The following is a 72089-nucleotide window of genomic DNA, read 5'->3' on the forward strand; positions in this document are numbered from 1 at the left end:
TATCTGATATTAAATCAAATATCTGATTAGGGTTGGGCCTTACTTTCTAGGTTTGGTACCTAGATAGGTGAAAAAAATTAGAGCAGATTTTGAAACACTTTTAGATGTTTTCAAACTCTATTTTTTTCACGTCGCCACTTTTTGGCACACCATGATCCTACACATACCCTTATATTTTATTTTATTTTTATTTACTTAGTGAGACTGATGCAGGAGCATCCAGAGGTATAAGGGCAATCCTGTGTCACCCAAAAAATGTACTTAGACTTAGTTTCTATTTCATGTGTTTTCATTTTTGGATACCCATTTGGGTCAAATAAAGGTTCCAACTCTCACAGTTCAACTATCAGTGTGCTAGAAAATCTTGAAAAAATAGGAGCATGCAATTTGGCCATCATTTTGGTGACCTAGAAGGTGTGAATTGGCTAGATGAATGTAATTGTGATTTAGAGCATTCCAAAAAAAGAATCAGGTCAAAAGGCCCCACGATTTGAAAGTTATTGTAGTTTTTTGGGTTTTGGAGACCTCCTAAGAATGCTTCAAAGTCAGGTTAGGGGCATTAAATGACCTCAAAAAGGGCTGAAAAATGGGAGATGATCTAAGCTTGTCCATAGGGCTATAGAGCACTTTGAGATCTTTCTGAAAATGTAAATGGTTCGTCAATCAAAGCTACGGTTCAAAAGTTATGCCTCTCGAAAGTTCGGCTACCATTTTTGGATTCTTCTAGATTTGCGCCGACTTCTAACATAGCTTCTGAAACCTTCTATTTGGTCGGTGGATGCCTACTAGCACTTTCTAGAATGTAATCCTAGTCCTTAACCCTCCAGGGTCTATTTAAGGAGATTTCTGGCATTGTAAAAGGCAGTTCGGAGTGGAGTTTGAGAGGAGGTACTGAAAGGAGAAATTATCTCCAGATTTATGCTACTGTAAGTCCTTAGGGCATGTTTTGAAGTTTATTTTCTTTGTACTATTTGTACTAGCTTATTTTCTTAGTTAATGTAATTTCCCCTTTTCTATTGTGTCCATTTTGTTCTTGGGTTGTGTCCCCATTAAAGACACTTAGGAGTTCACGTACTTTTATGAGTTGTCATGTTGACAACATAGAAGTAAGAAACTCTAATTCAACACAAGGTGTCTACAACACTGAAGTTTACATCATTAACTAAGTTGTCATGTAGACAACATAGTTATTTGCATTCCCATTTTAGCACATGGTGTCTACAACATGTAAATTTGTGTGGTACACCTTTGTAGGCTTATCCTCTCATCATCACACTTACTCTTGTCTTAATGGAGGATAACTCATATCTGGTGGACATGTGTCTGGTTGTATGACTTATTATGTTGCTAATTCCTATGCATTCTAGAAGCATTGTAGAGGCCTTTATATAAAGCTACTCCTAGTGTACTTTTACATTGAATCGAATACATATTATTATTTTGATCATACTCTTCCCGGTTTACTATTATGCTTATGTTTGAGTTCCTTGATCTTGGGTGAATTTTTATCTAAGGTAAATTCTTACACTAGCAAATGCCTCCCTATGAAAAAATACATTTATCTTCAACTGAGTCAATTCCAATACGTTGCAAGATTGCCCAAAACCTTTGAGTTGATCCCAGATTATCTTTTCAAGAGAGGAGTTCAAAAGGATTCCTTCCTTTAGGTAATGGTTCTCAGGTAACTTACCATTAAAGCCAATAGAAGTAACAATGGGGTATAGATTTCGTAAGTGAGATTGCCAATAGATCTAGAGGTGGTCATTCTTAGATATTGGTAGTAATGGATTACTTTAAAAAATAGGCAAAAGCTATTCCAACCAAAAGATCCACTAGGTAAGTAGTGAATGATTTCAAACTGAATATTATTATCATTAGATTTGGATGCCCTAAAAAAATTGTGACAGACAATGCTATGTGTTTTAGATCAAATGAGTATATTCAATATTTTGGTAAGTATGGAATACCAAGTCCACCTCTTCTCCATGCCATGCTCAAGGGAATGGGTAGGTATAATCTAACATTAAAAGAATATTAAAGATTACCAAAATGATTTTGGATGACAATAAGAAGGTTGCATTTGGTAGTATGGGCAATCTGGGTAATAGTGAAGAAAGGAATTGGTTCTACACCCGTTGATATACTATATGGAATTCATGCGAGGTTACCTCAAAATAACATGATTTGTATGTACAAATCCATTAAAAATGTCAATATGATATTATAGATAATATGTATGATAGACTCAATAATATCCTTGAGGTGGATGAAACTAGGAGAGAAACATCAACCATAAATGCTAAATTGCAATTACAAATGAAACACCTATATGATAAGCATGTTAGCATGAATGCTAATGATATTCCTATGGGGGAGTATCCTAGCATTTCTAGAGTATTGGAGAGTTTAACAAAATGACTATGTGTTGCACTCATGACTATGTTTATCATTGATATCAATATAATAAGATGAAGTCAAGCATTGTTGGGGACATGTTCTACAAAGTTTAATGATTTAGTAGTGAAGTGGGTATGTAAATAGTCAAAGATTGGTAGAGTTATTTGAGATTTATAGAAGACAATTTATAAATAGAGTTCTTGAGAAGTAGTTTATGTTGTTCAGATTATATCTCCCAGGGATAGAATATCGTTGAGTGTGATTATACAAAGATATAAGACATCTTAATGATGATGTTAGTCAGTGCACAAAGTCCAAAGTTACACATATGAGAAGTTGTAAAGACTGTGAGCTATCAGTGTTATGTAATTTTTTTTTGATAGGTAACATTTTTTTATTATATTAATAAAAAGAGAGTTAGAGTAAATTGGTATGGCTAAATGCCTTTATACCTTGACTAAACATATCCTAGCTATACCCATACCATTAAACAAAAATTCGATGTATGAAAACTCTAAAGAAGACAAGACCACCCATCACATATACTAAGATGAACAAAACATAACAAAAAATATAGGGCATATTCTTGTAAGCACCAACATCACCACCATCTAGTATTTGTTACTCCTTGAACCAATACAAAACTTCCTCATGGGTAAAGGTTGGTGTTGGATGGTCTTCCATCACCAAATTCCCCTGCCTCTCTCAATGAAACTTCCCACTGCCATCCCCCTCCTCAATGAGTAATGAGGCATCCACCAAGACTCCTTTTGATGTGGACACACCCTTCTTTAGGTGGCCCTTCTTCACTATTCTTGGCATAATTAATGCTTTGGAGCAATCATGCTCTTCCTTGGCATGGCCTTTATGAAGTATTGTGCATTCTTTACTAGTGCCCAAATTTTCTTAGTTAGGAACTCTGCTAAATGTTTCCACCCTTGTTGTACTTTGGGGATATGGGAACCTTACAAATTTGAGGAGAGCCACACAACCAATAGATGAATAAAAGAGTCCCCTCCACCAATTGGCCTCCAAGTCTCTAATCCATCTCAATGCTTACACCTAGAAAAAATCTCTCAATTATGTCCTCTAGCCCCACAAGAAACTTCCTATACACACGTGCATCAAAAACATAGTGGACCTCTTCCTTCAATTCCCCAACCATCAAAGAGAGCACAATAAACATAAACACCACATCTAGGTTTGATCTCCTCTTCTAGAATACTTCAGATATTTTGACCCAAACATCTATTCCACTCTCTCTAGAAAATATAGGTCATAAAAAATATATGTGTTTGAGATACCACATGGTAATTTAACCTTAGTAAGTATGCATTTGAGAATCTGAGCCTAGAGAAAACTTGCCTTCATTTCTGTCACAATAGGAAACACATGAACTTGGCTTGCCTTCTATTCGAATCTATCTACCTTGGAACACTTTGGAATGAAGTACCAAGGAAAGAAAACACTAAATATGACATGTGCAAGGGATTTAGCAAGGGATTGGAAATGTTTACGTACCATGGAATGATTTAATGCCATTGGAAGTAGGAATGCCTTCCCCTTAAAATCATCCAGTATGAAAAGTTTCATGTGTGAATTAATGTCTCTAAAGGCCAAACAATAATACTCTCTTTACTCTAATCCAAGGTATTGTAGGTCCACAAAGATTTTAGTTTGTGGCCCCAAGGCTACATTAGCATCCATGTGGGCTAACATGTCCACCACCCTATTTGCTTCCGAAAATGAATGAGAAACCTTAAAGTCATCAAATTTTGGAAGCAATTCTTTGATTTTCTTGATAAATTTATTAAGGTGCCATTTCTCGATCTTTCCTATCTTAATGCCATTTATGATGATCTTCAAATCTCCTTCCAAATGGATTCATTTACAACCAATTTTTTCTCCTAAGACTAGAGCCTCTCTAGCTACAGAACATTCTACAGTATTATTCATACCATCCTACAAATATTTGGCTACAAGAGTGAGAATGTTTCCCTTGTGGTCTCTTGCCACACACCCACACCCTAAGACACCTGAGTTTCCCCTAGCTGCCCTATAAAAGTTAATCTTAATCCAACCAACCTTTGGAGGTGTCCAAAATACCATTACCCTCTTCAAAGTTGGATTAACTCCAACAAGCCCATTAATGGGCTGATCAATGTTATGTAATTATAAAAAGATGTAATATATTGTGTTATCTTAATAAGGTCCTATTATAATTGTATTTGGATAAGCCTCGAGGGTGACTCAATGAATTATTTAGAGGACTTGGTAAAAAGGAAATTTATTGTCCTTGTGATGATGTGTGAAAAGTGTGTAAGCAAGTTGATCAAGTGTTGTGGATGTGAAGTATAATATGAGTAAGTGATCAAAGGGATTATTGTGAAGAAAAATTGGAGATCTGGTATTAAGATTTGAGAAGTGTTTGTTGTCATTTTTTGTCTCCTGCTGAAATTTCAAATTTGTATGCCCTGCCCACCCAACAGTCACTTCCCATTATTTTAGAATGTCTAGGAAATATCAAAAATCAATGATCAAAACATTAGGCTATCTCTTATTTCCTAGGGCCACTGGTATGAAAGTGTAAGAACTCTTGCCTCTCACTATTATTTTGTGGATATCTGCAATCTGCATGACTATATCTCCTTGGCCTATGAATGATAATATAAGTGAATATCACTTTCCTTGTTTCATTCCTCTTGGTTCTCTGATCTACATGTGATTATTAGATTAAAGCAAGTCTGAATGTGTATATCCTTAGTTTCATTCTAGTTCAATAGTGCATATATGGGCAGAGTTTGGTTTGAACACACTATTTTGGTGCATCACCTCTTTAGATTAGATTAGGTAGATTTGATTTCATGCTCTCCTTCTCCCTTTTCCCCTCCAAGAGTAGTTAGGTGCATCCTGATAGTAAGAGGAAGCTGGCCTTCTCTGGAGACTCAACCTCATAGTTCAAGTCCCACAGCTTGGAGGTTGTTTCCATGTTTCACTAGGTTGTCCTCATGCATAGGCTTTGGACAAGGGTGCAAATCTAAGTGACAATAGTTTTTGGCACACCTAGTGGGACAACATCTTCCAAAAAATTTTAAACCTATTGGTGTCAAAAGGGAAGATTTCAAGATCAATATCGAGGAGATAGTACTAGCTTCAGTGTTTGAGCCTTCAAGAGGCTCATTCTTCAAAGTACTTGGTGACTCTGAGCTTCAAATACATATCTCATTCTAGACCAAAGTTGTAGTGATTCATGCTCAGAGCTGAAACAAGGGCATCTTGTAGAGGTAAGTTTCATTATCAAGAGCTCTCACTTTCAAACCCTAGAAGAAAGAAGACTAGAATATCTTTATCACTAGTTAGGAGTGCAATAGTAACAAATACATCTACAAGGTCTATCTCTACTCCTACTGCTATTAGATCTCAGCCTAGACTGCCATCAATACATATCAATAGATCACTTATTTATATGGTGTTTCCTAGAGCTCATACCTTTGCCACCTTTAATGGTGGGAGCCCTCTCCTATTAGCCAAAAGACATGACATACCAGTAGCTACCCTCAAAAGTATACCAGAGTTTACTGGTGAAACTTCTATCTCTCCCTCAGAACATACTCAAGGGTTGCAAATGTTTGCAATATTCATGGTGTTATAGAGGATGATGTTGTAGTTAGGCTCCTAGCCTCATCATTGAAAGGAAAAGCACTATAATGGTATAGAGGTTTAGCTCATGGTTCTATAACAGATTGAGATAGATTAGGAGTAGGATTGTGCAAACATTTTGAGGATAAAAATGACTATTTGTCACTTTTAGAGTAGTTGACTACTATAAAAAGATCCCCCCATGAATGTATGACTGATTTTAATTATATATTTCAAAAGACATGGGATAGAATACCTACTTCAGTGAAGCCTACCCTTGGTAATGCCTTCTTGCATTACCTTAGAGCTTTTAACAGTGATATTGCGACTACCATCCAAACTATGGGAGGAGATACCTTGCCTAATGCTTATGATATAGCGATAAGGAAAAAAAAAATATTGATACAAGGAGGTAAACTAGCTCCAAGGCCTCCTATGCCTTTCTTTCCTGATGTTCAAAACCATCAACCAACAATGGCTCCCTTTCCCATGACTTCTACATCACAATCCCTCACTCTAGTCCCTCGAGCTTCCACATCCTCAAATGGGATAGATGAAATCAAGGAGATGATGCAATCTTTGATGCAGAACATGGATAAAAGAGAGAAGAACCTTGATAAAAGATTGCAAGATCAAGGGAAGAAGTTAGAAGATCAAGGAAGTAGGTTGGAGGATAACTCCTCTATGATGTCGAAAGTAAGCAACAAGGTGGTGACTTTAGAGAGAGAGAAAGCTCAAGGTAGTAAGCCTCATCAATTGCAATATCAAACTCCAAACAGTGGTAGGCTTGCAAATCCTAATCATTGGAACAATTCTTTTGATTAGAGTAGGTAGGGTGGCCATGCTTCAACCTCAAATGTAAACCAAAATAGGGCCTTAGTCCTTCAAAACAATATGGCTCAAGATCAATATTTTTGTCCCTCCTGCAACTACTCCTATGCCTATTATATGTGTCCAAAGGCTGAATCTTTTATGGCCTTGATAGTCCAAGAACCTGTAGCAAAACAATCATACAAGGGGGACTAATTTAAAGATGCCTCAGATATGCAAAGCTAGGGTGATTGCTCTTTTATGAATCATCAAATGGAGGAGCATTGTAATGTAAACTAGGATTCCATTGCTCACAACACTAGAAGCAAAACAAGAGCTATGGAAGATACTATCCCTCCCCCTAATCAGGCCTCAACTTTAAGTACGATATCTCATGAGCAAGAAACAAATAATCAATCAAGTACCTTCCAACAACAAATGCAAAATCATGGTAGAAAAGATACAAGTGATCCTCAAGTGATTCCATCTCAACCTCATACAATTGCAGCTCCCAAAGCTTCTACTAAAGCACCTACTATACCATTTAATGTGGTAGAGCAAATGAAGAAGACAAATTTTAAAATATCTATGTGGGATGCTATTGCTACTATACCCATGCAAAAGAGGTTGCTGCAGCAAGAATTGGAAAAGATTGAACCAAAGGATCAGACACTCAGCATGGAAAGTGCCACAAGCCTAGTACAACCATCAAGGGAGGTTGAAACAAGCCAAAAGGTTAGACCTCCTCCATTCTATGTTTCTCTAATTATAGGAGGCAAACTAGTCCATAATTGCATGATTAATTCAAGGGCTAGTAGTTTAGTGATGCCTAGGTGTGTTGCTGATGCTTTGGGAATGAAATATGATCCCATTGTTAGGAATGTATTATAGTTGGATGGTAGTACTGTCAAGACTATAGGGATCCTTAGGAATTTGGAGATGGCCTTACATGCATGCCCTGGTTGTGCTATAACCCAAGATATCTTTGTTGCTGAGGTCAAGCCATATTTTTCCATCTATCTGTCAAGAGACTTTACTGTCTAAATAGGTGGTTTCATATCCTCTGATTGGTCATATATGTCTTTTAAAATGAGATATGGAGCAAATGCTTCAATTAGAGAAGAGCCTCAAGCCCTCCATCATACTGAATCTTACACCCCCAACCCCATCAACATGAATTGCTCTATCCTAGAGATGGATGAGAGTGACATAGTGAATGAGCCCACTACTTCCCTAGTAGAGATAACTAATTTTTTCTTGGATGAGTGGGCTAATGCATATCAATTTGACCCTATGCTAGAAATCCTTGAGATAGGCCTTAGTACATATTGTATATTGGAAAAAGATTCTTTAGTTCCCAATCTTGTGGAGACTAAAGAAGATATGAGTGAGATATGGAGTATGTAATTTGATGGATCAAGGAATAAGAATGGATCAAGGTCTGGTGTGATGTTGATTTATCCTGCACAAGTAAGGTGCTACTTCTCCTTTAGGCTCTAATTCAGTTGCACTAATAATGTAGTTGAGTATGAATCCTTGATTCAAGGTCTCCTACTTGCTCAAAAAACAGGAATCCAAACCTTAAGAGTTTATGGAGATAGTGAATTGGTGGTTAATCAAGTGAGAAAATAGAATACCACCAAGAATGCTTTTCTCAACTCTTATAAAAATATAGTATGGGATTTTCTTGAAGGTTTCAATGCATTTAATATTCAAAGCATCCCTAGAAAAGAAAACAGACATGTTGATAGACTTGCAACAATAGGTGCATCTTATGATATGCTAGGGAATATTGAGGAAGAGAAGAAGCAACAAATCAGAGTGGTAGTAAGGCCTGATATCCCTGATAACAACACCCATTGGCAAGTGTTTGAATCTGATGAGCAAATTGTGAGCTTCTTGCAGAATGAGGCAGAATTTTTAGAGAGAAATCAGTCAAGACTGCAGGATCAGTTCGGTGACCAAATCATCCATCTCCATTCTAATAAGCTACCTAAAGGACTCATTACCTTACAAAGTGTTTTCAACCGTGATGACCAAACAAGAGGTAGAGGCATGACCCTAACTGCTAATGAAGATGATCATATTTCGGTCATGGTTGCTGATGGAAAATCCTTGAACATGGGAAAGGTATGTTCTGAAATTGAACAAGAAAATTTTATTCATCTATGTCAAGAATTTAATGATGTATTTTCTTAGACATATGATGATTTAAAGGGTTTTGACCCAAGGTCATTTCAGCATACTATAGATTTAGTTGAAGATGTAGAACCAGTAAGACAATAGCAGAGGCTGGTGAATCCTAAAATTGAACCCTTAATGGGAAAGGAGCTATCCAAATTGATTGAGGCCCACATAATTTTCCCTATTAAGAACTCATCATGGTTAGCAAACCTTGCCCCTGTTAGGAAGAAGAATAGAGAAATTAGATTGTGTGTGGACTTTAGGGACCTTAACCAAGATTCCCTTAAATATCACCACCCCCACTTCTATGTAGCAGATTTTGTCCAAGGTTAGTGGTTCGAAGAGATTTTCATTTCTTGATGGATTTTCTAGCTACAATCAAGTGCTGGTTAAAGAGTATGATAGGTACAAGACTACATTTACCACTAAATTGGGTACCTATGGTTATTGTAAGATGCCATTTGGACTAGCCAATGCAAGTGCTACATTTCAGAAAGAAATGGAGATGGCCTTCAAAAGACTGATTGACAAGTTTGTCTTAGTTTACCTTGATGATATCACTATGTATTCAAAGGATGTAGAAGATCATTTTGATCATCTAAGATAGGTATTCTTAAGATGCAAAGAGTTTGGAGTTTCCCTTAACCCAAGCAAGTGTGTCTTTACTACTAACCAAGGAAAATTATTAGGACATATTGTATCTAAGGATGGCTTGACCATTGATCTAGAGAGAACAAAAGCAATACTTGCCTTACCTCTTCCTAAACACAAGAAAGGGCTGCAAAGTTTCTTAGGTAGAATAAATTTTGTGAGAAGATTTATCCCTAATCTTGCTACCATGGTGAAACCTCTTACAGGTATGCTCAAAAAGGGTATGGTCTTTGCATGGACCAAGGAAGGGAAGGAAAGTTTTGAAGAATCAAGGTAGCCATAGTCTTAGCCCCTACTCTCATGAACCAAAAGTTTGAGAAGGATTTCATCCTTTATACTCTAGGTGGTGAGTCAAGCATTTTTGCTATCCTGACTCAAAGAAATGATAAAGGTGACGAACAACTCATAGCTTTCTTTAGTGAAGGGCTTAAAGAATATGAAGATAAATACAGCTATGTAGAGAATCAAGCCCTTGCAGTCATCAGAGCTTTAAAGAAATATAGACACCTCCTATATCATAATAAGATTCATTTTTTAGTACCCCATGCCAATGTGAAGGATTTCCTTTTGAGCAAAGATATTAGTGAGAAAAGAGCTAGCTGGATTACCAAAGTGATATTGGAATATGATATTGACATTCAGATTACACAGCTGGTAAGAGGAAGGAGGTTTTGTAAACAGATGCTATCATCTCAAGAACTTGATGAGGAAGCTGCTATGATACTGACAGAGCAGCAAGAAGTAAGAAATAGTGACCAAAGGAGTTGGATGGATGACATGATGAATTTCTTATTGGGCAATGGATACCCTCAAGGATTAGACAGAACTAAAAGGAGATAGTATAGATTACAGTCAATTCCTTATGTCATGATTGATAGTGCCCTCTTTAGAAAATATTTTAATGGAGCCCTATTAAGGTGCCTTGATACAGACCAGGCTAAAAGAATGATCAAATAACTTCATGATGGTCCTGATGGTGGTCACTTCTTAGCAAGAACAACTACAATGAAGATCATGAGGGCTGGTTACTATTGGTCATCCTTGTTCCATGACTATCATAGGCATGTAAGGAAGTGTGAAAAATGTGCCTTCTTCTCTGGAAAACAAAGACTTGCAGCTCTTCCCCTTCATCCTATCCAGGTGGATCAACCTTTTGCTCAGTGGGGATTGGATTTCATAGGCCCTATCAATCCTTCTTCCAGTTTAGGTCACAAGTCAATTTTAGCTGCTACAGATTACTTCACCAGATGGATAGACGCAGTTGCATTGAAGGATGCCACTGAATCTTCAGTTGTGGATTTTCTTGATGGAATTGTGACTAGGTTTGGTGCCCCTTCAACCATTATTTTGGATAATGCAAAGTCTTTTTTTGGAACTCAAATTTGTGCATGGGCAGTGGATCATAATATCTATTTGACCACATCCTCAAATTACTATCCTCAGGGTAATGGTTTGGCTGAGTCCTCCAACAAGAACCTGATCAAGATCATGAAAAGGACAATAGAGGATAACTAGAGGGGTTAGCATAAAAAATTGAAGACTACACTCTAGGCTAACAAAATAACACCTAAAAGGTCAATAGGGAATTCTCCATGCATGTTGGTATATGGTAGAGAGGCAAGGCTTCCAATTTCATTAGATTTCCCAGCCTTAGAGTTAGCTCATTAGCTGGAATTGATTGAAGATGATGCCATGACAATAAGAATGGCAGAACTAATGGAGCTGGAAGAGAAGAGAAATAAGGCCATACAAACTCTAGAGATACATCAACAATAGGTGAAGACAAGCTTTGACAAAAAGGCTAGGGTCAAAATCTTCAGAGAGGGAGATTTGGTTCTAAAATGGGATGCAGCTAGGGCAAAACCAAGAAGGCACTCAAAGTTTGATGCATTATGGAGTGATCCCTATCTGATTGTTAGCTGCAAGCAGGCCAATGCTTTCTAGTTAAGCAGGCCTAGTGGTGAAATTTTTCCCATCCCAGTCAATAGGATCTATCTCAAGAAATGTTCCTGAGGGTTGAGATTCCATGAAAATAGATAGCTTACTTTCATTTTAGTTTGTTCCCTGCTTTTCCAAGAAGTGCACGAGCATAGTTGTCTCACTGTGAGATAGCAGGGCTTCAAAATTTTGAAGGTTGCAGGAGGTTTTTTGTTCTCTGGTTCCAGTTGCAGAGATAGGGTTTTTTGATGTTTTGTTATCTCAGAAGTAGGGTTAGGGTTTCATAGTACACAAAATACACATCTTTTTTACTCTATAGCCCAATGGATGCTTCAGGCCATTGGTCTTACGCATAGCTGGCTTGCGTCCCCTGTGAGTTGCCATAAATGTTGCCATTTTTTGTCTCCTACCAAAATTTCAAATTTGTATGCCTTGCCCGCCCAACAATCACTTTTTGTTATTTTAGAATGTTTGGGAAATATCAAAAATCAATGACCAAAACCTTAGGCTATCTCTTATTTCCTAGGTGACTACGAGTTTTAACATTTTTGCGGACCCACAACTCTCCTACCGTCAAATCAAGATGGATCTATGGTCCTTGCTATGTCGCTATGAGGAAATGCTCAACCTTTAGCCATAGCAACATGGCACCCTTTAGTCACGTGTCCAATGGGTCCTCCTTTTTCCTCCTATTCTTGGTTGTTTCTCTGGCACTAGGTTTTGTCTGAATCAACGATGGGTGCTATGGCACTATCAAAAATTCCATGTCCCTCGCCGTTAGTGACATAGCGCCCAGATGAAATATGACACTATAGTGATGTCAAATGGAAGGTGGTCCCAGGTATGTCCCATCAAACTCAGTGTGCTATTGGTCAGACCCATCTCACGCCATCTGAACTCAGGAGATCTATAGTGGGCACTGTGATGCAATGAAGAGTTGCTCGATAGTTACCCACAATGACATAGCGCCTTGGTGACACCTGTGATAGATGATGTAATGGGCCTGCCCTGTTCCAAGTGGTATTACGACCCATCCTCGATGGCAGTTGTCAGATGTATCACAATATGATGGTGTCTTCTCATTGGTCCATTTAGCCAACTCAGTGTGTTGTTGTAACACTTTGTTGATCACTGTCAGATCTCAGGAAATCAATGACTAGTGCTATGTCACCATGAAAAGTTGCACGTAGGATATCCATAGAGACATAATGCTTTGTCACCATGTGTCTCTACAAAACTAGTTTCTCTATGGATTTCTAGTTGCATGCCATGTGTTGCCGAGTGTGTTACAGATTGCCGAGGTGATTGCCAAGTGTTTCATGGGCCCGAAGGTTCTAGGGAGATAGTGCAATATTATGACGAGTCTTTGCGGTCATCAGATCAGTCAAGATCTATGGTGGGCACTATCTCGCTATGAGAAAGTGCCCAAAAGATACACATAGTGACATAGAGCCTCACTGCCACATGTCCCAATGGGTCCAGTGGAAATAGTAAATAGTTAGCGACCGACAGTTAAGGTGACTGTTGCGGGCAAGGTTACAAGGTGGCACAATTAGTGATAAAGGAGATGGTCAAACTCAAAAAGACTCCACTGAGTGGAAAAATAAATGAAGTCATTGGCCCACATGGCTTGTCCTACTTGCATTTTAGTTTAACTCATTGACTTGTTGATTCACTGAGACAAAAATAGGGGAAATCAAGGTTTTTTGTATGAATCTGATCTTCATGATCATTCCCAACCACCAGAAGTAAATGTAAAATAAGAGGAACACTCCACCACCCCCAACTGATCTATCTACCTGGTCAGAGCACGATTATGGCACCGTTCCTATATTCTCAAAGCATTATTGACATAGAATATCAGATATGATTGCATCCAAATCAAATTTTCTTCATGATTATTCTCTATAGAACTTGATGGCAGGTTTTCGCGAAGTAATTGTAGGCAGAGGACATCCTAGTTATGCTTGAGCTATAAAGGCAATTTTTGTGAACTTTGTAAAAGTAGGACCACTCTCTATTATTCTCTGCTATTTTTTTTGCAATTTCAGTGTAAAACTCCCTTTGCCTCTGAACCAAATGATATTATACTTTATCTCCTTCAACCATTGGTATGAAAGTGTAAGAACTCTTGCCTCTCACTGATATTTTATGGATATCTGCAATCTGCATGACTATATCTCCTTGGCCTATGAATGATAATATAAGTGAATATCTCTTTCCTTGTTTCATTCCTCTTGGTTCTCTGATTTGCATGTGATTATTAGATTAAAGCAAGTTTAAATGTGTATATCCTTAGTTTCATTCTGGTTCAATAGTGCATATCTGGGAAGAGTTTGGTCTGAACACGCTATTTTGGTGCATCACCTCTTTAGATTAGATTAAGTAGATTTGCTTTCATGTTCTCCTTCTCCCTTTTCCCCTCCAAGAGCAGTTAGTTGCATCCTGATAGTAAGAGGAAGCTGGCCTTCTCTGGAGACTCAACCTCATAGTTCAAGTCCCACAGCTTGGAGGTTGTTTCCATGTTTCACTAGGTTGTCCTCATGCATAGGCTTTGGACAAGGGTGAAAACTTAAGTGACAATAGTGTTTGATGTGGAAAAGGAACAATTTTAATACCCCAAAATTGGCACCTTCTCATTCTCAACCAATTTCAATGCATTAGTCTCACAACATAAATTTCTTGATCAACAAAGTCTTATTTTACTAGGCATTTTTTATCACTTGTCTCTACTTGATTTAAGTATCAAATTGCAAGGAAACTCTTAATTTTTAATGATCATATATCTCTATTGAATTCCTAAATATCAACTTAAATTGTCTAAAAAAACATTCTAATTGAATTAATTTAATTATATGTCCCAACACTTTAAATAAATAAATTCACTCCCTTTAGCTAATACACATGACAAAAGAAATTAAATCTATTCTATTTAATTAAATACCTTAATCTCAATTATTAAAATAAAATATTCAATTAATTAGAATATTTAATTATGAGGTCATATTTAATTCTTTAAATCAAATATTATCTTCAAATATTATATCTAGTTCTAAATTGGAAATTGTGAGTCAACTAAAATAAAAAAGTAAATAAAATAGTTAACTGCATTGTTCACTCCAAAAGCAATTAGTTAACTCCTCTAATTATGAAAACTTTCCACTTGAAATCAACTCTCCTATAATCCAAACCGTTCATCTAATTCAATCTCAATGATCATTTGGTTCTAGGATTATATAAAGGAGACATTTTACCTCTCATTTCAGGAGGATACAATTGATAAGTATCAAAACTATATTAGTTTGAGCACTCAAGATATTCTTACATTCCAATATTTTATTGCCATTATTTTATTTTGTAGATTTAATACTCATTTCTTACATTACAATGCACACATCTTACTATAATATTTTCTTATTGTTCTTTGTTTAATTTGCATAATCATCTAGATTAATTAATCTATTTTGCATAAAAAATCCCTAAAAATCTAAATTAACTTAAATTTCATTCTAACTTAATCTTGCATGGCATGCATTCAAATCCTTTGTTCTAGCATTAGTTTATGCTTACTAAACTCTCAATTCTAAGAGCACATTCAAAACCCCATCTAGATAGAAGGCAATAGGCTAGTTTTTTCAACTAGTCAAGATGAAAAATATCATGTTCATTCTTGGGTGCAAATGACAAAAAAAGACTATGTTGAAGTGTGTGGTTGAATTAGAGGCCCATATTTAATACATACATTCCTAGCACCCACCATGTGGTAGGAAAATTGATTTTCTAGCCTCATTCTTCATTTTTTGATTTTTTGCATTTCATTTCAATATAGTTTCCTTTTGACTCATCTAGGAAGTTCTTTCCTTGTGTGGATGAGGTACTTACTCACGTGGACTATTGCACAAACTCATACAATAGGACATAGGCTCTCATGGGGGATCCATTCTCTTACACAACACTAAATTTTGTCTCACATGGTTGAAATATAGGATCACACAAGAAATTCACTTTCTTGTGTAGCTTTAACCTTTGGTTGTGTAGGAGATTCCTTTTTCTCACCAAGTAGCAGCAAAATCTTGCCCCAAAATTTGGAATAGTGTGCCCAATTTGTGCAATTTGCACACTTTTTGATAGGCTCTTTTTTTACTATGTTGATTTGTATTATATATGATCTTTCTTTCTGAAATAGTGTAATATTGGTTTGTAGGATGAATGTTGAAGACACCTTGAAAAACATAAAAACTTATTGATAGTTTGATTGTAGGACAATTGTTAAAGATGAAAATTCGAACAACAAAAATACTGTCTTCATTTTATGCTTTACTCACATAGTTTAATTAGGCCTTGTGAACTTCTCTAGGGCTCTAGACAAAGGGATAGGGAATTGTGATCTTTACTACTCGAAAGTGATGCCCAAGAGTAAATTAGAAACCTAGACCCCTTTGGATGACAATACCCTCTAAAGGCAAGGAAGGTAGTGGTTCTCAAAGAAAATATTTTAGTGAGGGGATTATGCTCTTTTTCCTTTGATAAAATTAGAAACTTAGAAGCTTCTGGACAAATTGGATTTGATAAGATAGCTCAATGATGAATATATTTTTAATGTTTGGATAAGGTGAAGAGGTAGAGGGGCATGCTCTTTTCCCTTTTGAGAAAATTAGAAACTTAGAGCCTTGAATCCAAAACCAAGTTTGAATCAAACTTTAGCAGGTCTTCCAGAGTGACCCAACCTCTAGGAATGACCTAAGTGAGCATACACCTTTCAATGATGATTCCAAATTACTATTAAAAAAAAATCTTTGTAGATAGAAATAATCCAAATCCATGTTAATTCCTTCCTCTTGATTCCAAATGTTACATATCTTGAGGAGTCTTTTTCTATTGTTCAGAGCGGCCTCTCTCCTAATCCTACTTTCCAAGTGTGTACACTTTTAGATGTTGGTATGGTTAAGAGGCCATAATCTCACTTGTGAGGCCACTACGGGCTAATGTGAATAAAATAATATTGAACACTTTGTAGTTAGTCACTACTCGGTTCACTTACAAAAGGGGGCATAATATTTGTACAAGGAGGGAGAAGAATCTCTCTTGTAGATCGTCACAATAGAAATATACCTAGACATTGGAATATGGTATATGAAACTAGCCCCTATCTCAAGGGTAACCTTTGAACATATATGTTATTAAGTCCTTAGAATACACAAAAACATGGGTGCACTCTAATGGGGCGACATAACTGTGTGAGGTGAACACATAAAGTTAAGACGTGAGACAAAAACATTTCTTCTTCTACCATTTTTTGTTATATGGATAAAGTGTATCTTTTTCAATTCAAAAACTATCCAAAATGTCTAAATGCTATCAAGACTACCTCATCCTTCCAAGTTTCTTTATCCTCAGTTAGATTATGTATGACTACTGCTTGTGTCCTCACTTTTTGTCTTACAAAAAATCTAGCAACAAAATGGTTATACATTAAAACTAGTCCAAATGGTCAAACTACCAATTCTGCCAATTTGAAACACTGTTGAATCCTATCTAAAAATTGAAAACATTATTTATAACTTGTCAAAATTGGTCAAAATCTCTTCAAAATTTGTCAAATTTGAGAAATCTATTACTTTCTTGCCTAATTTCCCTAGAAATCTCATGCAAGCCAAATTCCTAGGGTTATGCTATTGTACTTGCATTATCATATGTACTTTCTCACCTAGGAGACCCTATATTCTCACATGAGCTTGTGCAATTTTACTATCCAAACAAGTTTAAAACTATTTGCTAGTTCCATTTTCTTGCCTCAAAAGGAATATTCTTATCTGGTGCTTTCATTTTCTCACATCATCCTATCAAACCTTGACATTAAAGAGCATTTTCTTGTGTGAGCCTATCTAGAAATCATCCTAAATAGTGAGCTATTTTCTTTCACTCTGTGGAATCTCTGGTCTAATTTGGTCTCTATCCAAAAACACCAATACCCTTCTTTATCTACAATGGTTTGAAACTTAGACAAACTTACTCAGCTGAACACTTGTGATCCATGTCTAAAAGAGTCTTGTCACTCTATTGTCCCGCGTATTCTACTATGTTATTATACCTTGTCACCATGATAGTCAAATATCTTGATTTTTCTAGCCACTTATCTAACTACACATACCTTGGTATGTTGGATACAATTGTTTAATTGAGTGTTATCTTTGATGTTACACAATTCTCATATCAGTCATCAGAAAAAGTCTACCAAGCTCAATTGGTCAACAAGGAAAAAGACAGAGTCTATCAAGCTCAAAAGATTAGCAAAGAAGGTTTACAGTGTCTATCAAGCATTCTAAGGATTTACCTTGTCTAGACAGTTGTTACTGAGCTTTCAAGGTTAGGAAAGGAAATTTAGTTATTACTGAGCTAACTCGATCATTAAAGGAAAATAGTGCAGGAAATAGTTCTTACCAAGATCTCATGGATAGCGAAGGAAATTTAGTTCTTACTAAGTTAACTCAGTAGCCAAAGGATTTTGTAATGTTAACCAAGTTAAGATGGTTAACTCAAAAAATTATTTCTGGAAGTAGTGCTTACCGAGCAGGGTCAGCCAATGTTGGATTTCATTGTTTTGAGAAATAAAGTTTATTTGTTTCATGTAATTTTTGTAGCTGACTAATGTATGGTTTATTGGTAAACGTAAAGTGTGAATGAGCTGACTTGATAATCTGAATGGTATATATAAGAGGTCAAGTTGTGAATTCTAATAGTGTGGTGGATTTGATGTGATATGAATGTGAAGGAGGACTAATTATTGTGAAAGTGAATTTTGAAGAATGATCAGAGATCAGTGAGGAGCAGCACAGCTATATTTGATCAAGGAGGATCTAATGGTGTAGAGCAGAAATCTACAATCAAAAAATTCAGTTGCATCTTATTCAGGTAATTTCATTGTTACTTTCTAACCATTGTAGCAGTGATTTCAAATCTCTTAATAGAGTTGGTTTAACAACCATTTTATAAATCCTCTAACAAGGTGACAGTTCAATTGAATTTTTATAAAGAGTTCTAGCAAGGCCACTCCTAATAGGGTGATTAAATCTTCTAATAGGGTCACACCTAACAATGTGTATTGTAACCTTTAATAGGGTTAGCTCCTAACAGGGTTCACTTCAGAAGAGTGAAAAGTGGTAGCTAGTTACTTGGTGGCTTTTTCCATATTGGTTTTCCACATTAAATCTGGTGTCTCTTGTGCTTATGTTATTTAATTTTGCATGCATGCTAATAATTATGAATGCTAAAAACCAGTAACAAGTAAATCTACTGAGTTACAACATTTTTGTGATGTGTTTAATGACTAACAACAATAACTAGTTATTTAAGACATCTAAGGGATCTAGATTTATTTTTGTGGTAATTGATTCACCCCCCCTCTTAGTTATTTCACTCATAATTTCAACAATTGTTATCAGAGCTTTTGGTGCTTATAGGAAAAGATTTCAAGGATCTAACCTAAAGATTAGGATGTCTAACAAGAGGGAAATTCCAAGACTTAATGGGGACAACTTCTCAGCATGATAGGGATTGATGAGACTGCATCTGGCTTCTATTGGTGATTTAGGGCTAAAGTGCCTTAATGAAAAATATGCAAAACTTGCTAGTACATTATCTGTCAATGATATTGCTAAAAATAAGACTCACAACAACATGGTGATAGATATTGCATCTACTCTAAGTTATGAAGAATTTGATGACATCAAAGATTGCAAAACTACATTTGAAATGTGGAACAAATTGAAAGAGATCTATGGAGGTGATGATAATGTAAGAAGAGCCAAGGCAAAAAGCTTTAGAGGAAAATTTGATTAGGTGAGGATGAGAGAGGATGAAAACATAGCAAAATATGTTGAAAGAGTTAAAGCAAGCATTAGTGCAATCAAAGCATCTGGAGGAGATATCAAGGAAGAGATAGTTATAAGTAAAGTTCTTAGAACTCTACTTCCTATTTATGCAATTAGAATCTCTACAATTCAAGAAAGAAGATATGAAAAAAATTATAAGATAAATCTAGAGGCCATAGTTGGAAGATTGATTGTATCCAAGCTAGGCAACTATGATAATTATGTTCTAGCTACCAAGAACATTGATTCAGCATTTGAAGCCAAGTTTTCACTCAAGGAGAAAGGTAAGAAGATAAAGGATCCTAAATTAGATAGTGATGAAGAATTAGAACAGAGTTCAGAAAGTGATTTTGAGGTAGTTGAAGCTATGCTAGCAAGAAACTATTCAAGAGGCAAAGGGAAATACAAAGGTAGGGTTCCTCTAATCTATTTTTCTTATGAAGAAATTGGACATATTGTTGCTAGGTGTCCAAATAAGTAGAACAAGGATGAGAAGAAAGGTCACAAGTGCAACAGAAAGAATGACTTCAAATCATTCAAGGATTAAGGTAAGAAAACATGTTTCATGGCTAAAGATTCTAATGATTCTGATGATGAAGAAGAAGATGAAATTATTTACATTACTATAAAAGATGAGTCTGATAATGATGAAGAAATGGCACTCATTTCTCATGTGAGAAAAAATGATACATGGATTATAGATAGTGGTTGTTCTCATCACATGACTGGTGATAAAACTAAGTTTGAAGATTTTGAAGACTATGATGGTGCTAGTGTAAGATTTGGTAATAATGAACCTTGTTGCATAAAAGGAAAAGGAAGAATCTCACTGACCAAAGAGCTTGTATGTGATAATGCATATTGGGTAGAAAGACTAAAATACAATCTATTGAGTGTGGCACAACTATTTGATAATGGATTCAAAGTCGAATTCATGCATGAAAAAGAAAGACTGCTGGATGGCAAAGGTAAGCTAATTGGATTAGGCACTCAAACAAAAGGTAACTTGTTTTATCTTGAACTTTGTGAATGTTCATATTTTATTGCTCAAGTTGAAGATAGTTAGTTATGGCATAGGAGGTTATGTCATGTAAACTTTGATAACTTGGTAAAAATAAGAAAATTTAGGAAAGTAAGAGGCATTCCTAACATAAAGAAACCTGAGGTTGGTCTATGCAAGAATTTCAAATTGGCAAGATGAGAAAGACTAGCTTTAAAAGAAAGAACTACTAGTCTGAAATTTTTTTAGAAATTGTGCATACTAATTTGTGTGGACCTATTGGCATTGAAAGTTATACTGGTGAAAAGTTCTTTCTTTTTTGTTGATGATTACTCAAGAATGATGACTATCATGTACCTAAGAGAGAAATCAGAATCATTTGAAAAGTTCAAATGGTATTTGGCAAGAGTTAAAAAAGAAATAGGAAAAAGACTAAAATGTTTAAGGTCAGGCAGAGGAGGTGAATTCATTTCACATGAGCTCTATAACTTTTGCATTTAAAGAGGAATCAAAAGATAACTTTCAGCACCTAGAACTCCTGAACAAAATGGAATAGCTTAAAGAAGGAACAAATCTATCATGGACTATGCAAGAACCTTAATGATTTAAAATAGCATTGCTATCAAATATTGGAAGGAATCTATCAACACTACAGTTCATACCTTGAACTGAGTACAATTGAAAAAGGACTCATTCGAAACCCACTATGAGTTATGGTATGGCTACAAACCCAATGTAAGTTACCTAAAAGTATTTGGAAGAAAATGTTACATTTTGAAAGAATCTAGAAAAGGTAAATTTGATGTAAAGGGTGATGAAGGAATATTTTTGGGATATTTTTGCAAAAGTAAAGCATATAGATTTTTGAATTTGTCTACTCACAAAGTAATAGAAATTGCACATGTAAAAGTTGATGAGTTTGCATAAAGAACTAAAGAAGAAAGCAAAAGGGAACCTAAAGACTACAATAGATTTGTTTTCATTGAACCTGATATAGTGCTAGGCACACCAGTAAATCAGAAATCTTCTACTCCAAAGTCTTCTATAACCAAGTTGCAGGAAGTTCAAACTGAGCTAATACGTACCAAGTTGCAAGGATCCGAGTTACAAATAGAAGCTACTAAATCAATAGCTATTGAGCCCATGAAACTAGAACCAAAACCAAAAGTTGAAGCACAAAAGGATAACAATACAAGTCATTCAAAATGCAATGAGCCTATGCTAGCCAAGTATGTCAAGAAGCATCATGCACCAGATAAGATTATTGGAGATAAATTTGAAGGAACAATGACAAGAAGTAAGTTGAAAGAGACTTGTTTACTTGCTGATTTTGAACCTAGAGATGTCAAAGATGCATTAGAAAATGAAAGATGGATTGAAGCTATGAATGAAGAGATAGAATAGATAAAGAAAAATAAAATATAGACTCTTATACCTAGGCCTAAATACCAAAATGTGATTGGAACTAAGTGGGTATTCAGAAACAAGTTAGATAAAGATGGCAAGGTGTCAAGGAACAAAGCTAAAATGGTATGCAAAAGATACTCTCAAGAAGAAGGTGTAGACTATGGAGATACTTTTGCTCCTATTGCAAGATTGGAAGGTGTCAGAACCTTACTTGCATATGTTGCATACAAAGGATTCAAAGTTTATCAGATGGATGTCAAGTCAGAATTTCTCAATGGCATATTAGATGAATAGGTTTACATTGAACAACCTAATGGTTTTTTTTATCTAGATAAGAAGGACATGGTCTGCAAATTGTATAAAGCATTGTATGGTCTGAAACAAGCCCCTAGAGCATGGTATGAAAGATTGCATAACTATCTTATTCAGATCGGCTTTCAAAGAACTAATGATAATAGTAGCTTGTATATAAAGGAAGGACAAGATAATAAGATTGTTTTGGCAGAAATATTTGTAGATGATACTTTGTTCATAGGAAATGATGATCTTTGCAAAGAATTTTTAGAACAAATGAACAAGGAATTTCAAATGTCAATGTTTGGAGAGATCAAATTCTTTGTTCATCTTCAAATTCATCAGAATAAGAATGGCATCGACATCACTCAATCTAAATACACCAAGGAGATACTAAAATAGTTTGGTATGGAAGACTGCAAACCAGTTGAGACTCCTATGTGTACTAGATTGAAACTTACTAAGAATGATGAATCAAAAGAAGTGGATCAGACATTGTATAGATCTATGATTGGAAAGTTGTAGTGTGTAGTACATACAAGACTAGACATTTCCCTTACAGTAAGAATTGCAGCAAGATTCTCAACAAAACCAAAAGAAAATCACATGATGGCAATCAAAAGAATCATGAGATATTTGAAAAGAACTGAAGATTACAGATTGTGGTATAAACTTGGAGGAAATTTGGATTTAAAAGTATTCACTAATATATATTAGGTAGGAAACATTGATGATAGAAAGAGTACAAGTGGAGGAGCTTTCTTTCTTAGAAAGAGGTTGGTTTCTTGGACAAGTAAAAATCAAAACTATACATCCTAGTCCACAACAGAGGCTAAATATGTTGCAGCAGTAGTAAATTGTTCAAACATTGTTTGGTTCAAACAATTATTAGAAGGTATGATGTAAGAAATCAAAAAATCTATTGTTATGTTTTGTGACAATACAAGTGCAATTAACATTTCCAAGAATCTAGTGATGCATTCAAAAACCAAGCATATTGCTATAAAGTATCACTTTGTAGAGAGTTGGTACAGGATAAGAAAATTAGATTGGAATATGTCCATATAAAGGAACAAATTTTTGACATATTCACAAAGCCTTTACATAAGGATGCATTCTTGTATCTAAGAGTTAAGTTAGGGGTAATTCCCCTATCTAAAGATCACTAAAATATAGTTTTAGTGATGCATCAATAGAAATAGAGTTGAAGATCTATCAGTTAATGCAGCAAAGTAATGAAGATATTGCATATGAATTAGTACATAAGGTACATTGCTATTCATTTGGTTTATGTTTTCTTTGGCATGTGTTGTCAAAGAGGGAGGGATTATTGTCATATCTTTCTAAAATTAGCAAGAAAAATAGAGTTTATGTAAGATGGATAGATTATTATGAAAGAGGGAGATTGTTGGATTACTATATTTGAGGACTTTTGTATAAGAGGGAGAAGTATTCTGTCATAAAAGACTTGTTTTTAAATTTTATTTTTCTAAGACATGTTGTGTTGCCATAAATGCCAAAGATGGAGATTATTGGATATAATTGTTCAATTGAGTGTTGTCTTTGATGTTATGCAATTTTCATATCAGTCATCAGACAGAGTCTACCAAGCTTAGTTGGTTAGCAAGGCAAAAGATAGAGTCTACTAAGCTCAGAAGATTAGCAAAGAAGGTTTATAGTGTCTACCAAGTGTTATCAAGTTTTACCTTGTGCAGATAGTTGTTACCAAGCTTTCAAGGTTAGCAAAGGAAATTTAGTTATTACTAAGCTAACTCGGTCATCAAAGGAAAATAGTGCAGGAAATAATTCTTACCGAGCTCTCACGGACAGTGAAGGAGATTTAGTTCTTATGGAGTTAACTCCATAGCCAAAGGATGGTTAACTCAGAAAATTGTTTCTGGAAGTAGTGCTTACCGAGCAGGGTCGGCCAATGTTGGATTTCATTATTTTTAGAAATAAAGTTTATTTGTTTAATATAATGTTTGTAGCTAATTGATGTATGGTTTATTGGTAAATGTAAAGTGTGAATGAGATGACTTGATAATTTGAATGGTATATATAAGAGGTCAAGTTGCAAATTCTAAGAGTGTGGTGGATTTGATGTGATATGAATATGAAGGAGGATTGATTATTGTGAAAGTGAATTTTGAAGAATGATTAGAGATCATTGAGGAGCAGCAAAGCTATATTTGATTGAGGAGGATATAATGGTGTAGAATAGAGATTTGTAATTAGAAAATTTAGTTGCATCTTATTCATGTCAATTTATTGTTACTTTCTAACCATTGTAGCAGTGATTTCAAATCTCTTAATAGAGTTGGTTGAACGACCATTTTATAAATCCTCTAACAAGGTGACAGTTCAGTTGAATTGTTCTAAAGACCTCTAGCAAGGCCACTCCTAATAGGGTGATTATATCCTCTAATAGGATCATACCAAATAGCATGTATTATAACCTATAACAAGGTTGGCTCCTTGCAGGGCTCAATTTAGAAGAGTGAAAATTGGTAGCTAGTTACTTGGTGGTTTTTCTCATATTGGGTTTCCATGTTAAATCCGATGTCTCTTGTGCTCATGTTATTTACTTTTGCATGTATGCTAATAATTATGAATGCTAAAAATTAGTAACAAGTTAATCTACTGAGTTACAACATTTTTGTGATATTTTTACCGTGTGACAACATTAACTAGTTATTTAAGACATCTAAGGGATTTGGACTTATTTTTGTGGTAATTGATTCACCCCCCCCCCCCCCCCCCCCCAAGTAACTTCACTCATAATTCCAACATGGTATAATTCACCCTTACTATCACTTACTTTAAGAAAAATTTCTACATGTGGTCCTTATCTAAACCTTATCACACATCTTCAAATGGTGCAACTAGGAGTGGAAATGTGTTTCATTCCCATCGACCTAGAAGAGGTAGAGGTAGAGGTAGAAATTGCAATAGAGGTCAATCTTAGTTCTATACATAGTCTAAGTGTAGTGGAGGATCCTCATGGCCTCCTTCACATGCTACATTCAAGGAAGGATCATATTAATTTCTATCCCCTATTGGTCAACCCTACATCAAATGAGTCCTTTCCATTAACTTGAATCAAGTTAGGAATTTTTTGTTTCAAGAAAATCCAAACACTAAAAGGTCATCTCTTGAACTTGATTTTGACAAAGCAAACACAAAACCTACATTTACACACATTAAACCTCTATAAAAGACACCTATACATTCTATACCTCTATAAATTGAAACATTTCCTATTGATAGGATAGAAGACCAAGACCAAGAAACTGGTGGAAATAATAAAGGAGAAAATATAGATGAATACTAAAGAATTGAAAGGTTCAAAGGTCACTAAACCTACACAAATGCATATGGGGATACTAAAGAAATACCCCCAAAAGACATATAAAACTATTGAAAAGACAAAAGATTCCAAAAGATGATGGAAATATTACTCAGTGAGGAGAAAATAAAAGTATTTCCTCAAACTATCTTAAGGATGAGCCAAACTACCCCATACTACAATGTTGAAACTATTGTCATCAAACAGGGAGAATCTAAAAACTCTAAATTGCAATAAAAACTCCAAGCCATACAAGAGAAATTAGCACAAATGATGAAATAAAAGGACAAACCTGATAAACAATACACACTAGATGCTATTTGTCTATTTCCTTTTGATAAGGATCTTTACATGCCTCCTTTTCCTAGAGGAGTTGAAGTACCTAAATATGACAAGTACATGGGTAGGTATGATCCCCAAGATCACTTTAGGGAGCTTGATGAACTATCCATGGATTTCATACATGAAAAGACATACCTAATGTGCTTGTTCCCACATAGTTTGGGTGGCCAAGCTATGGAATGATTCTCATGATTGCCCACTAGGATTAAAACTTTTGATGAAATTCGCAACATAGTTTACAACAATACTCACAAAACATCCAACATCCAATTAAAAAAGGAGATCTTTGTAACCTCAAATAAATATTTGGAGAACCTTTCTTAACATTTCTTGAGAGATGGAGATAAATATACACCAAGTATTCACACAAGATACTTGAAAATGAGAAACTTGACATATTCATGGATAACCTCTTACTTGATTTTAGGTAAAAACTACAACTTCAAGTGCCATATAACTTTAAAGAAATGATGAGACAATGTATCCACATAGAATAATTCATGGTTAAGAAAGGTGAGTTAATTCTCCAAAGGATAATAAACATGGGTCCAACTCTAGCAAAGACAAATCTAGGATGAGTGCACCAAGATGGTGTACAAAAAGGGGGGTATAAATGGACACCTTTTTTATGAAATCAAGTAAATTTGAACTTGGAGGAGACATTTGAGTTCATCCACTCAAAATAAAAATGTGTAAAATAATAAATTGTAGTACTTTGAATATACTCTCCAAAATACTAGAGTTTTTACAAAGTGGATAAGATTAGGCGGGTCAAACCCCGTGCACACAAAAAGTAGTTCCTAATTTTTTTAGAAAACATAACATAGCTATATTCATGTACAACACAAGAAACATATTTATATTTAATATTTTGCATAACCCTTTTGTAGGATGATAGTTAAGAGTTATATGTAGAATTTGTGTATTCTTTTTATAATTTTATGATGAGTATTTTATTTTTTATGAATTATTAAACTGACTACATCCTGAAATTTTGGTACCTATTCATGTGCTAAGTGTAACTTGCATCAAAGAAAATTTAAATGGAAACCTTTTTTTTATAAAGTGTATAAAATAAAGTGTAGAAAATATAATTTATTTTGGATTTGGCTAAGTATATCAAAATTTATTAAAAAAATGGTAGAAAAATGTCTGTGAGGAATGTTAAGGCATTGTTAAAGTAATTAAAATTTGCATTGTTAATATTTTCAAAAAATAGAAAAAAATATATATGGTTAAAATTTTAAGAAGACATGTAATATTATTGTAGTAATTTTAGAGATACCCACTTCACCATTAGCAAACCTTGTGAAGGAAAAGATGAGAATTCATCTTAGAAGATGAAAAAAATGTTTAAAGGAAAAAAAAAAATTGGAGGGAAAATAGTCTCCCATGCCTTTGGATCATTTCCATATTCTATCACCAAGCCATAACTTGATCAGTTTCTAGGATTCAAATAAACTGATTGGGTTAAGAAACTAAAAAAGTACATTCAAAACCTGATCGGGTTTTGAAGAACTAAAAGTAGGCTTTACTCTGAAGGCCATAACTTTCACATACAGAATCCAATTGACTCCATTAAAAATTTGTTGGAAAGATATTGAAGATATCTATGCCATCAAAATTTTATTTTCCATCAATTTGAATTAAGTATAATCTAAAACATGTAGTCATTTTTTTCCATATGTGTAATCAATAGGTAAACATGAATGATAAGATATTGTTGATTCTCTCCCTCTAAAACACACATAAACACACATAAAAAAACTTACATACTAAATAAATAAACCCTATTATATCTATCTTACTAACTCATAACCTCTCACATTCTTTAACTAACTCCTAATCTCTTTGTCTAACTTCTTACCCTTAAGCATTGTCTCTCTCTAAGTAACCCCTAATCCCCCCATCTCTCTCTCCCTCTCTTATCATATCCCCTCTCCCTCTTCCTATCCTCTACACTGTCTCTAACTCATCCTATCCCCTCTCCCTCTTCCTATGGAGAGAATTAGATAGTATGGAGAGAGTGAGAGGGGATTGTACATGGAAAGAGAGAGAGAGAGAGAGAGAGAGAGAGAGAGAGAGAGAGAGAGAGAGAGAGAGAGAGAGAGAGAGAGAGAGAAATATGGAGAGAATGGAATAGTATGGAGATAGAGAGAGAATTATAAGTTATATAGAGAGGTTGGAGTTTATTTGAAAATGAGAGAGGTTAAAAGTTAGTAAGAGAGAGATTAGGAGTTAGCAAGTGAATGAGTGAGTGAGTTTGTGTGTGAGAAAGAGATAGAGGGAGTGAGAGAGGGAGAGAGGTGAGAGAAATTTAAAAACTATGATAATACTCTTACATACTATTGTGGTCCCACAACACATTTCCCATTCCCAACTAGGAATAGGGGCCTCCTAATTTTTTTCAAGTTCTCAAATTCATGATTCTGGATTTGGAAAAATGTTACAGTTAAAAAATTAGAAAAGGTCAAAAATTGAAAAAAATGAAAAGGTCAAAAATTGAAAAATCAAAAAAAGAAAAAACAAATTGAAAATTTGAAAAAGGATTATGTGTGTGTGTGTGTGTGTGTGTGTGTGTGTGTGTGTGTGTGTGTGTGTGTGTGTGTGTGTGTGTGTGTGTGTGTGTGTGCGTGCACCACATAGAAGGTGTGGGGTGTCTACCACTTGCATGTCCACGTTGTGCACCTGCACACTTGCACAGGGGTGCACCACGCACCCTGGGATTGGGCAGGGTTATAAAAACCCCTACCTCCCCCCCAAACCCTAACATTTTCATTTTGTATTGCATTTTTTTTGCTAAGTTCTCTGGGTTCACCATGCTCGATCACACTCTCCTCTGGCTCCACACCATGACCAAGGTCTATAAACCTTTATGTCCCACGTGCATGCGTGCATACCCAGTGGCATTGCACGCTTTCTCATCTTTGTCCCGCATTTCAAAAAATATTTCATGCACCATGCACATGCTTATCTAAGGCACAACTTGCTTTTTCAACACACCGCATGCTCATTAAACACTCCATGCACTTATTCACAATGCCACACATTGATTCAGCAATGTCGCATGCCTCAGCATTGTGCACCCAGCACCACACACCTAGTGTTGGGTGCCTCAGTGTTGTGTGCCCAACGTTGTGCGCATTTTTTTCTTTTTCTCTGTGCGTGTGCTACCAATTCACAACACACATACACTTTGAAAAAAATTAAAAATTAAAAATTAAAAAATATAAATAAAAGAAAAAAATGAAAAATAAAGGACTCGCCTTTTTTTAATTTTTTGTCAATAGTCAATTAAAGAGTAATTGAGTGTTTTTTCTTTTTTTTTTAGGTTTTTATTATTTTGAGATAATAAACATTGTTCTTGTATTGTATAGGTTAAATGGTGTCAACATTCATAGAGAAAATGACACCCAAGCCCATTGTGTTCAAATTCTAAGGTGTGTCATCAAAGTTTAGATTTCATGATGATCATGCAAAAATCAAAGAATTTGACTTGGGACACATAGATTTGGGAGAATTCCTTAGAATCTACAAAAAAACTATAGAAATATTTGCACTAGTATCCTCATTGATTCATTCTAGGTTGGTGAGCACAGCTTCACATCCATTATTAGTGTAGTCAGTAGAATTGATCATGGCTCTGGCACAAATTTTTTTTTTCTGAAAAGAGAGTGGTTACGAGTGTAACTAGAGAAGTGGTCCTTGACCTCTGACTCAACAACATTGAGAGGGTATTCCACCTCCTGAGGGAAGATCAATTCATTAGACTCTCATATGAAGCATCAAAGAGATGGTACAAGGAGCACCCCAAAGAAGCATCAAAAATCATCTAGTCCTCATATCTCATTGAGAAGACTCCTTTGGGTAGGTTCATAGGAAAGGTAGACATGACTAGGGATACATGAAGGAAGATATCAGCTATTCCATCATCCTTTCTAGTAGAGTCATGGGTTTACTAGTAGTTGGCCACCTCAGAGCTTTCATGGTCAACTTCATCGAGACAATTAGGACAATGAGGATGCCACTAGGATGGGCCACAACACTAAGTGAAAACTTGTGCGAACAATTGGGGGTAGTTAAGGAGAATAAGAAGTTCTATATGACTTCTTACATGGTCAATCTTCTTGTAGAAAGGGTGAAAAACTACCCAAGTTTTTACAAGAGAGGTAGTATGCAAGACCCTAATGCCTAGACCTACATCATCTACCCTCAACTAGTAATGAAGAAACTCTTGGTGCAAATAAAGGAGTACATAATTGTGAATGACACATTCATTTTTGCAGTCATCCAATTCATAGAGGGGGATTATGCAAAGAGGTTGTCTGATGAAGAAAAAGCATAGATAATAGCTCTTCAGGCTTACTTCATCCAATTCAAGACATTCATATATCTCCAGGTAGTTGGTGCTACTATCAACCCCAAGAAGCTCCCCAAATAACCAAGTGACAAGTTAGTGCTGTTAGAAATTGCTCGATAGATTGAATCTGCATATGAGAGGGTGAAGAGACAAAGGAGACCCTGTTGGGCATGGCCCTTGGTCATAGTACCATATTAGGTGAAAAAGAAAAAAGATATTCTATCCTTTGAGTGGGAATGGTAGAATTATCCCCTCAAGGAATACAACCCCCCTAGGCTCTATTTTGATAATATTGGGAGAGTAGAGAGTTTGGCTGGCAAGGAGTTCCATCATGAAGATGCCATAGAACATAATTGGATGAATGCCACAAATGAATATGATGCCTGCATAAGAGACTATTGTATGATGACTCTATATCTAGCAGAGAAGGCTCTCAAGCTAAACATTTTAGAAGAAATAAGGCAATAGAATTCACAGGAGCTGTTGCACCCCTTGTTCAAGTTGGATAACATAGGACAGAGGCCCATTATGAATGCCAAGGTTGATAGGGAGGAGGGTGATGATATTAATCATCGAGCAAGGAATGTCATTAGAATGATGAAGGATTGGATCAAGAATCATTTTCAATTTGACTCGATACCTAAAATTGTGATCTTTTATGCTCAAGCCTGCCCTGAGAAAGGCAAAGGGAGGAAGGTTACAATTCCTACCTTTGCAGCCCAGTCTCCCATCAAGCCAAAGACAGTATACCGACTTGACTACCCAGTTGGATACTATCATCCTCTAGAGAGGAAGGGAAATAAAAAAAGAAAGAGGACCTCCCCTCAAAGGATTCAAATAGAATAGGGTGAAGTGCATGTACTTCCCCAACAACAAGAAAAAAGTGTGTAAGGGTCTGAGGATACTAGTGCTTCTCAAGTCTAGAAAGACCCTCGATTGCCTCCCTTTGTGCCTATCCAATTAGAAGAGGGAGAGAGTTAGCAAGTTTCCATTCCTCCTTTGCAAGAAGATTAAAATCTGAATGAAGAAAAGGCAAAGAGTAACTAGGAGAATGGTACCTTTTCCATCTTTCCTAAGACCATTTTGGAAGGTGAAGAGGAAGAAGAAGAGGAGATTGATGAATAAGAGTAGCTACTCTTGTAGAAAAGAGCCCAACTAGCTAGAGCCATTGAGCAAGAAAGGAGAAGAAGTATCATGGGCATATTTCCATCCACCCCAATAGGACCCTTGGAAGTCTCTTCCTCGAAAGATGAAGTACAACAATGGGTGGATGAGCAAAGTGAAGAAGGTGATGATGTTTTCAAAATGTCAAATTTTGATTTTATGCCCGATGGTATAAAACTAGTTGGGAATAAGATCAGGGATACCCTTAAAGGTGAAGCTCAACATGAAGACTAGATGCAGATGCCTTTAGATTCATAGGGTCCTAATCTTACTCTCCCATCTCCACCATAGGTCACAGTGGTAGATAAGGGCTCAGTAACTCCTCTACCCCAAAGTTTAGAAGAGGAATAGGTTTAGAAGGAACCATCATAGGGGGAGGAACCTAAACAAACAACAACTAATGAAGTGTCAAAGGAGGGGAAAATGGTGGAATATTCTCAACCACCTCTGAGGTGCAAGTTTCAGGTTCCACTAAGACTAAGACTATAGAAGAAGAACCCTCATAGAGGGAAACAACTTCGAGGAGAAGCAATAAGAGGAAGGAGGTAGTAGAACACACCCCTTCATCCTCAAGAAGAAAGTATTCTACTGAGCACATCCCAAGATGGCTCCAAAAGGATATAATGAGGAGTACTAGACCTTAATTTCATGCTTTAGAGGAATACATTTTTGAGATTGCAGAGACTTTGAATAAAACTAAGTCCCCATCACATGAGGCAAGATCGGTTGTGTCTGTCACCAGTACATGGAACAAGGAGTTGTTCATGCAAGTAGCCATTCCTCCCGAGGACACAAATGTAGAAAGCCTTGGTCCCCAAGATTATCAATTGAAAGAGACCATGCTTTGGAGACCTACATAGGATACAAACTGATTGATGATCACCATGGGAGTCAAAGAAACCCTCAAGAGCATGGAGTAGGAAGAGGTTGAACTTCAAACACTTCGAAGGTAGAATGAGATTCTGAAGGGATATTTGGTTGAAGTGGTTGGTCCTCTTGATTCGTGAGCACCCCGAGGACACATTGAATACCATTCTTAGAGAAGGGGGAGTTATGCATATGGATCTATTTTTAAAAGCCTGTTAGTAGTGGCGGGAAAGTTTTGAGGAGAAAGGTATTCTAATTATTTCAAGAAATTTGAACTTACTACATGCTACGTAGGAGAATGTGAATAAAATCATAGAAATTTTGAAGTAGGACTTTAGCATTATGGATGAAGTAAGGGCCTTGAGTAAGGATTTACAAATTCTACAAACCATAAGGGGGCAAAAGTATAGGATTTTTATTGATTTATATACAAGAGAAGTGTTAGATATGATTGATGATTAGATAGAGAAGATAACAAATAGTTATAAAGTAATGGAAACATTACATGAAGATATTCATCAGTTCAAGGACCAAGCCAAAGAGAAAATTCTAGAAGTAAAGAGACACTATAGTAATGCATGCTTGGATATGTTTGAGGATGAGGAATGAGAAAATTTTTTACCTATAGAGATAGTGGTAGAGAATTTTAGGAAGGATTTTGTGGAAGTTGTTGATGATGAGGACATTTGACAAGCCTTCAAGACTGAAGAAGCATTGTTAGAATTGGATACCAAACTTGGAGATTTTGTTGACACTTGAATTGAGGTAGACAATCATAGACATAATGTCAAGGATAAATATGATGCTTTACATTTACTAGATGTGGCTAAAATTATTGAGATTATAGAGAAATTCAAGGACAAACATCCAAACATAGCTATGGGATGAAGAAGAACAAAACCCAGATGCAAGAATCTCAATTTTGATATTCAGTAAAATTTTGAGATTTTTGGACCATTTTGAGGTGCGCAACTCTGTGGGTCCATATGTCCCCAGTTCCATAGGTGCACATTTTTGAAAAAAATTTGTTGATAGTTAACTGCTAGTTTCAAAAATAGAGCTTTCCATGCATCGAAAATGCCTTCTGATGATAGTTTAACTCCTACAAATGCCCTATGAAGGATTAGCTTCCATTTTTGGTACTCCTAGACACTTCCACTTCAACTCGAAGCTTTCTCATTCTTTTTTCACTCATAATTTTTTTTTTTTTCACATGTAAAGACTCATGCATCCAATTAATGAATATAAAATGGATGGAGTCCTACTAAAGCACCGGTTAGGTAGTTAGTTTGTTTATAACTAGTTTTTTTTATTGTTTAAGAAGAATTTTATTGCATGAAGATATCTCTCACTCTCAACACAAATTGAGGAGATGATTTCTTATAAATACCCTATTGTAATATATAATCACAGCTGCCATTGTTTTGAAATAAAATTATGCTTTTGGTGCTCACATTTGGAGTGTAGTGATTCTTGCTTGAATGTGTCATATTTTTTTGAATTTTGTTCATGGAATTGTGATTGAGCCAAAGGTTTATTTCTTTGTTTCTGGCTATGCAATCTTTTATTCTAATGTTTGCTATAGTTTGACAAATTTTATTAGCGTAACGAGCTTGAGAAGAAATCGTCGAATTGTGCTTGCATAACTCTCTGTCTCGCATGAGTGCACTTTCTATGGCCTTGCGACTTGATAAAGAATGAAATATCATATGATCATGAAATTTTCTCACTGATGATTGCATCAGCAGAATTTAGGAAGCACTGCTCCTACTTTCATTGGTTACCTATTGATCTCTTCGAAAGCTTAACTTGCAGATGTGTTGTTTTCTATAGCTTATGTCCATTAGGATTTCAATTTCATGTTATTTTCTTTGAATTCCATGTTATTTACTTTAAATATGTTGTTATTTTCTTTATTAAACCCCCTTGTTAGAATAGGACTTCATACTAGCTGCACTGTTAGATTGCATTTATAAAAAGACATAAAATACAAAAGAATAGTTCTTTTAGTATTATTTTAGAAATAGTGTGTAGATTCTTCATCTCATCCAAAATTAAAATGAACTAGCAAAGGCCTCCTCATGAACATTCACATTTATCTTCAACTAAGTAGATTCTAGTAGGTCAAAAGATCACCTAGAACCTTGGAGTTGACTCACAAAATCAGCTTTTCAAGAGAGGAGTTTGCAAGAATTATTGTCATTTAGCATCATGTAAAATGACAGGTCAACAAAAGTGGCGCTAGAAGGAGGGTCACACATTTAGATCTTGGATGAAAGTGGAAAAATTTGCCAAAGTTTTGAAATTCTACACCTTTTTGCAAAAATTTGTAGTTCGCACAAGTTCAAAATTTTTTCTAGGTTTTTGAGAAATTTAGGTGCACAAGTGCATAGGTGTGTAGCTCTATAGGTATGAAAATCCATATCTACGCAGGTGTGCAGGTGGGTAAAACTCTATGGTGCACAAAATTTAGTGAGGTGAGAAAGTGTACTTTTGTAGAGGTGCACTTTTTCTAGAATTGATGCAAACTAGAGGGTTTTGATGTAGAATCCCCATTTCAATGAGTGTTGAGGTCTATGCCAAGTACACATGAGTTTCTTGAGCGTACCCACTTTTGCAAACCATGTAGTGACAAGGGAATACCCCAAATTCAATCACTTCTATTCAAACTTTCATCATCTTCTTCAAATCCACCTCCACTCCAACCCCCTGGACCACCACATATTCCAATAGCTACACCTCAACAACCACCTTTGGGTTTGCCAAACCCTTCGATGTTCTTTTTTGCAAACATTGTATACTCACCAATAAACTTGAGAGGTGCACTCCATGACCTCCCTAAGAATCCCAAGAATTTTTTTTGAAGATTCATCAATGGTTAGAAACGAACTGCCAAAGATCACATCAAGGTATTCAAAGAAATTTGCAATTGTAAGCAAGTTGCTAATGAGGATGTGGTTCATTTATTCCCCTACTCTTTAGGCGAAATTACCTTCAATTGGTATGTTCATTTTCCACTTGGATATATTAGAGATTGGAATAATTTCAAAAAATTATTCTTGAAACAATTCAAAACATTCATCAACCCAACAGCGATACATCAACAATTCATATCAATCAAAAGGGACCCAACTAAAATAGTTTCTCACTTCAACCATTGCTTCCATATGGCATATCACAAGCTAGATGTGACATACACTATACCAGTTGAAGCCACTATTTAGGTTTATCTAAATACTATGGACCATCTTACTACCATCTTTCTGAGAAGAATTTCTACAGAGAATATTGACACTTTGGATAAAGTCTTCGAAGAGGCAATTACCTTCACTAAGCAAGCTAATCCTAACAGAGGAGGATTAATGCTTCTAGCTCTAGCTATCACAATGATGCCAACATACCCTACCAGAGTACCCATGATACCTAGTTAGTTCATACCTATGAATCTAGTTCCATTACAATAGGCACCCACGATGCAAAATCTTGCCCTAACATATCTAGGGTTTGAACCTCTGAAAGCTACCTTCTTTGAGAAAAAGGTAGCAGCACCCATTGAAGCAAACAATGGTTTTGTTTCTAGATTTGGCAAAATGAAAAAGCCTATGTCCCAAGTGAATAACAAATTGATTCATCTAAGGTTATCGCAAGGATAGAACAACAACTTCCACAGGAACAATTCTAGTCCCTACAATAACAATTATGGCCAAAATTATAATAGGAACTTCAGTGGAAACAAAAGAAACAATGCAAGAAACAACAATGGGGGAAATAATTTCAATCCTCGTGATCATAATAATTGCTTCCAAAGACAAAATTGATAGTGGAACACTTGACCAAATAATGGGAGCATTCCTACTGACAATAATAATAATGTTCAGTATGCATATGTTAATCAATATGACAATAGTCAGAATGCACCCAACAATGATGGTTCATATTACAATGGGAATCAAGAGATGACTTAAAGCTCACAAGCGACTAACAATGCTCCTCCTATAAAATTTAATGCTATGCTACTAGAATCCTATGATTCTACACAAAATGTGCAAGTAGAACAAACTTCTAGCAAAGAGTTCTCTTTTCCATTTAGTCAGGAACCTAACCTTTAGCATGATGAGGTGTTTTCTTTTTAGAATGGCAATCGAAACATGTATAATTTGAGGAATAGAAAGGAACCTTAGATAGATGGAATTCATCTAGCTTTACAACTTAATCCTCTCGATCTGAGAGCAAGTAACAATCTAGCACCAATTAAGCCACCATATGGAGGACAACAAAATCATAATCAAGTGAATGCACCAATGATATTGAAAAATCTTGCTTGGTCTACTAAAAATTATAGTACCATTAAAGACATGAAATGAACCAAAGAAAATATGTCCATGTTTGACATGTTGCAAATTTTTTCACAACAACAAGAAGCACTCATGAAGACTCTGGATCATACAAAGGCACCCCACAATATGAATACTATCCCTCAAAAGATAGTGTCTCAACAAGTCAATGTAGCAAAAGCGATGCCCACTATGTTTAAAGACAAGGTTGAAGTACCCCCATTCTTTTTTGGCATTAGGATATATAGAAAGAATCTCCACAATTGCTTGATTGATTTGGAAGCCTCATGTAATATCATGCCACTATCAATAGCACAAAGGCTAGGTGTAAGTCCTCAACCTTTCGACCTAATAGTGATATAGTTGGACAAAATAGAGGTGAAATTCATCAGCCTATTGAAAGAAATTCAAATATAGTTGATAGTCAATCCCTAAATTCAAGATGTCATTGAAATACATGTGGTAGATATTCTAGAGACATATGGGTTGCTCCTGAGTAGAGAATGGAAAAAATGCCTAAGAGGATGGTTTTCTATGGATTTCACTCAGCTATGGTTACCATGGAAGGGATTGAGAAAACAAATCAAGATAGATTTTGAACCCAAATTGAAAATGATGGTCATAGAATACAATGCTCTAAATGAGGTGGCATTTCTCCAGTCCAATTTGGGCTCATACAAAGTGATGGCAGTTGATACAATCCCTGCCAAAACATCAAGTGATCACAATAAGGAACTCAAGATATCAATCCCAAAGGATGAAATCATGGCACAATTCATAGACAACATGGTGAATAATTTGCAATGCTTGGTAGAAGAATCCAATCCTAATATCTTACTCCTCCTAGGATTTTTCCAATTACACAAAGTTAGTCACTCTAAATTTGAATGCTCATCATGCCAAGAAATAGTTGCAAAGGTATTAAAACATATGATTCAAGGGAAGGATGACCACATTCCATAAAAGGTACCCATGGGAGATCTAAGTAATATAAACTCAACTGAGTCAACAAAAAATATCAAAGAAGAAATTGAAGATCCAAATTTATCATATAGTGATACCTCTTTAGATGGTGGAGATTTGTATTCTCCAACCCCATGAATGATCAAGATTTAGAGAAGAAGACGGTATGTGAAAGGCAAAGGGTGGACTTTGGTCGTCATTCATCCTAAATCCAAAATAGATGGAATTAAATAATTGATAGAGGAAATTCAAGACAAACAAAAAAAACATACATTTCCTCTATCAACATGTTACAATGGGGAATCATCAAGTCCACCTCATGAGAATTTATAATGGGTTCCCAAGAAACAATCTTTTAACTCTCAAGTAAGAGAGAAGTTAAGAAAGAACAAACACAAGGTTAAAAGGCCCAAGGAAGATTTAATTTGGACACTTCACTTCAATGGCTCTAGATGCAAATTAGGGGCTAATGCAGGTATAGAATGGTTAACCCAAAAGGTAAATCCTTTTACACAACATGTCGATTATAGTTCAGATGCACTAATAACACTATAGAATACAAAGCGTTCATCTAAGGACTTCTCTTGCACTCAAGAAAGGGGTCATAACTCTCATAATAGAAGGAGATTCTCAATTGGTTATTCGAAAAGTAAAATCATTATACTCTTGCAACAAAAAAAGCTTACTCTCTTATAGGAAGATAGTATGGGATTTACTGGATAATTTTGGAGCTTAAATATAAGGTCCATTCAAAGAAGGAAGAACATGGTGGCAGATGCTGTCACTATTTCAGCAAGCACATTACAACTAGTCAAAAGAACAAAGTTGAAAAGATTTTTAGTAAAGTTGGTTTTTGTCCCATCTATTCTAGACAATATCACAAACTTTCAATTTTTGAAGGATGATCAACACATACTTGAATTTATCATGTGTAGTGGTCACTTTAAAGGGAAAGAAATTGATAATAATCTAGATGACAAGCCTAAGGATGATGAACTTGAACATGAAAATGGGATCTTGAATTTAAAGACTAACACTATTCCCAAAGGGATGGTTGAGTTAGAACACATTTTTGATCATGATGAATAAACACTTAACAAAAGAATAATCCAAGAAAAGGGGATAGAGGAGTGTGATGAATATAACTTAGGAATTGAAGAAGATCTAAGGATGGTCCAAATAGGGAAAGCATGCAATACTTAAGAAAGGGAAGAAATTCTCAAGTTACTTACTGAGTATAAAGATGTTATCACTTGGAGCTACAAAGAATTAAAGACATATGATCCTAAGATTCTAACCCATGCCATTTTGTTGAAATTAGATGCCAAGCCTTTTCAAAAAAGACATAGGCTTATTAATCCTATTACTAAACCACTAATAATGAAAGAAGACATTATTGGATGCCAAGATCATATTCCCCATCCACCATTCTACATGGGTGGCTAATTTGGTTCTTGTGTGGAAGAAGACTAGAGAGATCCATCTTTGTGTTGATTTTTGTAACTTGAACTTGGCCTCTCAAAAGGACAATTATACTCTACCCTCACTTGATGAGGTTCTACAAATTGTAAATGGTTAAAAAATATGTCTTTCCTAGATGAATATTAAGGATATAATCAAGTGATGGTTGATGAACGAGATTGACTAAAGAAACCTTTCACAACTAAATTGGGTACTTTTGCCTACAGGAGAATGCCTTTGAGATTGATTAATGTAGGGGCTACATTTTAGTGAGACATGGATGAAGCTTTTAAGGTATTGGTAAATAAGTGTATAGTCATCTGCATGGATGATTTAACCATCTTTTCAAAAGATTGAAGCACTCAAATTGCGTATTTAAGATGGGTATTCAATAGATGTAGTGGGTATGACATATCCCTCAATCCCAAGAAATTCTCATTTGGGGTCACTAAAGGAAAGCTCCTAGGTCATATCATTTTTGAAGCTAGGATCTCCATTGATCTTGATAGAATTGAAGCTATTATAAAGTTTTCACCTCCCCATAGTCGAAAAGAACTCAAGTCTTTCTTTAGGAAGATAAATTTTGAGCGAAAATTCATAAGAAAATTTGTAGAAATAATTCATCCTCTTAATGATTTACTCAAAAGGGGGCTAAGAAAAAATGGGTTCTAGAAATTAAGAAATCATTCAAAGATATCAAAGTGACCATTCCTACAACTCTGGTACTGGTAAGTATTGATTATGAATTACCTTTTAAGATATATTCCTTTTCTTTAGAATACTCTGGTGCTTGGATCCTAACGTAGAAGAAAGAAAAGGAAGATTAAAGTCCAATCACTTTTATGATTTGCCCTTTGAAGAACACCAAATTGAAGTACTCAAACCTTGATAAACAATCCTTTGCATTAATCAAGGTGGTGAAGAAGTTTCATAATTATGTACTGAGAAGTAAGGTATATGAAATTGTATCCGGTAGTAAAGATGCTTTTGATGTAGAATGAACTTGGTGAGAGGAGAGGTAAATGGATGGCCATACTCCAAGAATTTGATCTCAAAATTAAACCTATGAAATTAGTAAGAGGTCAAGGGTTGTCAAGAATGATAGCTAATAACTAGGAAAAAAATGAAAAGAAGTTCAAGTTTGAAAATGAAAAAAATGAGGATGATCATAATAAAAAGATTGTATCTCAAGTTGATAGTGGTCAAGGTGTGGTGACAGACGTTTCATATCAAGACATTGTTTATTACTTCCTATAGAATCGATGCTAAAGTTAGATGAATAGTTCACAATGTAGGGGACTCAAAATGAAGTGTGAATCCTACATGCTACAAGACAACAACTTATATAAAAGGAACTATGAAGGGATTTATCTGAAATTCTTGGGACATGAAGAAAAAAAGGAAGTCTCAGAATGTTTTCATGACAAGTATGGTATAGGACATGGTTCAATAGAAGCAACGACTCACAAGATTTTAAGTTTGGGTTATTTTTGGCCCTCGATATTCAAAGACACTTTCAAGCATGTATGCTCTTGCCATATCTATCAAACTAGTGCCAATAGAGAAATCAACCCAGCGTTGCCATTACAGCTAGTATACGAGGTGCACCCCTTTGCAAAGTGGGTGCTAGATTTCATTGGTCTAGTTAATCCACCATCATCAACTAGACATGCATTTATTCTCATAGGTATGGATTATTTCACATGATGGACAGAAGTAGAAACATTTAGAAACTACACAGTTAAGGTGGTAACAAACTTCTTGGAAGAACACATTGTTACCAGGTTTAGAATACCACTCACCCTTGTGTGTGATAATGGTTCTTCTTTTACATCAACATTCCTAATCCAATGGGCATTTGAAAATCAATTCATTATCAAGTTATCTTCAAATTATTACTTGCAAGGAAATGGGGTAGCAGAATCTACAGACAAGAACTTGATCATAGTAATAAGACAATTGTTGAGAGAGAACCCTAGGGAGTGGTATACGCAACTCAAATATGCCCTATGGACAGATTGAGTAAGAATCAAAAACACTTTGGGGACTTCTCCATACATGCTTGTTTATGGACATGAACCATTGTTCTTGCTCAACCTCAGGATTCCTATTTTGAAGTTTATGAGTGGGTATGTTGAAGATGCTGAAAAATTACAAATCATATTGATGAATATTTTAGAGATGGATGAGAAACAGACAACTACATTAGAGCATACGAATAAACAACAAGCTCTTGTGAAAAGATGGTTCAACAAAAAATCCATGATATAATAATTTAGGATTTCAAACCTTGTCCTACTATGGGATAAAGTGAAAGAAAAGCTGGGAAGTCATACCAAGTTTCAATGCTTGTGGACTGGTCCTTATCAGATCAAAAAAATCTTCGGGGAAAATACTTTTAGGCTCAGTTCCTTAAAGCGAGAATTTCTTCCCTTGTCCATAAATGGGAAATTTCTAAAACATTATTTTGAAGCCTAAAAGAAACAAAAAATTAGTTAGGTTTTATTTCTACACTTAGTTAGATTTTACTTCTGCAATTAGTTAGGTTTTAGTTTCTGCAAGTGTGTTTACTTTTAGTTGTATGTTTGCTTCTAGTCGTGTGTTTGCTTTCAAAGTTGTGTCAGTACTATGGGATAAGGTGCACTTGAGATATTTCACTAACCACTCTTTGGTTCCAATTTTAGGGATAGGTATTTCTTTGTCAAAATATCTAGACAACTATGTGTTTTATACAAACTAAATGATGGATGTTGCTTGTAGAAATAAGGAGACTTTCAGTCCTAAGTTCAGGGTTCTAAACCAACAAGCTCTCAACACTTTGAAAACTTAAGAATCAACCATCTTAGGTGTTCTTGGATTAAGGTCAAAGGAAGAAAGGGGTGATTCAAACTCTATCTAGTTCAAATAGGAGGGGTCTTCTCAAAGGATTGCTAAGATCATTGTTTGGCATGAGAGTTTCTAGAGTTCTAAAAGAGGAACACAAGGGATGTTCACAAAAGATAAGATCCAAGAAATGACACTGATGTCTTGGCTACACAATCTAAGAATAGTTAGGATACAAAAAGAAAAAGAAAAAAGGAAAAAAATGGTGTTAAGAGTGAAGGATTCTAAAGATCTGAAATGGAAAAATGATACAATTTCAAAATGGAGTATCTTTGTATTAAACATTACTTCATCAAAGAGTAACATTGTGAACTACTTGTAGTGATTTTTCAAAAAAAAATTAAAATATAAAAGAACATGACATCTTGCTAAGAGCCCTCAAAATAATTCTCTCATTTGGTCAAGCAGTGATTGATAAACAACTTTCATGAAGGTTCTAAATGGATGGGCCAGGAGGAATGGAAGATTGTTTCTTAGTTGTTTGAAAACCTTGATAGATTACATCTCAAGGTGTCAAAGGGAATGAATATATTAATCACACACTGAGCTTGAAGGTTTTGAACTTCAAAAATTTTGATTGCAAAGTCATCCAATAGATGCTCGAAGTGTTCAAATTTCTGTCAATGTTGGACACACATTAAAAGTGTTTGATAATGAAAAAATACCTTGGTCATTTCTTCCTTTTTTGGAGAGTATTTTTTTTGTTCCCACAACACATGCCCCATTCCCTACTAGGAATGGGGGCCCCCTATTCTTTTTTAAGTTCTCAAATTAATTATTTAGGATTTGGGAAAATTTTAGAGTCAATAAATTAGACAATCTCAAAAATTGAGAAATCGAAAAGGTTGAAAATTGAAAAATAAAAATAAAAAAGAAAAAAAATTGAAAAATAAAAAATGGATATAAAAATATATATTTGACAAAAATATATTTAAAAAGTGTGCACCACATAGAAGGTGCAAGGCACACACCACCCATGTGGTTGGCACCATGGACCTACACACTTGTATAGGGGCATGTCATGCACCCTGCGGGTGGGTGGGGTTATAAAAAACCTACCTTCCTCTAAAACCCTAACATTTTCATTTTGCATTTCATTTTTTTTGCTAATTTTGCTAGCTTCACCACACTTGACCATGCTCTCCTCCAACTCTACACCATGATCAAGGTGTGTAAACCTTTGCACACCACACACATGCATGCATACCTAGTAGCGTCACACACTTCCTCACCACCACCGCACATTTCAAAAAAATCTTGCATGCACCATGTACATGCGTGAGCTTATCTAGTGGTGCCACATGCTCATTCAATGCACTACACACTCATTAAACACTCCACACACTTATTCACAATGTTGTACATTCATTCAGTAGTGCCACGCACCTTAGCATCATGCTTCCAATGTTGTGTGCTTAGCACCGTATGCCTAGCATTGCACGCATTGTTTTCTTTTGAATTGTGCACACTACCAAGTTGCACCACACATACACTTCAAAAAAAAATTAAAAATAATATAAATAAAATAAAAAATGAAAAATAAAGGACCCACCTTTTTTTAATTTTTTAATCTCCCATCAAAAGTCAATTAAAGAGTAATTAAGTGTTTTTTCATTTTTTTTAAGTTTTCATTATTTTGAGCTAATAAATATTGTCCTTGTGTCATATAGGTTAAATGACATCCACATCTAGAGAGGAAATGACACCTAAGCCCGTTGTGTTCAAATTCCAAGGCATTCTATTAAAGTTGAGATTTCATGATGATCATGCAAAAATTAAAGACTTGGGAGAATTTCTCATAATATACAACAAACCCATGGAAAGATATACACTAGTATCCTCATTGATCCATTTTGCATTGGTGAGTAGAGCTTTACATCTAGTATCAATGTAGTCAACAGAATTGATCATGGCTCTGGTACAACATTTTGTTTCTAAAGAGAGAGTGGTTAAGAGTGTAACTGGAGAAGTGGTCCTTGACCTCCACCACAACAATATTGAGAGGGTCTTCCACCTCCCAAGGGTGCATCAATACATTAGACTCTCATATGAAGCAACAGGGAGATGGTATAGGGAGCACCCAAAAAAAGCATTAGAAATCATCCAGTCCTCATATCTCATTGAGAAGACTCCTTTGGGTAGGGTCATAGGAAAGGTGGACATGATTAGGGGATACCTGAAGGAAGATATCAGCTATTCCATCATCCTTTTGAGCAGAGTCATGGGTTTACTAGTAGCTAGCCACCTCAGTGCTTTCATGGTCAACTTCATCGAGACAATCAGGATAGTGAGGATGCCTCTAGATTGGGCCACCACACTAAGTGAAAACTTTTGTGAAAAATTGGGGGTAGTTAAGGAGAAGTTCTATATGACTTCTTACATGGTTCATCTTCTTGCAGCAAGGGTGAAAAACTACTCGAGTTTGTACAAGAGAGGTAGTATACAAGATCCTAATGCCCGGTCCTATATCATCTACCTTTAGCTGGTAAGGGAGAAGCTCTTGGTACAAAGCAAGGAGTACATAATTGTGAATGATGCATTCATTTTTGTGGTCATCTGATTCATAGAGGGGGATTATGCAAAGAGGTTGTCTAATGAAGAAAAAGAACAGATAATAGCTCCTAGGGCTTACTTCATCCAATTCAATACATTCACATATCTCTAGGTAGCTAGTGCCACTGTCAACCCCAAGAAGCTCCCCAGATATCCAAGTGACAAGCTGGTGCTATTGGAAATTGCCTAGCAGATTGAATCTACATATAAGAGGGTGAAGGGAAAAAGGAGACCCTGTTAGACATAGCCCTTGGTCATAGGACCATATTAGGTGAAATGGAAATAAGATATGCCATCTTTTGAGTGGGAATCGGAGAATCATCACCTCAAGGAGTACAACTCCCCTAGGCTCTATTTTGATAATATCGAGAGAGTGGAGAGTTTGGCTAGCAAGGAGTTCCATCATGGAGATGTCATAAAAGGTTATTGGATGAACATCACAAATGACTACAATGTCCACATAAGAGACTATTGTTGGGTGACTCTGTATGTAGCAAATAAGGCTCTCAAGTTGAACATTCTAGAAGAAATAAGGCAATAGGATTCATGGGAGCTATTGCACCCCCATTCAACCTGGACAAAATAGGAGAGAGGCCCATTATGAATGTCAAGGTTGATAGGGAGGAGGGTGATGATGTTAATCATCAAGCAAGGCATGTTGTCAAAATGATGAAGGATTGGATTAAGAAGCCTTTTTAGCTTGACCCAACACCTAACACTTTAATATTTCACACTCAAGCCCACGTTGAGAAAGGTAGAGGGAGGAAGGTTACAATTCCTACCTATGTGGCCTAGTCTCCCATCAAGCCAGAGATAGTATACCAACTTGACCACCCATTTGGATACTATGATCCTCCAAAGAGGAAGGGATAGAATAAAAGAAAGAGGAACTCCCCTCAAAGGATTCAAATAGAATAGGGTGAAGCACAAGTACCTCCCTAGCAATAGGAAGAGAGTGTACAAGGGTCTGAGGATACTAGTACTTCCCAAGTCTAGGATGACCCTTAATTGCCTCCCTTTGTGCCTATCCAATCAGAAGAGGGAGAGAGTCAGCAAGTTTCCATTCCTCCTTCATAAGAAGAGCCAACATCCCCTTCTACCTCCACAAAAAAAATGAGTATTAAAATCTGAATGAAGAAAAGGAAAAGAGTAACTAGGAGAATGGTGCCCTTTTTGTGTACTCCTGAGACCATTTTGCAAGGTGAAGAGGAAGAAGAAGAGGATACTAATGAAGAAGAGCAACTACTCTTGTAGAAAATAACCCCACTAGCCATAGCCACCAAGAAAGAAAAGAGAAGAAGTGTCACAAGCATATTGCCATCCACCATAGTAGTACCCTTGGAAGTCTCTTCTTTGGAAGATGAAGTACAGAAATGCGTTGATGAGAAAAGTAAAGAAGGTGATGATATTTTTGAAATGTCAAGTTTTGATTTTATTCTTGTCAATATAGAACTAGTTAGAGATAAGAACAAGGATACCCCTATAGGTGAATCTCAACAAGAAGATTGGACATAGATGTTGCCAGATTCATAGGGTCCTAATCTTACTCCCCCATCTCCACCACAAGTCACAGTGGTAGATAAGTGCTCAGTTACTCCTCTGTCCCAAATTTTAGAAGAGGAACAAGTTCAAAAGGAACCATCACAAGGGGAGGAACCTAAAAAAACAACAACTGATGAAGTGTCAAATGAGGGACAAATGGTGGAATATTCTCAACCACCTTCCCAAGACACTAAAGTGCAAGCTATAGGGTCCACTAAAATTGAGACCATAGAAGAAGAACCCTCATAGAGGGAAACAACTCTAAGGAGAAGCAATAAGAGAAAGGAGATAGTAGAACACACCCCTTTGTCCTTGAGAAGACGGTCTTCAACTGATCACATCCCAAGATGGTTCCAAAAGGAAATAATGAGGAGTACTAGACCTGAATTCCATGAGTCAGAGGAAGATATTTTTGAGATTGTAGAGATTTTGAATAAATCTGAGTCCCTGTCACATGAGGCAAGACTGTTGCCATTTGTCACCAATACATAGAACCAGGAGTTGTTTGCAGAAGTGGTTGTTCCTCTTGAGGATACAAATTTAGAAAGCCTTGGTCCCCAAGATTATCAATTGAAAGAGACCATGCGCAGGAGACCTACATGGGATATATCCTAATTGATGGTCACCATGTGAGTCAAAGAAATCCTCAAGAGCATGGAGTAGCAAGAGGTTGAAATTCAAACACTTTGAAGGCAGATCGAGATTCTAAAGGGATATTTGGCCGAAGTGGTTGGTCCTCTTGATCTTGATCACCTCGAGGACACATTGAATATTATTTTTAGAGAAGGGGGAGCTATGGATACGGATCCATTTTTGAAAGCCTATAAGTAGTGGTGGGAAATTTTTGAGGAGAAAGGTATTCTGATTATCACAGGAAATTTTAAGTTACTACATGCTATGCAGAGAATACGAATAAAATCATAGCACTTTTGACATAGGACTTCAACATTATGGATGAAGCAAGGGCCTAGAGTAAGGATTTACAAACTCTACAACCCATAAAGGGGCAAAGGTACTAAATTTTTATTGATGTATATATAGGAGAAGAGTTGGATATGATTGATGATTGGATAGAGAAAATATCAGATAGCAATAAAGTAATGGAAACATTACATGAAGAGATTCATTGGCTCAAGTACCAAGCCCAAGAGTGAATTTTGGAAGCAGAGAGACACTATAGCAATGCATGCTTGGATATTTTTGAAGATGAGGAATGAGAAAATTTTTTACCTATAGAGATAGTAGTAGAGAATTTAAGGAAGATTTTTGTGGAATTTTTTGATGATGAGGACATCCAATAAGCCTTTAGGACTAAAGAAGCATTGTTAGAATTGGATACCAAACTCAGGGATTTTGTTGACACTTGAATTGAGGTAGACAATTGCAGACAAGAGATCAAGGAAAAATATGAGGCTTTGTATTTATCAGATGTGGCTAAAATTAATGAGATTATATAAAAATTAAAGGTCAAACATCCAAACATAGATTTGAGATAAAGAAGAACAAAACCCAGATGCCATAATTTTAATTTTGAGATTTTTGGACCATTTTGAAGTGTGCAACTCTACAAGTATGCAACTTTGCAGTTTCATAGGTGCACATTTTCAAAAAAAAATTGTCGGTAGTTAGCTGTCAATTTCAAAAATATAGCTTTCCATGCATTGAAAATGCATTATGATGGCAGTTTAACTCCTAAAAATGCCCTGTGAAGGATCAGCTTCTATTTTTGGCACTCCCAGACACTTCCACTTTGACTCAGAGCTTTCTCATTCTTTCTTCTCTCATAATTTCTTTGTTTTTTCATGTAAAGACTCATGCATCCAATTAATGAATATAAAATGGATGGAGTCCTACTAAAGCACCAGTTAGGTTATTAGTTTGTATATAACTAGTTTGTTTTATTAATTTAGAAACATTTTATTATATGAAGATATCTCTCAATTTGAACACAAATTGAGGAGATGCTTTCTTATAAGTACCTGAGTGTAATATGTAATCATGGTCACTATTATTTTGCAATAAATTATGCTTTTGGTGCTCATATTTGGTGTAGTGATTCTTGCCTAAATGTGTCATATTTTTGTGATTTTTTTTCATAGAATTGTGATTGAGCCAAAGTTTTATTACTTTATTTCTAGTTGTGCAATCTTTTAGTTTTGGTATTTGCTACAATTTGATGAATTCCATTGGCGTAACAAGCTTGCGAATAAATCATCGAATTGTTCTTGCATAGCTCTCTGTCTCACATGAGTGCATTTTCTATGGCCTTACAATTTGATGAAGAGTGAAATATCATATGATCATTAAAGTTTCTCACCAATGATTGCATCAGTGGAATTGAGGAAGCATTTTTCCTACTTTCATTAGTTATCGATCGATCTCTTTGAAAGCTTAACTCACAGACATGTTGTCTTTTGTAGATTATGTCCATTAGGATTTTAATTTCATATTATTTTCTTTGAATTTCATGTTATTTACTTTAAATTTCTTTTTATTTTCTTTATTAAACCCCTTGTTAGAATAGGACTTCATACTAGCTACATTTTTAGATTGCATTCATAAAAAAATATAAAATACAGAAACAAAGTTCTTTTAGTGTTATTTTTGAAACAATGTGCAAATTCTTCATCTCATTCGAAATTATAATGAACCAACAAAGGCCTCCTCATGAACATTCACATTTATCTTCAACTGAGCAAATTCTAATAGGTTGCAAGATCACCCAAAACCTTGGAGTCGATTCACAAAGTCAGCTTTTCAAGAGAGAAGTTTGCAAGAATTCCTACCATTTATCATTGTGTAAAATGATAGCTCAACATCTACCTATTTTCTCAATATTTGGAAAATGTTGACCACCTATTTTAGATCACGATTGATTCTAATAGATGGAAAATAAAATATTGATTTACTAATATTATTTTAGTTTCATTATTTTGTAGATATCTTCAATAGATTTCCAACGCATTTTGAATGAATTCAATTGGATTTTGGATTTGAAAGTTATGATTTCCAAAGTGGAGCCTATTTTTATTTCTTCAAAACTCGATTGGGTTTTGAATAACCTAATTGGGTTTTATAGTACCCAATCAGGTTTTGAAGAGATTTTTTGTCCTAGAAACCTGATCAAGTTTCAAAACCTTGTTGCTTTTTAAAATTTAATATAACTTGATCAAGTTATTCATAACCCGATCAGGTTATTCATAACTCAATCAGGTTATTGATATTTTTTATTTCTTTTGTGTGGTGTTCACTAAATTGTACACCATCTTGGTTCACACACCCCCCAAATACATTAACAAAAACTAATATGTGGTACATGATAGATTGGTGGACAATATCACTCCCAAGCATCCTAAGGAAGCTTTTAGTATCATAGACAATATATACACAACCAAAGCCACTAAGAAGGCTATTGTAGACACTAGAACATATGGTAAAAATATGTAAAAAGACATTTTGGGATTCTAGACCAAAATATGAGTACACACCTTTGGATTAACCTCGTTAAGTGGTTTACAAGACACTTCTTCAAAATAAATTCTCACTCCTTTAGATAATTCTCATCCATATGATCCACAATCGAGACCTAAATAGTGGAATGAAAATGCATATTATGAATATCTCGACAAAAAAGGTCATAAAACAAACAATTACATTAATATGACACATAAGATTGATGACCTCATTGATTATGGTGATGTAATTTTGGGAGGACATAATAATATCTTGGATCATAAAGTATTCAAAGAATCATTTCCTCCAAATGTAAAGGTAGAAAATTCTAAACGGAAAAGTCCAATAAGGTCAACTACACATATACCAACAATAACAATGTAATCGATATGGTTGAACCTCTAGACTCTAAATACTCTAATGTTATCATAATCAAAGGGAAAAGTAACAATTCAAAACCAAATATTCTATTTGTCCATGGAGGGGTTACATCTCTCAAATCTGATCAAGGACAATCACAGTCTTGTGCCAACGGTGTAACATGATCCCATGTTAAGATAGTAGTTGAAGGCCTCATGCCTTTTTCTCCTAAGATTGAAAAATTGAAAGAAAAATCTAGTATTGGTCTAACTAGAATGAACATAAAAATTGCAACATCTTAGACTACTACAAATACTTTAATAATTAGAACACAACAATGTTCAGATAACCATTTTTGAACTGATTAAAATATCACTTGCTCATCGACAGATTCTTGAAAAAGGTCTTGATGAGGCTAGTGCCCCTAAGGATCTTGATCTTGATAGGTTTCAATCCATGGTAGGTCACTTGACTTCACCTAATGAAGGGTGTTCCCCTTAAAACCATAAACTTATAACAGAAATAATGAAATAAAAACCAATGGAAGAAAAAAATATGGACTTCTTATTTGTACCACAAATGTGGAATTACAAAATTCTCAAGTACAATATGCTGACCCACATGGGTGCCTTCATTACAATAATCTGTAAGACAAGCTATGAACTATCACCCAGAGCTCCCCTAGACAATGTTCATGCCTTTCTTAAATAGGCAATTTTATGTGACCCGAAAAGGTTCTAGACATTGAAACTTAATACCTAGGGCTAACAGACCCTAACAATAATATAGAGTCAACCAAATACATCTTTGATAATTATTTTAGATTTTTTTGGGTAGCCCAACTTTGAAAGGCCATAACTCACAAACCATTGTTATGATTGGCTATTATAACCACTTTTGGAAATGCTAGCTCTGATCTATAGGCTCGAGATAGCGTTAGCACCCTTCTGTCAAGTTTTCGAACCTCATTTGGGCACCTAATGCCTCTAATGGTGAGCCTAAAGGTTTTTCTACAAATTTTTTCACCAAAAATCCGTAATAACTTCTCTGATACTTATGCTTAAGAAATGAGATTTTTATGGCAGGCTTACAACTCTAAAATGAACCTTCCTATAGAAAATGAGAACTTTTTGAGCTTATATTGCAAACTTACTAAAAATAAAATTTTTTGATAAATAGTAACCACCCTATCTACTAGTCTTTATTAAAATAGAAAGACTAAAATACAAATATTTTTGGGGTGATGCAAAATTGCTTTTACGCCCAGGATGCTCATGCATTAGACACTTGGAGTAATTTGAGAAGTGACCCCTTCACATCTCAGGTATTTAGAGGAAAACCAAGATATTTAACCTCCTCCTTTGCTAGCCATGATGAATCCTCTACTGGTCTCCCTTTCCATTTGACCAAGTATTCCTTATAAGTTTTGTTCCTTGTACTTTTGCCAAAAATATTGTCTAGTATCTCCTCAATCTCCTTTGTAGCTAAACTAGTTGCTGGAATACTCCACTACACTTCTCCAACTTCATCTCCATTACCTCCTTCATAGTACTTTGTTAAATCTAAAATATTAAAGACTGGTGAAATATTTAATTCAATAGGCAACTCCACTTCATAAGCATTTCTAGAATTATTCCTTTTCAATATCTTGCAAGGTCCAAACTTCTTCATCTTCAACTTATTATATGTACCCACTAGAAAATGCTCCTTCCTCAAATAAACCATGATGTCATCTCCAATCTTAAATTCCTTATAACTCCTTTTTACATCTAATTTAGCCTTATACTATGAATTCATCTCTATGATGTATTTCCTCACCTCCTCATAGTTGTTCTTCAAATAAACACCAAAATATTTTGCTTCAACACTACTTATCTCTCATTTATCCAACTACCTCAATTCAAAAGCATTTCTAGGACTACTCCCATATTCAATCTGGAATGGTGATTTACTAGTACTCCGATTGACAAAATTATTATATGCAAATTTTTCTTGTGGTAAAATTAGATTCCATCTTTTTAGCTTGTCTCCAATCAAACATCTCAACAAGTTTTCCAAACTATAATTTACAACTTCTATCTGTCCATCAGTTTTTGGATGATGTGATGAACTGAAATTCAATTTTGTCTTCAACTCATTCTATAATGTATGCCAAAAATACCCAATAAATTTGGTATCTTGATCTGAAACTATACTCTTTGGCAAGCCATGGAGGCACACCACTTCTCAAAAAAACAATTCGGCTACATGAATAACATCAGTAGTCTTCTTGCAAGGAATAAAATGTGCCATCTTTAAGAACCTCTCAATCACCACAAAAATAGAATCATGCCCAAACTAAGTCCTTGGTAATCCAAGAACAAAATCCATGCTAACATCCTCCCACAGTTCTCTAGTACAAGTAATGACTAATACAATCATGTATTCTACTTCACTCCTTTTTCCATTTGACATACTCTATAACTCTGTACAAATGTCTTCACATCTTACTACAACTATGGCCAATAATAATTCTCAGCAACCAAAGCTATGGTTTTATCCTTGCTAAAATGTCCAACCAATCCTCCACTATGCTTCTCCTTGATGAGATTCTCTCTCATTGAACTTCTAGAAATGCACAATTGTCTTCCTTTGAACATCATACTATCCTAGATCATTAAATTTAACCACCTTGTGCTATCAAATGTAAAAGGTTTTGTACAATCATTTCATGCTTCACCAAAACAGGATCATCTAGATACAAAGTACTAAGTTCCTTAAATCAAACCACCTCTATCTACATTTTTGTCAGCAAAAGTTGTCTTCTACTAAGAGCATCTGCAACTATGATAGACTTCCCACTCCTATGTTTCAAATTAAATGTATAACTCTATAAAAAATCAACCCACATTAAATTCCTTTGTTTCAATTTTCGTTGAATATTCAAATATTGCAAAGGTTGATGATCAGTATACAAATAAAACTCCTTACGAAGAAGATAGTGTCTCCACTTCTTCAATGCTTGAACTATAACATAAAATTCTTGATCATAAATACAATACTTTCTTTTTGCATCATTCAACTTCTAACTAAAATAAGAAATAGGTCTACCTTCTTGGCTTTAAACAACTCCTATTATAGAACCACTAGCATCATAGTCTACTTGAAACACCTTGTTAAAATCAAGAAGTTCTAAAATAGGTTGCTCAATAACTCTTTATTTTAATAGATTAAAACTCTTTCTTATCCCCTCTCATTGTTTTAGTCAAGGGTCCACAAGTACCACTATAACTTCTTATGAACTGTTTGTAAAATGTAGCTAGTTCATGAAAAGATCTTACCTCTGTCACACTCCTTGGACTAGGCCATTCAAGGATAGCCTTTACTTTCTCTGGATCCATTTTCAAACCTTCCACTAAGACAACAAATCCCAGCTAAACCAACTCCTTTACAAAATTGCGCTTCTTCAAGTTTATCAGTAGCTTTTCCTCCCTCAACTTATCAAACACCTTGCAAATATGGATCAAATGCTCCTCCAATGTCTTACTAAAGATCAATATATCATCTAGGTAAACAATGACAAAGTTACCCAAAAATTCCTTTAGTACCTCATTCATGACCCTCATGAAAGTGCTTAGTACATTGGTTAGCCCAAAATGCATGACTAACCAGTCACACAGTCCTTCCTTTGTCTTGAAAGTAGTCTTCCACTCATCACCTTCTCTGATACAAATATGATGGTATCCACTCTTTAGATCTATCTTCATGAAATACTTAGCTCCACTCAAACAATCCATAATATCATCCATCCTTGGCAATGGAAATCTATACTTTATTGTTGTTGATAACACGAGAATCTATACACATCCTCCATTCTCCATATTTCTTTGGTTCTAATGCTAATGATATAGCACATGGACTTAGACTCTTTTGAATCAATCCCTTTTGTAACAACTCATAAACTTGTCTATTCAACTATTAACTTTTTGTTGGTGTCATTCTATGTGTTGCTTTTTTTGGAAAATCTGCTCTTGGAACCAAATCCATCTATTGACTAATATTCCTCATTAAGGGCAATCCATAAGGTAAATTATCTAATACAATATCAAAAATTTATCCCAACATATTTGCAACTTTTCTTCTTTATCCTCCAATGGTTTTAGCTTATATTTGTAATACCCCAAAATTGGCTCATTGCCATTGTACCAATTTTGGTATATTTCTGATAATTTCAAAGTCCTATTCTAATAGGCAATTCTCATTCTGTTATTCGCTACTTGACTTAATTGTCAGATGCAAAAAACCCTAATCTGCATTCATCATATTTCTTATTTAATTCTTATAGTACGTACTCTTATTAGTCGCATTAAACCTACTTGATTAATATTTAATTTAATTATTAAGTATTTATACTTTAATTAAATTAAATTATATCCTAAGGCTAATGTACTATGGAATTAAATTTATTTAATTTAATAAATACGCCTATCTTAATTAATTAAATGTAATTATTTAATTAAATGTGAAAGGTATTTCTAATTAATTAAAAGAAATTATTTAATTAAATGGAGTACTTACTTCTAATTAATTAAACAAAGTTATTTAATTAAATGGGAAGCCATTCCTAATTAATTAAATGAAGTTATTTAATTAAGCAAAAGTGTCTCTAATTAATTAAAGATTATTTAATTAAATAGAAAAAGTAATTATGAGAGCATATCTCATTTTATTAAATTAAATATCTCAATAAAATCTCTCTTTAGTTCAAAAAGGGAAATTTCCAGTTCACTATTGATCAAAAATGAGTTAAAACAGTTAACTCCTTATTTTACTGAAATTAAGTTTGTTAACTCCCTTTAATTTGGGAATCTCCCTTTATGACTGAACCTCATCTTCAATCCTGACCGTTGATCTGAATCGATCTCAACCGTTGATGGATTCCAGGAGAGTCTATTTAAGAGACCCTCATCTCTTCATTTTAGGAGGATGAATTGATTTGCTATCAAATTGCTGTTAAAATTCATGCTCATATTTGCTTACATTTATTGCATACATTCTCATTCTTAGTTTAATCTCATTTTAGTTGAATCATCCATATGCTTAATCTAGTTTTCTTTATTTTTTCTTATATTACATTGCATCTTTCATTTTTAGATTAATCTACATACTCATTTTTAGCTTAATTCCATTGTCAAATCCTTCGTTCTTAGAGGATCTGGTTGCCTGCACCTTGATTCTGAGGATATTAACAGGCAAAATCCCTTTAGATAGAAGGAAACAGGTGGCTTTGCAGGGAAAATTTTGGATGAACAATCCAATCTTCATTCCGAGATGAATCCACATGCAATGACCGTGTTGAAGTGTGTGTGTTAGCATTAGGCCGCATTTTCACGCATACATTTCTGGCGCCCACCGTGGGGCACAAAAATCAATTTTTTTGGCCTCTTTCTATATTTTTTAAATCATTTTTTTGTTCTTTGTCCGTACTATTTTGTACAGATTTGGAAATCTTTGCGCGAAACTGTTCATTTTCATGTGAGGATCTAGAATCTTTGCGCAAAGATTCTTTCTGCATCGCGCAAGAAAGTTCTTCGGCGCACAAAACTTCACGCGAGCTAAGTTTAATTTCTCATGAGCTGAATTTGATTTTACATGAACTGTCAGGAATTTCACGCGAAACTTTGCTGATAGAGGCAAATTTTTTGCATTGATTTTCATGTTTTCTGATTTTTCTGCTAACCATTCGCAGTTTCTAGTGTTTCTATGTTTTCTGATTTTTTTTTTGAACAGGATAACAGCGGTTTGTGAGACAATGGGAAAAGCGTGCTAAAGTTTCCAGAAATAGGTAAAAATCTACTAAGTGCATTGCGATGATCACCAAGTAATCTTCCTCAGCTGATAACACTTCATTTGGATCTAAAACAAACATCTTTCATGTTGAGCTTGTGTGTTTCCTTCTATATTTTCATTTTACAACACACACATAAAATGATACTAGGGTGTGATCTCTGTTAGTATTCATTTAGCAAGCTTAGTCTTTAGTGATAGATCTAATTAGCTATCTTGGGTTATTGGACTCGCTAATCCATCGGCCCCTCGTTCCACCCTATGGTTGCAAGCTCAGCACCACGTTAAATAGGGTAGGGGTCTACAGGACATAAGCATTAAAGGCTCCACAAGGCAACCCTTTTGTGTTTTCTAGAACTCACTAATTTTTGAGTTGTGGACTCGTTTTGACTTTTGTGAGGGGTTAAATGTTCCACATCTTTGGAGTCACCTCACATTAGTTAAAGTGTTAAGTGTACCACCTTGTGCTTTTTGATTACTTTTAGATAGATTTGCTTTCGGGAATTAACATTTGTATACACATAGTAATTAAGCCCCCATGAACACTATTCATGGATCTTAAGGGAGTGGGTTCCTTGTGAAACTCCTCTCTAAGATAGATTCCTTGTAGGTGGGGAGGATACTTTGAGCATCTCGTAGATAGATGAATCTTTGACTTGTTGATTAAGGCATCCTTTTTCTGAAGAGGTTGATAGATCACAGGAAGATGATATCATAGATCTTTAAGAGATAATCTTAGTTTAGCGTGTCAGATTAATCTGTCTGTTTTGATTGGGCTAAAGGTGAAAAGGTGTCAAAACCTTGAATCTGGAAGCTAAGTCCCCTTGTGGTATACTATTGTGAGTCGGTCACCTTTAGAGAGGGTTAATCATAGCAGACAATCCCTCTACAGGGAAAACTATGATGATGGAACCTCAAGCGGTAATAGTCATTTTTGCCATGGTAGTGACAACCGCTATATAAATGTCCTTGTGGAAAAAATCTCCATGGGTGTGGTTCATTGTGGGTTGTTAGATCTCCCTAGCAACTCTTGAAGATTAAGTTCTCAGACTATGTCAAAACCTCAGTGCGCCAGGATTGGAGGTCACCCCTGTGAGTCATAAAAGTTGCAGAGTCAAACCATTACTAAATACCTTAGAGAAGCCAACTTTTATTTTCTAGGAATGTGTGCAATGATTGCAAAACTCTTTGAAAATGTACACAAATAGCTCTCTTAGGGATTAGCACAAACTAAGTCACTTAATTGTTCATGTGCAAGGTTTCTTTTGCCCTTGCTCATTGTTTTTAGACATGCTTGAAATCACTTGCTTGTTGTTCTACGTGCCTGTTTATCTACCTAGTTATTGGATCGATCAAAAATTTTATCAAAATCAGTTGCTGTTGTGAAACTATTCTGTCCTTTCATGCGAAATCATTTTGGTCTCACGCAAAATCTTTTGGCTCTCTCCCGAAATCATTTGGCTCTCACGTGAAGCCATTTTTTCCTCGCGTGAAATTAAAGTTCTATTGCACATCTTCGCGCGATCCAGAAAACATTCTTGCATGAAATTAAAAACTGTTACTGATCTTCGCATGAGACAAAAACATCTTTGCGCGGCCCGTAAAACTTCTTCGTGCGACCCGTAAAGGTTTTTCACGTGAGATTTTGTTTTAGCAATTACAATCTGGGTCTGTTCTAGCTATCTGCAACCTACACGCTATCCTTTTCTATGTTCGTTTATCGCTCTTTGTTTGCAAATAGTCCTAAAATAGTGACACTTCTCTTAACTAAAAACTTGTGTCTTATACCTTGACTAGTCTCATCTCATACGTAATCTTGGTCCTCGTCTTAATGCTTGTCATACTTTGTGCCGTAGTGGACATAATCTCTGGCTGTTCTAGCCTATAAATCAGACCATTTGTGCCTTAGTGAACATCATTCTTGCTACTATCTTGTCCTTTTTGAGACTCAATTTTAGTATAGTCCTTGTCCAGGTTCTAGCTTCTTGTCCTTGCCTATGACTGTCACAACCAGAAGTGGAAAAGTGTTTTATCCTGATAACATTAGATGTGGTCATGCTAGGGGTCGTAATCACGGTAGAGGTAGCTTACCTTTCGCAACACAATCTATATCCAGTTTGGCTAGTGAGGCATCTTCATGATCTTCCTCACCTGCAAGGTCATCTCAAGTTCAACTAACATTTTCCAATTTGCAAAAAATTAGGAATCCTTTTTACCAAAAGGATACTGAGACAGGTAGGAATCCTGCATTCTCAAACACAATGTATGATCCTTTCTCCATGGACCCTTTTGAAACACAACGTACAGAAACTGAAGAAGTTCCTATAATGACTAATCGTGAACCTGAACAGGGTAGTCATAGTCGATATCAAGAACAACCTAGGGATGACAAGGAGAAAGAGAAAGAAAATGACACTGATGAAGAACAAGAAGAGGTGGAAATCCTTCCTGAACACAGCAAGATGTCAAAGAGACAAAAACTTTCAGAAGGTCATGGGAATCCTACTCAACGAAGAGAAATAAAATTACTTTCTCAAACTTGCCCAAGAGGGAGCTAAACTACCCACACATTTCAATGTGGAGACCATTATCACACGTGAAGAAGAAACTGAGACCACTAAACTCCAAAAACAACTAAAAATTATGCAAGACCAATTGGCTCAGATGATGCATGATAAAGAGAAACCCAAAAAGACATACACATTGGATGCTCTTTGTTCATTTCCATTTGACAAAAGTATAAACATGCCGCCTTTCCCAAGAGGCATAGAACTACCCAAATATGACAAGTACTTTGGTACTACTGATCCCCAAGATCACTTGCAAGAATTTGGTGCTTTGTGTATGGAGTTTATACACAATCAAACGTACCTCATGCATTTATTCCCTAGAAGCCTAGGTGGTCAAGCTTTGGAGTGGTTCTCACATTTACCTCCTGGTATCAAGACGTTTGACAAAATTGCTAATTCATTTGTTCAGCAATATTCTCATAACATTCAATATCTTGTAAATATTCGAGATCTATGCAACCTTAAACAGAAGGTTGGTGAGCATTTTCTCACTTTCCTCCAACGGTGGAGACAGCTTTATACTAAGTACTCCCATAAAATCCTAGAAACGGAGAAGCTCAAAATTTTCACTGATAACCTCTTACCTAATTTTGGGTATAGAGTCCAACTACAAGGTCCATGTACCTTTGAAGACATGATTACATAGGCCATCTATATCAAAGAATTTATGGTCAAGAAAGGTGAGCTCACTCTTTAGAGAGACTCAAAACAAGGTTCCACTTCCAACAAGGATAAAACCAAACATGTCAACAAGAACCGAGAAATTGTACATGATGGAGTTGTTGATAATGTCACACCAAAACCTGCTAAAGCAGCATTTAATCTCACAGACTGCTTCAAAGCAGCCAAAAGTGTTGAGAAGCCTCCTCCTAACAATAAGACGTCTGGGAACAAACCGAGAAACTCATGGGAAGCACGACCCGAGTGAGAGTATATGCCTTTAGGAGAACCTTTGGATGTGGTTTACAAAACATTGCTACAACACAAGCTTATCTCACCAATGGATAACCCTCATCCCTATGATCCACAACCACGTCCACCATGGTGGAATGAGACCTCATTTTGTGAGTATCACCAAAACAAGGGACACAAAACCATCAACTATATAAACTTACGTCATAAAGTCTAGGACATGATTGATGCTAGTGAACTTGTGGTAGATGGACATAACAAAAACTCAGACCACAAGGCATTCAAAGAGCCTTTCCCAGCTTATGAAAAAGGAGAGACTTCAAAACTAGAACCCTACAATAAGGTCAACTATACGTATTCCAATGATGACAATGTCATTCACATGGTTGAAACTATAGATTTTGAATACTGCGACGTTATTACTATAAAGGGGAAGCAAGATAACGATAAACCCAAGACACCATTTTTCTTGAGAGGCCCTACTTCCAATAACATGGATAATGCATCTTCGCAACACTGTGCTAATGCTGTTACTCGCTCTCATGCAAAATTGGTGCTCAAAGGCCCTACACATCCTAATTCAAATCTTGAACATCACAAGGACAAAGCCCTTGCTGGTCCATCCGATAAAGGTGCAAAACACATGACGAACTTGACTGCAACCAGTTATAGTGTTCTAGATCAATTGAAATGAACCAATGCTCACATTTCCATATTTGAGCTACTTAAAATCTTGCCTGCTCATAGGCAAATTCTAGACAAAGCCCTCACTGAGGCAAACATTCCTCAAGATCTTGATCTTGAGCTATTTTAATCCATGGTAGGTCACTTGACCTCACCTCATCTTATGACCTTCTCTGAGGAGGATGACAACTCACTGAATCACCCACACAATCAGCCTCTACACATTGAGGTTATGATCCACCAGACACATGTTCATCGGGTACTCATTGACAATGGCACTGGCCTAAACATTGTTTCTGCTGCTCTGCTTAGACAATTGGATTATTCTGAGGACTCTATTGACCCTCAACAAAAGATCACTATTAAAGCATACGATGAAGTAGAATGGAAGTTACTAGGTCTTGTGACTTTACCAATTCGCTTCAGTCCTGTCAAAAGAGATGTCACCTATCAGGTGCTTGACATTCCCTTAGCCTACAACATTCTGTTGGGATGGCCATGGATACATGAGATGTGTGTTGTGCCATCCACATACCACCAATGCATTAAATTCCCATTTCATGGCTCTAAAGTTACTATTCCTGCTACTACTAGCTACACTTGCAATATGCTCAAAGCTGCTGATTCTTTCTTCCCTGCTAACCGTGAGCCTACTGATTGTCACAACAATAAGCTGAAACAAATTGAGCAGTCATTTAAATTGAAATAAACTAGTATGGGAGAGTACCACATGGAACCAGTATTATCATTAACATCTATTCCGGAGTCCCCTTGACATTTTGGGAGACCCTCAGTAGCAAAGAAGCCATTCGTGTTGACACCTTAGACCAAGTTTAATGGCTCTTTTGTCAAAGCTACAGTTCCCTTAGAAGATGAAAGCAAGAACAGAGCCATTGCTGCATGGCTTTACAAAGAAGAGTCTCCAGTAGACCTAACAAAACAAGCTTGAGAAATGACTCCTAAAAAGTATGGACCTGGTCTTAAGCTTATGAAGTGTTTTGGCTACAAGGGAACCAGCCCTATTGGGTGCAATAACAATGGTTTAATAGATCCTATCAAAGCAACAGCTCGAAGCAATAGTGACACAACTGGCCTAGGGTTCAAGAAGGTCCCTTTCCATTTGGGATCCAATAAATTCATACCCGTACCTGAGAGTTAATCTGAAAATGAGTTACAATCTGAGTCAGGTACTCGAGAGGAAGAATCTGATGATGAGGATTCTTACCCTCATCCTATTCCTTATGATCTTGCTAAATTTTTTGCTAAGCCAGATGACTTTGTGCCACATGTTAGCACTGTGGATGATACAAGTGATTCTTCTGAGGAAAATACTGAGCAACCCAATGGATAACCCTTGTCCCTATGATCCACAACCACGTCCACCATGGTGGAATGAGACCTCATTTTGTGAGTATCACCAAAAATAGGGACACAAAACCAGCAACTGTATAAACTTACGTCATAAAGTCTAGGACATGATTGATGCTAGTGAATTTGTGGTAGATGGACATAACAAAAACTTGGACCACAAGGCGTTCAAAGAGCCTTTCCCAGCTTATGAAAAAGGAGAGACTTCAAAACTAGAACCCTACAATAAGGTCAACTATATGTATTCCAATGATGACAATGTCATTCACATGGTTGAAACTGTAAATTCTGAATACTATGACGTTATTACTATAAAGGGGAAGAAAGATAATGATAAACCCAAGACACCATTTTTCTTGAGAGGCCCTACTTCCAATAACATGGATAATGCATCTTCGCAACATTGTGCTAATGTTGTTACTCGCTCTCATGCAAAATTGGTGCTCAAAGGCTCTACACCTCCTACTTCAAATCTTGAACAACACAAGGACAAAGCCCTTGCTGGTCCATCCGATAAAGGTGCAAAACACACGACGAACTTGACTGCAACCAGTTATAGTGTTCTAGATCAATTGAAATGAACCAACGCTCACATTTCCATATTTGAGATGCTTAAAATCTTGCCTGCTCATAGGCAAATTCTAGACAAAGCCCTCACTAAGGCAAATGTTCCTCAAGATCTTGATCTTGAGCAATTTCAATCCATGGTAGGTCACTTGACCTCACCTCATCTTATGACCTTCTCCGAGGAGGATGACAACTCACTGAATCACCCACACAATCAGCCTCTACACATTTAGGTTATGATCCACCAGACACGTGTTCGTCAGGTACTCATTAACAATGGTGCTGGCCTAAACATTGTTTCTGCTGCTCTGCTTAGACAATTGGATTATTCTGAGGACTCTGTTGACCCTCGACAAAAGATCACTATTAAAGCGTACGATGAAGTAGAAAAAAATTCACTAGGTCTTGTGACTTTACCAATTCAGGCCGGTCCTGTAGAAAGAGATGTCACCTGTCAGGTGCTTGACATTCCCTTAGCCTACAACATTCTGTTGGGATGGCCCTGGATACATGAGATGCGTGCTGTGCCATCCACATACCACCAATGCATTAAATTCCCATTTCATGGCTCTGAAGTTACTATTCCTGCTACTACTAGCTACACTTGCAATATGCTCAAAGCTAATGATTCTTTCGTCCCTGCTAACCATGAGTCTACTGATTATCACAACAATAAGCTGAAACAAATTGAACAGTCATTTAAATTGAAAGAAACTGGTATGGGAGAGTACCACATGGAACCATTGTTATCATTAACATCTATTCCAAAGTCCCCTCGACATTTTGGGAGACCCTCAGTAGCAAAGAAGCCATTTGTGTTGACACCTCAGACCAAGTTTAATGGCTCTTTTGTCAAAGCTACAGTTCCCCTAGAAGATGAAAGCAAGAATAAAGACATTGCTACATGGCTTTACAAAGAAGAGTCTCTAGTAGACCTAACAGAACAAGCTTGAGAAATCACTCCTAAAAAGTACGGACCTAGTCTTAAGCTTATGAAGCGTTTTGGCTACAAGGGAACCAACCCTATTGGGTGCCATAACAATGGTTTAATAGATCCTATCAAAGCAACAGCTCGAAGCAATAGTAGCACAACTCACCTAGGGTTCAAGAAGGTCCCTTTCCATTTGGGATCCAATAAATTCATACCCATACCTGAGAGTTCATCTGAAAATGAGTCACAATCTGAGTCAGGTACTCGAGAGGAAGAATCTGATGATGAGGATTATTACCCTCATTCTATTCCTTATGATCTTGCTAAATTCTTTGCTAAGCCAGATGACTTTGTACCACGTGTTAGCACTGTGGATGATACTAGTGATTCTTTTGAGGACAATACTGAGCAACTCAAATATCATTTAGAAAAGGGGGAATCTAGTCAGTCATGCCATATTGAGTATTTGTGTAAGAATCCAAAGGCTGAAGGAGAGTATGTCCCTATCACTGTTGGGGAGTTCTATAATCTCTCACCATGTAGCACCGATTCTCATGAATATGAATTTGACAATCTTTCAGAAGTGACTACTGATAAAGACATTGACCAAGTGCATGTCTATGAAAATCAAATCGAAGTGAGTGAAATGTCTAGGGATAGGTCACAGGGGTCTGATCCAACTAGTGTCCTAGAGTCGTCAATTACTAACGTTCGTACTCTGAGACATTTGAATACACCTGTGGGCGAGGTCTCCATAGGTCTCAAATTACTGGTCCACGCATTTAATGACTATACTGTGAACGCAATTGAACCAGGCACTACTCTCTCACTTGCACATCCCGAGCTTATAGACTGGAACCCCAATGCATCTAACGAAGTCCCCACGTTCCAGAATGACTATGCTCATGCCTGTTACCTAAACGCTATCGAACCTGTAACGTCTTCCACCAATGAGCAAAGTGTCAACATGATTGAGGCCGACATCAAATATCTCAGTCACATAATTAAAAGGAAAAAATGCAAGAGGTGCAATGGTGAAAACCACATTGTGGCAGTGTCGGATCCAAAAAAAGTAAAAACAAAAGACGTATCCAAGGGTGAAAACCTCTCTGAGGCACCCACGGATGAGATATTTGATGTCCTTCCTAGTCACTTTCAGGAGAGATCATCAGTGTTAATAGAACCAACATAGCCGATTAACCTGGGCATAGAAGAACATCCTCATGTGATACATCTGGCTCAGTCATTGTCAACTGAAGAAAAGGAACAATTCATTGCCTTTTTCAAGGAGAAGAAAATAAATTTTTCCTGGAGATATTCTAACATGCCAGGATTGGATCCTGATCTTATCATGCATCACTTGTCCATAGCACCAAGCATCAAACGAGTTAAACAAAAGCTTCGAAAAATGGATCCTCATGTTGCATTGCTAGTCAAAGTTGAATTGGAGAAACTTCTGAAGGCTGGTTTCATTTGTGCAATTGATTATGCTAAATGGATATCCAATATTGTCCCTGTGTCCAAGCATGATAAGTATATCAGAGTTTGTATAGACTTTCGTGATCTTAACTTGGCATGTCCTAAAGATGATTTTCCACTCCCTAATATTGATATGATCATGGACATGATGGCTGGTTATGAGATGTACTCACTTATGGATGGTTTTTTTGGATACAATCAGATAAAAATTGTGCCAAAAGATCAAGAGAAAACAACTTTCACATGTGCATGGGGAACCTTTTGTTGGAATGTGATGCCATTTGGTTTAAAGAATGCTGGAGCTACGTATCAGCGGGCTGTTACTACAATTTTCCATGACATGATGCATAGAACTATGGAGGACTATGTTGATGATACTTTGGTCAAAAGCGCTAAACGCAATACTCATTTGCATGATTTGGGACCAATCTTAGATCGTATGGAAAAGTTTAGTCTTCGGCTCAATCCTAAGAAATGCGCATTTGGTGTCACATGAGGAAAACTGTTAGGATATATTGTTTCTGCAAAGGGAATTGAAGTAGATCCAAAAAAAGTACAAGCAATAATGGACATGCCTCCACCTCGAAACATCAATCAGATGAGAGGACTACAGGGAAGGCTTCAATCTATTCGTAGGTTTATTTCACAATTGGTAGATAAATCACAACCCTTCACAAAGACCTTACATAAGGGTGTGAAATTCAATTGGAGCTAAGATTGTGAGCAAAACTTAACACAGATTAAACAATATCTTGTCAATCCACCAATCCTAATGCCTCCTATGCATGGGAAGCCTTTTCTTTTATACATTTCAGTGACTGAAACATCTTTGGGAATCCTGTTGGCTTAGGAAGATAATGATAACAAAGAAAGAGCTATTTATTACTTGAGCCGAAGATTGGTCTCTTATGAGAAAAATTACAGCATTATTGAGAAAGCTTGCTTGGTAGTTGTCTTTGCTTCCCAAAAGTTGAGACACTACATGCTTGCCCACACTACATGGCTTGTGGCTAAAATAGATCCATTAAAGTATTTGCTCAGTAAGGTAGCTCTCATAGGAAGATTGGCTAAATGGGTCATGATACTAAGTGAGTTTGACATCCAATATGTTGAATGCAAAGTCGTAAAGGGATAGGCAATTGCAGACTAGCTGGCTGAGGCACCCATACAGAGTCTTCTACCAATAAACATTGATTTTCCAAATGAGTCAATTCTAACAGTCACTCACCATACATTGGTTATGTTCTTCGATGGATCCTTCACACAACAAGGATCGGGTGCTGGATTACTTTTCATCACACCATAGAAATACTCATTGCCCAAAGCATACAAGATTATGTTTCCTTGTACAAATAACATTGTTGAATATAAAGCTTTGATCAATGGTATGAAAATTGCAGTTGAATGGAGGGTAGATCAGTTGGATATCTTTGGTGACTCTCAGCTTGTCATCAACCAAGTAAATGATGTGTATCAAGCAAAGGATGAAAAACTGATTCCTTACAAACACATGGTTGATGAATTGATGAAATATTTTACACACATCACCTTCCAACAGGTTCCACGTGCAGATAATAAAGTGGCTGATGCCATGGCCACTCTGGCCTCCCTTCTACAAATGCCAAAAAATGATCTACGACATGAGTTCTTGGTGGAAGCATTACACTACCCAGCCTATGACACACCTGATTCCAGGATGATCTATTCTATTATAGGACAAGAATCATCTTGCTACCATCACATCTATTCCTACCTTCATAATCAAACCATTCCAGAAGGTCTAACCCAAAATGAGAAACATTACCTAATCTGTAACGCTTCACATTATGTCATTATTGCTGATGATCTATATAGGAGAGGTCTCGACAGAACACTCCTTAGGTGTTTAGAACTTGATGAGTCCAAATGCACACTAATTGACATTCATGAAGGCATTTGCGGATCTCATTCCAATGGCCTAACACTAGCTCGCAAACTCCTTTGTGCTAGTTACTACTGGCCTAAAATGGAGCTAGAAGCTATTAAATATGCTAGGTCCTGCAAACAGTGTCAGCTACACAGGAATCTCATTCACGCTCCAGCTAGAGAGTTGATTCCCTCTACTACAACATGTCCATTTCAAGAATGGGCCTTTGACTTGGTGGGACAGATTCACCCAACCTCTTCTAATGGACATAAGTTCATTATCACCGCTATAGATTATTTCACAAAATGGGTAGAGGCAATCCCTCTCACAATTGCTGATGGAAAAACTATAGCACTTTTTATCACAAACTACATCATCTGTAGATATGGTATACTGTCCTCAATCATTACTGACAATGGAGGACAGTTCAAAAATAAAGATCTTAAGGAACTGTGCAAGAAATTTAAGATTACACAACATTGGTCTTCCATTTATTACCCCTAGGGTAATGGCCAAGCTGAGGCATCCAATAAGGTGATCCTCAAAATTCTTCATCGCACAATTAGTAAGTCAAGGAGAGATTGGCATCTCTAGATCAATCCAGCCCTGTGGGCATATAGAACAAGCATTAGAACTCCAACAGGCACGACTCCTTTTGCGTTGGTATATGGGGCGGATGTTGTGCTTTCGATAGAGGTCGAGATTCCTTCCTTGAGAATCTCTATGAAAGGTCTTATCACTGATGATGACTATAGGATAGCCCAGCTTCAAGAGCTTGTGTTACTGGATTAATGACGATAAGTGGCCTGTGATCATCTACGAGCATATCAACAAAGAATGGCACGAAGTTACAATAGGAGAATTAGGCCATGTGACTTCCAACTGGGTGATCTCATCCTGAGAGAGAATCCTAAGAATCAACAACAATGAATGCAAAAGGGAAAGTTTGAACCAAACTGGCTAGGTCCTTACATCATTACTGTAGTATATGGATCTGGTGCCTATCAGCTTTCCACAACCGAAGGAGAATTTCTTAAAGAACCTATAAACACTCTCCACCTGAAGCGATTTTACAGTTGATTCAATCTTGGCAAGCTCTTTGTACATATCTAAATGTCCTGAAAAAAATCCTAAAAATCAGAAAAAGTCCTGAAAAAATTATTACCCTAGTGAAAACCTAGCAAAAGGCACCTTCGTAACACCAAAAAAATTGAAAAATCTCAAAAATACCAAAGAAAAAAAAAATCCTGCCAAGAAGGTGAAAACCTGGTAAACAGACGCCTCTTGTTTCCAATGCTCCATCTTGTAGCGCATCTTCTAGCTATTCTATATAGTCGCTTTCATGCCTTTGCTTTCCTACTTCCTGCTCATGTATCCATGGATTGAGTCTTGTCACAGCTTGGGGGGTCTTCCCCCTTTAGTGTCACTCTTTTCGAGATTCTCCTCATAGAATCTCCTTCGTGACAGTCACCATTTATTCTGACTACGTCTGCCTACTGTCATTAGTGTCACTCTTTTTGAGATTCTCCTCATAGAATCTCCTTTGTGACAGTCACCAGTCATTTTGACTGCATCTACCTACTATCGCTAGTGTCACTCTTTTCGAGATTCTCCTCATAGAATCTCCTACGTGACAGTCACCAGTCGTTCTGACTGCATCTGCCTACTCTCGCTAGTGTCACTCTTTTCAAGATTCTCCTTATAGAATCTCCTCCGTGATAATCACCAGTCATTCTGACTGCATCTGCCTACTGTCACTAGTGTCACTCTTTTTGAGATTCTCCTCATAGAATCTCCTACGCGACAGTCACCAGTCATTCTGATGGCGTCTGCCTATTGTCGCTAGTGTCACTCTTTTCGAGATTCTCCTCATAAAATCTCCTACGTGACAGTCACCAGTCGTTCTGACTGCGTCTGCCTACTGTCGCTAGTGTCACTCTTTTTGAGATTCTCCTCATAAAATCTCCTTCGTGACAGTCACCATTCGTTCTGACTGCGTCTGCCTACTATCGCTAGTGTCACTCTTTTTGAGATTCTCCTCATAGAATCTCCTACACGACAGTCACCAGTTGTTTTGACTGTGTCTGCCTACTGTCGCTAGTATCACTCTTTTTGAGATTCTCCTCATAGAATCTCCTCCACGATAGTCACCAGTCATTCTGACTGCGTCTACCTACTGTCGCTAGTGTCACTCTTTTCAAGATTCTCCTCATAGAATCTCTTTTCCAACAATCACCAATTGTTACAGCTGTGTCTGCCTACCGTTGCTCAGGTCATGTCTCAAGATTCCTTTATGGAAGATCTCTTTTGCATTAGTCACCAGTCATCCTTGTTGTGTCTATCTACTATTGCTTAGTCCTTCTTAGGTTCTTCATCGTGAAGATTCCTCTTTGACCTCAGTCACCAGTTGTTCTGACTGCGTCTGCCTACTGTTGTCACCCTACTGAAGAGATTTCTTTCTTACATGTTTTGGACATTGACACTTGACATCAATCCTGAAAACATTGAACTCAAAAACAAGAATGATATACTTGTTTGGATATGTTGAGCATTTTCTTTGTTTGCTTTGTTTTACTTTATCATATCTCCTCGAGCAACTTGATGATGTCATCTTTGACTAGAGAAGTAATGACTGGGGGGCATGATCTTTTTCTTTGCTTTCTATTTGCAGCTTAGTTCTAATAAGTTGATCTATTCCTATAAGAGGGGTGTCCACTATAAGAGCTTCCATCTCGTATTGGATGGCCATGTGTACCTTGACTCCTTTTATACAGATATGTCAATGACATTGGTTCTTCTCCTTTTTTGTTGGAGTGAACTCTTCATGCTATAGTGCATACTGATACTCATCCTATTAAGTGAACGTACGAGTCACTGCGAGTATATCTAGCACATTTCTATCTCAAGTTATGAACGCAAGGGTCGTTGTGGACAGAATGAATACTAAATACTTAGCATAAGAAGAATCTTCCATGTGTTTGGTGTGCCTATCATGCAACCAACATTCAGGTCATCCTAGCGTTCATGCTTTGATGCTTATGTTAACTTGCTACATTAAAAGGGACAAATGTTCTGGTCATTCTGGCTTCTTGTGCCTCAAATGCTTACATTTAATCCCAACATCTGTCATGCAAAAAACTCGAAGGCAAAACACACACACACTAAAAAAAAATTTTAAAAAAAATTAAAGTGCTCTAAGTTGAAAAGATAGATAAAAGTTTTAGTATAGGTTCTCTAAATTAACCTTCAACAATAAGAAACAATTAAAACAAATCTGAAAACCTAAACTATCTAAATCTAATATCTATACTTAAATAATTTAAAACTAACTTCTCTTAAATTCATTCGAATTATCAAAACAAGAACTCACATATCGCATCTACCCATACACCTATATAAACTATACCTATTCCAATCATAATTTTATAAAAATCAAATAAAAAATTTCGAATATAATGACCATATGAATTTAAATTAAGATAATAAAATTATTTCATGACACATTATCTACAATTTTTAACAATACTTTAACAAAACTAAAACATAATTAGCTATAATTTTAAAGCAATCATTCTGATTATCATTTTAATAAAGTCAATTAATTAACCAATCATTAATTTAAAACTTTATAAGATAGTAAAACAATTAAATTGATTTAAAACTAAACTAACTCCAATTGAATACTATCTTAATTTTCTTAGTTTATCAATCATACTTTTAATTATAACTAATAGTCATTAAAACTCAATTTACATAATTAAGATAAAACTTTAAACAATCAATATTAACATTTCTCGCAAACTTCTAATCTAATCTTTTGATATTAAATCAATAAAAGAACGTACTAAATAAATTAATATTTATCGACTAATCACTTGCCAGACTTAATAATACATCTACCAACTATTTTATCATTATCTAATTTATACTAAGATTAAGTGCATGAATTTTAATTTAGAACATATTAAGACACTAATATCAATAATAAAATTAAATATTATAATTGCGAATCTTAACTTGTCATATATTAAATTAACTAACTAGTAATTAATTTTAACTTAAAACTAACTAACTAAATCTAAAATTGAAGAATTGAAAAACAAACTAACTAAATTTAATACTTAATAAAAGTAACCCATCTAAACAATTTTTTTTTTTTTTAATAAAACTTTTCTTCATAAAATAAATGTAAAAATTCAAATAAATTAAATAGAACATTTTCTAACTAATAATACTAATTTAAATATCAACTAAATCTATGAAACCTAACTACATATTACATTATAAATCTACAAATTATACTAATAACTTAAAATACATTTCCAACTAAACTATTAACTAACTTATAACATAGATGCATTAAACTAATTTCTAAAATAAACTAATCCTTTTAGCAATACTATACTAACAAAATAATAAACATTTTGAACTAACTAATTAAAAATTTTAACAAAAAAACACAAAATCTAACAAACTAATACTAATATTAAAAACTATCCTAATCATCTAACCTATGATCTTTATAAAATTAAACTAACAAACATAACATATACTAAACTTAATTCTAATACTAACACATTACTAACATTAATACTAACCTATACTAACTACCTACTAACTCCCTACACTAACACCTAACTCTATACTAACTCTACTCCCCCCAACATGTCACATCGACCCATCAAAGACCATGCGCTTTCCAAGCGCTAACCTCTGCAAAGGATATGGGCAACCAAAAGCAAAGAGGGCAGATAGCACAAAAATGAAACCAGACCCACACGCAACTGCCCACGCCACATCAGCTCCCAACCTGCAAGCAAAAGCTATGAAAGACTTGGCCCAAAAAAATGTACTTTCCCCTGTGCTTTTCCCAAATGCACTGACTAGAATCTAACAAGAGAAGAGGCGACCAATGATGGAAAAAGGTGGGAGAAAGTTTTGAACAAATACTCTTTGACAAACCATAAACAAAAAGTCACTTCCTAACATTGCAAGGGCTACGAATTCTCATGGGGAAGCCAGGGTGATGTCACCCTCACATGCTAAAATCTACTAGCAAAAAAACAAATCGTATCCTTCCTAAAGAGCTTGTGCCAAGAAGGAAGTGGTAAATGCAAAAAAGTTTATTTGGTGGATGATAGATATTTAAGATATTTAAGCTATAAAGGTTTTATAACTTAGGCATTTTACTTGATATCATTTACTTTTAATTTCTAAATTTAAACACAAAAAGATTTTCAGAATATTCTTTGTTTCAAATTAAGAATTATTACATTCTCTCATACAAACTCCAGCATCCTATAGGTGGATATTTGATAATTTGTCTTCTCTCACTCTCTTGAAACTCATTGTATATTTCTTTGCAACTATATTACAACAATAGGTGTATGCATTCTCTTATGAATTTCTGATTTATTATTTCCATGAACCTCAAATGGCCATGCATTTCAATGAAACCCAAATTACCTCGTATATTCATCTACATAGTCATTTATCTGTCTATTGTAACTGATGGAGCACATAATTTGAATAACATAGTGACTAAACTAGTCTTAAGGCAATTGAGAAAATAAGGAGATCGGGATGATGATGTTCTATTCATTTGAAGGGAGTATCTAGCACACAAATTTCTTGCGAATTTACTTCCAACACAACAACCATGGACTAAATCATGTCAAACCCAAAGGAGATACCATACATTTACAAATTGAATCTTGCATAATTGAACATCCTCATTTCATCTTGTCTTTGATATACATTCATATGACAAAATAAATACGAAAACTCCAAGAGAAGCAAAAATTACTCAATCACTTATTTTATTAACAACCTAATTCAAGGGCTCAGCCGAGAAAGAATCAGGAAGAAAACGCGGCTTCATTGCCAATCCAACAAAGTTCAAATACAACTTACATAGGACTTCAATCCTAAATCACAACAATTTTAATTGGATTTTCTTCATGACCCTCATCAAGGGATTCATAACAATTTCTGCATCATATTTCTAGTACCTTGGAGGAAATAGAA

Source organism: Cupressus sempervirens, chromosome 8 (assembly GCF_028749045.1).
Source record: "Cupressus sempervirens isolate cs-2001-9-10 chromosome 8, ASM2874904v1, whole genome shotgun sequence".
NCBI lineage: Eukaryota > Viridiplantae > Streptophyta > Pinopsida > Cupressales > Cupressaceae > Cupressus > Cupressus sempervirens.